This window comes from Hydra viridissima, unplaced genomic scaffold, assembly GCF_058129835.1.
Source record: "Hydra viridissima isolate aposymbiotic clone 2 unplaced genomic scaffold, HvirCarnegie_v1 scaffold_10, whole genome shotgun sequence".
Classification (NCBI taxonomy): domain Eukaryota; kingdom Metazoa; phylum Cnidaria; class Hydrozoa; order Anthoathecata; family Hydridae; genus Hydra; species Hydra viridissima.
This window is the reverse complement of record NW_028324309.1, coordinates 12,873,320-12,942,775: the sequence shown is the minus strand read 5'-3', so window position 1 is coordinate 12,942,775 and position 69,456 is coordinate 12,873,320. Positions and strand designations below refer to the sequence as shown.

The 69,456-nt window shown below is 29.5% G+C and overlaps 9 protein-coding genes across 22 annotated transcripts in view; 6 read left to right on the top strand and 3 right to left on the bottom strand.

Annotated features, from left to right (window-relative positions):
• LOC145181601 (F-box/LRR-repeat protein 18-like) overlaps window positions 1–10,369 on the top strand; it is a 12,124-nt gene extending 1,755 nt beyond the window's left edge. Inside the window, exons 3-9 of one of the 2 annotated variants that reach the window (XM_080056729.2) lie at window positions 843–1,746; window positions 1,907–2,409; window positions 2,529–2,608; window positions 4,548–4,710; window positions 9,340–9,481; window positions 9,933–10,015; window positions 10,103–10,369. In XM_080056729.2, coding sequence (XP_079912855.2) covers window positions 843–1,746; window positions 1,907–2,409; window positions 2,529–2,608; window positions 4,548–4,710; window positions 9,340–9,481; window positions 9,933–10,015; window positions 10,103–10,247 — 2,020 coding nt within the window. In that variant the 3' untranslated portion in view covers window positions 10,248–10,369. The remainder of the gene's footprint in view (window positions 1–842; window positions 1,747–1,906; window positions 2,410–2,528; window positions 2,609–4,547; window positions 4,711–9,339; window positions 9,482–9,932; window positions 10,016–10,102) is intronic. The other variant, XM_080056730.2, reaches the window with a different exon arrangement.
• Window positions 10,370–14,812: 4,443 nt separating this feature from the next.
• Window positions 14,813–19,665, bottom strand: LOC145193190 (uncharacterized). 11 transcript variants are annotated; one of them, XM_090065346.1, is made up of 11 exons: window positions 19,533–19,665; window positions 18,617–18,676; window positions 18,202–18,275; window positions 18,028–18,078; window positions 17,661–17,711; window positions 17,231–17,312; window positions 16,876–17,063; window positions 16,281–16,345; window positions 15,878–16,002; window positions 15,468–15,612; window positions 14,828–15,077 (listed from the first exon to the last, which is right to left on the bottom strand). In XM_090065346.1, exons 3-10 carry the CDS (start codon window positions 18,223–18,225, stop codon window positions 15,500–15,502), a joined length of 699 nt encoding a protein of 232 aa, XP_089921472.1. In that variant the 5' UTR covers window positions 18,226–18,275; window positions 18,617–18,676; window positions 19,533–19,665; the 3' UTR covers window positions 14,828–15,077; window positions 15,468–15,499. The 11 variants fall into 11 exon arrangements, 6 of the variants coding, with proteins under 6 accessions (XP_089921472.1, XP_089921474.1, XP_089921473.1 ...); XR_016444519.1 differs by lacking the exon at window positions 15,878–16,002 and having other exon boundaries at window positions 14,813–15,077; XM_090065348.1 differs by lacking the exon at window positions 19,533–19,665 and having other exon boundaries at window positions 18,617–19,003.
• Window positions 19,666–20,320: 655 nt separating this feature from the next.
• LOC149883186 (zinc finger MYM-type protein 1-like) lies at window positions 20,321–23,759 on the bottom strand. Its single transcript, XM_090065411.1, has 2 exons — window positions 23,731–23,759; window positions 20,321–23,526 (listed from the first exon to the last, which is right to left on the bottom strand). Exons 1-2 carry the CDS (start codon window positions 23,750–23,752, stop codon window positions 20,561–20,563), a joined length of 2,988 nt encoding a protein of 995 aa, XP_089921537.1. The 5' UTR covers window positions 23,753–23,759; the 3' UTR covers window positions 20,321–20,560.
• A 3,514-nt stretch (window positions 23,760–27,273) lies between these two features.
• On the top strand, window positions 27,274–28,265 carry LOC145181836 (synaptonemal complex central element protein 2-like). Its single transcript, XM_080057009.2, has 4 exons — window positions 27,274–27,395; window positions 27,582–27,757; window positions 27,876–28,013; window positions 28,117–28,265. The coding sequence occupies exons 1-4, from the start codon at window positions 27,340–27,342 to the stop codon at window positions 28,188–28,190; spliced, it is 444 nt and encodes a 147-aa protein (XP_079913135.2). The 5' UTR covers window positions 27,274–27,339; the 3' UTR covers window positions 28,191–28,265.
• A 1,924-nt stretch (window positions 28,266–30,189) lies between these two features.
• LOC149883185 (uncharacterized) lies at window positions 30,190–32,472 on the top strand. Its single transcript, XM_090065639.1, has 2 exons — window positions 30,190–31,059; window positions 31,145–32,472. Exons 1-2 carry the CDS (start codon window positions 30,226–30,228, stop codon window positions 31,220–31,222), a joined length of 912 nt encoding a protein of 303 aa, XP_089921765.1. The 5' UTR covers window positions 30,190–30,225; the 3' UTR covers window positions 31,223–32,472.
• A 483-nt stretch (window positions 32,473–32,955) lies between these two features.
• LOC145201124 (uncharacterized) lies at window positions 32,956–35,551 on the top strand. The gene is made up of 6 exons (XM_090065479.1): window positions 32,956–33,072; window positions 33,899–33,937; window positions 34,205–34,374; window positions 34,564–34,628; window positions 35,113–35,225; window positions 35,324–35,551. The coding sequence occupies exons 3-6, from the start codon at window positions 34,303–34,305 to the stop codon at window positions 35,527–35,529; spliced, it is 456 nt and encodes a 151-aa protein (XP_089921605.1). The 5' UTR covers window positions 32,956–33,072; window positions 33,899–33,937; window positions 34,205–34,302; the 3' UTR covers window positions 35,530–35,551.
• Window positions 35,552–37,165: 1,614 nt separating this feature from the next.
• LOC145181971 (uncharacterized) lies at window positions 37,166–63,052 on the top strand. Of its 3 annotated transcripts, none has more exons than XM_090099475.1 (15): window positions 37,166–37,353; window positions 48,850–48,990; window positions 49,267–49,497; window positions 49,622–49,733; window positions 50,176–50,345; window positions 50,621–50,965; window positions 51,058–51,084; window positions 51,279–51,542; window positions 51,646–51,863; window positions 51,988–52,120; window positions 52,566–52,688; window positions 52,883–53,191; window positions 53,459–53,581; window positions 54,403–61,743; window positions 61,854–63,052. In XM_090099475.1, exons 1-15 carry the CDS (start codon window positions 37,263–37,265, stop codon window positions 62,549–62,551), a joined length of 10,326 nt encoding a protein of 3,441 aa, XP_089955601.1. In that variant the 5' UTR covers window positions 37,166–37,262; the 3' UTR covers window positions 62,552–63,052. The 3 variants fall into 3 exon arrangements, with proteins under 3 accessions (XP_089955601.1, XP_089955600.1, XP_089955602.1); XM_090099474.1 differs by having other exon boundaries at window positions 48,847–48,990; XM_090099476.1 differs by lacking the exons at window positions 37,166–37,353; window positions 48,850–48,990; window positions 49,267–49,497; ... (7 more) ...; window positions 52,566–52,688; window positions 52,883–53,191 and adding an exon at window positions 53,935–54,021 and having other exon boundaries at window positions 53,463–53,581.
• Window positions 63,053–64,442: 1,390 nt separating this feature from the next.
• Window positions 64,443–66,072, top strand: LOC149883184 (uncharacterized). The gene is made up of 2 exons (XM_090099478.1): window positions 64,443–64,568; window positions 65,387–66,072. Exon 2 carries the CDS (start codon window positions 65,482–65,484, stop codon window positions 65,869–65,871), a length of 390 nt encoding a protein of 129 aa, XP_089955604.1. The 5' UTR covers window positions 64,443–64,568; window positions 65,387–65,481; the 3' UTR covers window positions 65,872–66,072.
• Window positions 66,073–66,113: 41 nt separating this feature from the next.
• On the bottom strand, window positions 66,114–68,526 carry LOC149883183 (uncharacterized). The gene is made up of 3 exons (XM_090099477.1): window positions 67,523–68,526; window positions 67,100–67,333; window positions 66,114–66,732 (listed from the first exon to the last, which is right to left on the bottom strand). Exons 1-3 carry the CDS (start codon window positions 67,595–67,597, stop codon window positions 66,454–66,456), a joined length of 588 nt encoding a protein of 195 aa, XP_089955603.1. The 5' UTR covers window positions 67,598–68,526; the 3' UTR covers window positions 66,114–66,453.
• Between the last annotated feature and the right edge of the window lie 930 nt (window positions 68,527–69,456).

Sequence of the window (69,456 nt, the reverse complement as noted above, 5' to 3'; positions counted from 1 at the left end):
GCATTTTCCATTGATTTTGAGACTCGTGTTTTTATATGATTCTTAATCAGCATAAAATTCTCTATCAGAGTTAATCATAAAATTAGAGAGAGGGGGGGGGGGGAGAGAGAAAGTCAAATAGCGCCTAGTTCTTATATCTGTTGCTATTAAGAGTCAAAATATGACATTTATTATTTACTTATTATTGGCAATAAGTATTAAATGCCAGGGTTTTAAAATGCTGTAAATGATTGAACTTTATACTGTATGCAATTAAGATGCTGATATATCTATATGATAATGTTGATAATATCAATGATATTATGATATTATGTGCAATTAACATGATGCTGTTATTAAATCTGCTCATTATAAGGAAAACAATCTTTTAATAAATCAACAATGTTCTTATAAATCTATATTTAAACTCAAACAATAAGAATAAGTCTCTGAAATTTTAAAATAATTGTTTTTAATTAATTTCCATACACGTTTGGTTTGATAATTTTTGAAAAATGATAATAAAATGACTTTTGCACTCCAAAAAACATTTAAAAGTTTGAGAAATGGCTCATAAGAACTAAAGTGTCTTGTTAAAAGTTTTTTTATACTTAAGAAGTTTTTTTTGAACTCTTTAAATAGAAAAAAACTTGCAATTTTACCTTGAAGTACCTATTATCAATATTATGTTATGATTATGTTTTTGTGTTAATTTAAAACCTAAAATCAGTTTTAGTGTACTGTTAGTTTACCATAGCTTATATTCACCCTGAGTATCTGTTTTTTTTGTTTGTTTTTTAGTTTTTTTTCTTCTTTTACTAAAATTATCTTTTTAATTTGAAATATGTTTGTTCTTCTCATAGAGTTATTACTTTTCAAAACAAATTGTTATTGTCTACCAAGTATATACACGCACTAACACATAGATACAAAGAACACCTGTTATCGTTATCACTAATGGAATGTTTTTGGATTCCTTCTAACAAGTTAAAATTAGCACTGGAATCTTGTTGTAATCTTAGAGAATTACATTTGACTGGGTCAAATCTGCAGTTTAATGCTTTAGAATCCATCATCAATAACAACCCTAACTTGACAAAACTAGCCTGGACTGTTCCTGAGAAGTATTCATCGGTTCCACTTATACATCCATCAACTGGTCAGCCAACTCAAACATATCATCAAACACAAAAAGTCTTCAAAAGACTGACTAGTATAATACTAAGGTTTAAATCTCTGCCAAGCTTTGAACATTTCCTTCCAATTTTTGATTCTAATGACATATTTGTGAATGAACTAGGTTTGGAATATTTTAGTGATCATTCATCATGCTTCAACACCATTGGCAATTCCTATTCTCTATATATAAAGAGTAAAGAAAAGTTTTTAGTGCGGTTGAGAGATGCAGTAATTGTCAATAGGTATCTACATTTTAACCTCATTGTGATGGACTTTATTATACAAACAGTAAGAGAAGCAGCAGATACTGGCAATCTTACTGCTCTTATAGCACCTGGAACATCTAATTCTTTTTGTTGGAATTATATAAAATCTGTTTTCAGAACATTATCTTTTAAAAAAATTGATTTAAGTTATTCTATACTTGGAAAGGATCAAATGACATGGCTTTCTAATTTAAAACAGTTAAAACATTTAAATTTAAGCAATGTTAGCTTGTTTAAGTTAAACTTAATGAAAGTGGTAGCTCTCAATAACCCAAAATTAGTCTCGCTTAACTTATCATCTTGCCATGACTGGATTGAAAAGGTAAATTCCTCATTAAAATTTAGTTTGATCTTCTTTCTTCCTTAGAGTTAACAATTATTGTTATTTTATCTATTAGTTTTCTTATATCAAAGAGTTTATATTCAATTGTTTTTCTTTTGTAAATTAACTTTGATTAAAATAAAACACTTTCATTTAACAGGATCTTCATGGATTGGAAGCTTTAGCATTACATTGTATACATCTAAAAGAGTTAAATTTATCGTCATTACACATACATTCTATGAATACTGATGTTAATAAACTTTGTCAAACGGTTAGTAAAATAAAAACTTTAAAAGCATTAGCAATTCCTGCATGTGGTTTAGTGAATAATATGTTTCCTAACTCAGTTGAAAAAAATGAAACACTATCCAGAATGCCAACTTCAAAATCTGTGTCCAGTCTTGTGCGAAACTCTGATTTTTCTGCTCAGCTACTTAGTTCTCCAAACAAGGTGTTTAAATTAGACTCACCAGAATCAGGAAGTTATTATACCAGAAATACTCGTTTATCGCTGGAGGATGATGCTGTAGTTTGCCATAGTGGCTCTGGTTTGGATTTTATTGTAGAACTCTGCACACAACTAGAGGAATTGGAAGTGGTTGACACAGGATTTAATTCAGCTTTTGGTGGCATGAACAGTCAAAAAGACCAATACTTTTGGTTTGTTGATTGTTAGGAAAAAATTTACCATTACTATTAATACTTTTGGTGTTATTTTAAGTTATTAATAGTGTTGGAATTTTTCAATTGAAATTTTTTTTTTTTAAATTTTTCTTTAGTCCTCCAACTTTTTACCTTAAAGACAAAGTGTTTCTTTCAATATGCAAACTTCAATGTTTGAGAAAATTGACTCTTGCAGGTAGTTTTATATTCTTTGAATATCCTATACTTGTACTTTATTCTCATTTGCTACTGTTGTGCTACTAATAAAGTTGGGCATTTTAGGATGGTCTGGTTAAATAATTTATAGCCATTATATAAGTCAAGGAGTGTTTTCCCTAGATATTTATGTTCCTCTCATTTCACTAAATGCATAGAAGTTTTTCAATTGATTTTTAATATTCCACCTAATATATTTAGGTAGTCATTTTATTTTGAAATCATTCCTGAGTTAAATGCATTTTTAATTCAACCTACTGCCTGTAAAAATTATACATTCCTGATTCTTCTTAATATCCAAACTTCCAATTATTTTTTTAAAATGGTAGCTTTTTTAAAATGATAACTCTACTAGCCCTTTATCAAAGAAATATCACCATACCTAATCTTTATAAATAGGTTTTCTGTCATATCATAATTTTTTTTTAATTTGCTAACTTGGCATTATCTGTTGTTACAATTGGAAAAGCTGCAATTTTTGTTATTATTTATGCAGTTTGTATTAGATTGTAAAATCGTTATATGATTTTTCTTATTATGCATTTATAAATACATTGTTATAATTTAATGTGATTTTACTGCTGTGTATGTTACTTAAAAATGTTATTTTAACCTGAATCTTTTTTTTACACTTATGTTTATTAACAATTTTTGAACTAAATTTGTGACCAAAAAAGTATACTGGGGGTAAAAGGTAAAATTAACACAGTAAAAATTGGTAGTAAAAGTTTATAATAAATACAATGCAGTTTAAGGCTATTTTTGTATTAAAAAAAAAAAATACTAAAATTTAGTTTCCAGATGGCATCATTTTCTCAAGATAAGGTTAATAACAAACTTTCAAAAGAGCACAAAGCAAGATTAACTTTTGTCCTGAGCTTCATATAAGCCAAGCAATCTTTTGACTATTGATTCAAGTTACAAACTAAAATGTACACCTTTTAGTAATTATATTATCATTCACTGTGATATTTTCTAGATTGGGAACGTTTTTTAAACAGATATATTTTGTGTTCAAACCTTAAAAAGTGTAACAAATTTAAACTGCAGCTTGCTTTTACAGTTTAAGAACCTTTAAACATTTCCTTCAACAAAATAATTCTTTTTAAACTTACATTTTTTACAAAGAGTTTTCAATTGTTATGAATATTTAGACTTTCTTTCTTGATACTAAAAACACTTGATTACTATGCACAATTACAGCTGTCCTAAGATATTAAATTCTCGTGGGTTAAAAGCAGTAGTGCACCCCTTTTCATGACAAAGCACATAGGAAGAGGATAAGGGGGTGGGGGTAACCACTGTTTTATGATCACATGATCTCATAGTTATGAGAAAGTTTCAGAAGTTAAAAAAGTTAATGAAAAGAAAAAGAAAAGAAAAAAGTATAATATTCATAAAAAATAATCTGTAATAACCTGCGTAAATTTTAAAAATGTCTTAAAAATGCCTTCTGTTAGTCTCAAAGAAGAGCGCATTTAATAGTTTTTGTCTCAAAGAAGAATTTTTTATTCTTTGCTGAAAAAAAATCATTTATTGCTGCAATTTGTAATATTTTTAAAAATTTGTCTTGCTGTGGTCATGTTAGGAAACATAAACCATTATGTTAAATCAATTTTTTTTTTCAATCTAAGTTCTACCATAGAGATTTTCCACTAATGTATGCATGTACAATTTATAAAAAATGTTTAAAATATTTTCTTGGGATGCCTCAAAAGGTTGATGCCCTGAGGTTTAGTCAATTTACCCCTGTGGTCATGGTTGACCTTGATGCTATTAAAAAAATTCCATACAGGTTCTAAATTAAGCTATAATAAATAATTCATGTAAATATAAACTTGAAAAAAAATCTTTTTTTCATATCTTTAGTGAGATAAATTGGGAGTTACATCAAAAATGCTAAATATAGTATTTTTTAGGTTTATCAGGTGTTGGAGTGTTTTCTTCACTATCTCAGATCACTGGTGCATGTAGTTTATTAGAAGAACTGTCTATAGCTCATTGTGGACAAAGTGGTCATTCAGGGTCTCTTTCTTCATTAAGACAAGCTATCCTTAATTGTAGAAGACTCAAAAAGTTCAGGTTTGTTGTTTTTTAAACTCCTATTTCATCAGATTTTGTCTGTATTTTACAGTTAAATAGCCATTTCATCAAGTTTCTAGAAATAAGTAGATGCACACAGATGGCATATACATAATATATCTAGTTTTTTTTAATTTGTGAAATATATATATACTGATTTGTTGATAATTTAAACTCAAAACATTTTTGAACCTTCAACTGATATCATTTTCATATACACTTTGTAGCTTAAGTTATGTAATAACTAATATTTTTGTTTTGCAACTTTGCTTAAAAAGAAAAAATAAGAATGATACATATTAATTTTAAAAAACTTTTATAAATATTTAGAAAAATTTTAAAAATTGCCTGTTTGGTTGAAGAATTTTTTAAGTTCATTTTTATCACCTACAATTGGTCTAAATAATGCCAATCACACTACAAACTGCTTGATTTAATTTTTTCTTTTGTGATTTTTTTCTAAAAAAAACTTACACATTTATACCTCCCTATCCTTATGTAAATGAATATTTAAAGTAATCCAATTCTTTAATTAAGTATTTGTAAGATAAGTAAGTTTTTTACTTATTGTTTTGAAAAGCACTAGATAAAGATAAAAGAAAATTATTTTTATTTTTATTATATCTGTTTTGTAGTTATCTAAGAGTAGACTAGTCCAGGGGTCACTACTATAAAACTCATTCCGATCAGAATTCACGACCATTTCATCTGAAACCCACTGAAATAAGCAGATTGTTACTATAAACATATTTTTTCGTAATTTCCGCTAATTTTAGCGTAAAAACTCAATTAAAGTTTACGCAATCTTTGTGTAGCGGAAATCGTAAATCCGATAATTTCAGCTAGCTTTTTTTAACAGTTTCTTGTTTTGAAAACAAAAACAGAAATCAAACTCAATCTCTAAATTTCTCATTGACAAAATTAGAATAATAAGTTCCACATTTCATTTTTCACTGTCTACCTCGACAACAGATAATCAACAGCGGGTAAAAAATTTAAAATATGAATTTGGCACGAATAAATTTCTTACTTTTTTCAGACCAAACTCTATTTTCATATGAATTTCTCCACAAATATCAAACACCAAGTTAATCATTAATATTATTTGCAAAAATAGAGACTATTAAAGTTAGTGTCACTAATAATGAAAAAAACTGCTTTGCCAATTACAAATACTTTTATCTAGATTTCTTTATATTGCAGTAGAACACAGTGAATTTGAATATAAAAACTCAGAATTTAATTCTAGAATAGTTGTACTATATTCTATAGAACTATTTGAGTCTAATGTCAAAAACAATCTCATCCAGTGGTATTAGCTTTTGACTCCCCATACTACTTTTGTTAGAATCTGTCACCTTCTTTGTGGTCACTTGTTTGATGTTGTCCCAGAAGTCCTACATAGTTAAATAATACATTTTAAGTTTGTAACATTTTACAACATTGATTACATCCTATACTATGATATTGCATTATTGCAGTATTTTGCATCGTCTATATTAGGAACCATTTACACCTTGGGCAATAGGTCACTTTTACTATATTAAAATATTGTCAGGTAACTAAAACAGATGCCTGGCAATTTTTATTTTAGTAAAAATGACACAAATTTTCCAACTCACAAAATGTGTAAATGGCATCTAAGGGTCAACATAGACAGGTGATAATAAAGCAATACTTTTTATAAAGTAAAATTATCAAGGATATGATGACCACTGACTTTCTCTTTCCTACAAACTTACACTAAATGAATAAAAAGAGAATTAAACTTTTCAGGAGACAACAAATAAAGTTGTTCGATTGGTCAGAGCAAGCTTGATTATTTCTTTAATTTCTGCTTAAAAAAATTTTTATAAATGGAATTGAAGTGTTCAATTTTAGTTTGCTAGAACAACTTTTAGGATATTTTTTGATGCTTTTTAAAGGTATTTATTGTTATTTATAGAGTAGTAGAAGTGGCAAAGGCTTCCTTTTAAGGGCTTATAATAAGTTGCATTCAGGACCAATACATTTTGTCTGGTCAAAATGGAACCTGCTTCTGACAAACAAAACTAACATTTAATGTGAATAAAATTTGGTAATCTAATTTTTAAACTAGGTTTAGAATACTTTTGGAAATGTAAGAAATTATTACATGTCTTAGGTAGAAGATGTTAAGAATGGGGAATCCATTTGCAACTGCTTCAGAATAGATAGCCTCCCATGCCTGGGTTTTTCTCAGATTCGTAACCTTTGCTGTTTTTGACCCATCTGTATCACCAAATCTTCAAATTAAAACATCTTTGAATTGTTTAATCCAGTCTGCCAAAAGAATTTTTTGTGACAAACTCAATGACACTTGAACTGCTAGGGCATCTTTTCTCTGTTCCCTTGGATAAAAAAAATGTTAAAAGCACATTAATTGTAATATACTAAATGTGGAAATGGTATTATGTATAGAGTCAATACAGACACGCAACAATTGCAATAAAGGATAATTTTGATTTAGTGTTATGAAAATTATTTAACATGACACAGTAACTTCACTTCCTTAAAATTACTGTTTAATTGCTTCTGTGTGCATGTCTTTGTTATACCTTAATTTTTTTTTTTTTTTTTTTATGGAAATTTTATATATAATTATTGCCATTGTAGTATGTCTATACTATAGACATAGCACAAAAGTAAATGCAGTGAAAAAATTACTTATAACTATTTAATAGCAAAACAATTCGTTTAATGAAGCATTAGCTGGCCTTGCAAATTGATAAAGAACGTCTTAAAACTCCTAAAGCATATGAACGTAGGACTGTGCTGGCTAATTGCACAAAAAGATTCATAGTTGGAAATAATTATAATGTATATTTAATATAAAGATATTGGGTTTACTTACATTTCTTTTTTGAAATTTGTTTTTCTTGTGGTATTTAGTTGAAAGTTTGCACAACTAAATAAACAAAACAAAATGTAAAAAAACAATGGATTAACTATATAATATCTTTTTGTTTTTCATGAATCCGCTAATATTTTCGTCGGAAAGTTTTTACGATTCGAAAAAAAAATTTTATAGTAGAGGTAGCGATTCCACGGCTCAACGAAAAACATTTGACGTTTGACAAAAAACACGAGATTTTCATGAACTTTACTCTCTTATATCTTTTTGTATGCTTAAGCAAACACCTTGAGGTTTTTTGAATCAATTAGTGTTACTCAACCTCTTTCCAGCCAAATATAGAAAGTACTATGGATTATATGGCTTCATTTAATTTTTATCCATATCTTAAGACCATTTTAAAGACCGTTTTTTTTAAAAGTGTCCAGGTGGAAATTGCAAGTTTAGTCTTTCCTCTTTTTATAACAAGTATTTATTTATGTTTTTTTGAAGAATAGATTCTAAGGATTTGTATATAGAAATTATGTATATATATATCTATATTCCTTCGCATATTTTATGACGTTTTTTATTTTTATTTTTGCGACGTAAGAATCATTTTGTTCTATCTTTAAGTTTTAATGTTGGGAGAAAGTTTTTGATTTTTTCTAAAAGTAAAAATTGTTTAAAATTTTAGATTTAATTTTTAAAGAAATAATAACTTTTGCTTTAAATAATTTATGTTTAAGCAAATTATTTGAAAAAAAAAATAATAATAATAATGCGTATTTTAAAAGTTATTATTACTAACTAAAATTAATAACTCATTTTCTCCCAACTTTTAAAATGGGAGATAGAACAAAATAATTCTTACCTCGCGTTTTGCGTAAAATAGATGAACTTGGGCAGTCCGCACAGATTAAAAAAAAAATTGTGGTATTTTATTTGCTTATAGTTGTTGGATCACTATAAAAAATTTAAAATCAAATGTAATAATGGTTCAAGAGTTATTCAAGAGTCAATATGACACCAAAACTAAGTAAATAAGTTAAAACCCACAGTCTGTAAAATAGACGATTCTGGACAATCCCGACAGAATTAAATAAAAAGATTTTGGCAATTTATTTGTTTATAGTTAGTAAATCAAATTGGAAAATTTCAAGTCAAATGTAATAACGGTTCAAGAGTTATTCAAGAGTCAATATGACACCAAAACTAAGTAATTAAAAACCCTCAGTCTGTAAAATAGACGATTCTGGGCAATTCCAACAGAATTAAAATTTTTTTTTTTTGTTGGTATTTTGTTGTTTTTAGTTGTTAAATCAATATCGAAAATATCAAGTCAAATGTAATAACGGTTCAAAAGTTATTCAAAAGTCAGTATGATCCAAAAATACTTTCTTTTTCGGTGCCATAACATTGCAAATGTTCCATACTTAAGCCCTATACCTTTCGTCAAAAAATCATCAATTTTTGCACTATAAAAAGTTCAATAACTTTAGATCCGCTTAACTTCAAAGGCCGAATAACCCCTCATTTTTTAAGTCAAGTCAAGCTCTATACAATGATATAAATTATATATGTTTATTTGAATTATAAAAAAATTGTCTGGAATGTCTAGTAGAGGCAATTTGGGATTATCGGGTTTACGCCAATTTTGTCGAATCCGAAGAAATTCATCGAGTTTACGATTTTTTTTAATTCCGATCGGAATGAGTTTTATAGTAGTGGCCCCAGGTCACCACAATAATTATAGCTTGTTATTTTATTTGTCTTAGACTTGACCAACCGTATTTTCATTTGAAAGAAAATATACTAGAAGCTTTCCATTCCTGTAAGAATCTTCAGCTGTTATGTCTTATCAGCAAAAATGGAAAAATACCTAAAAAAGTTGATCATTATATAAATCTGTTCCATCAGGTAAAATAATTTTTGTATCCTTTCGATCCCACCATCCTAATTTGTTCCATAAACCAAAACTAATTTTACTTTGTTTAGAATTTTACTGAAATCATTATTTTAAAGAATAATGCATTCTCAAAATGAATTTCTCCTGCAGGTGTGCAACTAGAGGACCTTTTCTTTTAAGAAATTGTTTTCCTTTTATATTTTATTTGTCCACTTCGAGCAAAACTTCCCAAACCCTAGTTGCGTGCCTGCATTGGCATCATGTTTAGTTACTAAATTAAAGAAACGAAATACTTTTTTGATTTGTAAAAGGAGTTTTCAACTAAATGCCATTTTTCTGTTTACAAATTTTTATTTGTATTAAACTCTGTAAGTTAGATTTTCAAATCTTTTTCTAGTTCAAAATTTTAATAGCCCTTTAAAGATATTCAAGTCTTTTTTTTTTTTTGATGAAATTTTTTAGTGTCAGAACCTGGTAGGTTTCTTCTTATTTTCTGGAGCTTCAGCAGTTGATTCAAAGAAAGTTCACACAGAACTTAATCATCTGTGAGTTAAATAACGTGGTACCTAAATAAAGTATTTTATAGAATTGTTAACTTTTAAATGGTTTCAGTTTGATTTTTCGTCATTTAGATTTGGTAAAGCAAGGCGTTCGTCTTGCATAACCGTGCTTTCTTATCTCAACTCTCTCACGGAAGAAGGGCTGAAGAAAGTTCCCTACATCTACTTGCGTGATGTAATAAAGTTTGAATCTTATGTTGCTTCGTGTAAATTTTAAACAATGCCTTAATCTCGATAAGTTGTTTCTATTTCAGATTATGTTTGTACATAAATTATCATAACTACGATTCAGATGTGTTTGTATATAAATTATCATGATTTAACAATTTTGTTTTGAAATCTTGTTTTTTCTTAAAAGCAAAATGCTCTTGCCTGAATCTTTGCTTGAATCAGTGCTTAATGCAACAATTTGAGTTAAGTTTTCTGTTGATATGTGAATAATATAGCTTTTTGATAATTTTGTTTATCATTTGCTGAAGCTGTGCCCGTTTACCTCTAAACACCCCATACTTTTATTTGATACATCCTCAGGCTCTATTTCTCAGCTTCTTTTCCTGACCAGAACATTCACAAACGAATACTCTGGGCTTTTAGGGCAAGGAACGTTACAGTATTAATGTTATAGTATATTGTAAAACGGATTAATGTTATAGTATATTGTAAATCTCCAGGGCAATCATCATTGCATCTAAAAAGAACGCTTTATCTTAGATTTTTCCCCTTAGTTATTTACGTCGCATAAAGCGAAACTTAAATATGTTGCCAGTATTGAAAAAGATACTGTAAGTTTTTATAGCTATTATAAAGTTATTAATCATTTTGGATTTTAATTATTTTGCCTCATTTTTGAATTTATTTTATGAGTTGGCTGTAGTATTCGTTAAGTCAAAAATTTTGGAGTGCTCACGCTCACCTTTTTTGATACGCTTAACTTTTAATCTTTTATAAAATCGCAAGTTAGTCAACCAATGAACGCTATAGACCTAAAACTTTATATTTAAGCTTAGAGAAAAATTCTCTAAGCATGATCAAAAAAATATTGCGATGTATCTACTAAATTGCTTTAAAAAAACTTCAAATAGGTGAAAGTAGAATAATATGAAATGCTTAACTTATTTTATTTTAAAAAAATAGATTTCACCAGGTTATTAACATAAAAAAGATTAGCTACCCATCAAAGAAAATTTCTACTATCAGATCTAGTGGTGTACTACATTTTTAATTATAAAAAGCTAATGTCAGCTAGTCCCCAGGATTTGTTTAATTTTTCTGAAACATTAGGAATTAGTATTACTGAATACTAATCTAAGATTAATGAATATCGATGGTATGTTTAAGCCTAAATTGGTTCTAACGTTCATTTGTCGTTTCTCCATTATCTGTCTCATTATTTTACTCCATTATCTCTGTCTCATTATCTCTTACCGTTATTTTTGTCGTTGGAGCTGCCTTAAATTGTCAGTCTTCGTATATGTTTCTATTGACAGGCCAAATCCCCATCTTTTCAAATCGATTGATTGCTGTAGCAAGGCTGGTAGCACATAAGCTTTAGTGAATATGCTTGTAATCTGAAATTCAGTTATAATTCGCCCAGAATGTGACCTTAGCCATACTTAATATTTCGGAATCGTAGTATGATGTCAGCAGCTTCATGAACAACACATTAAGAGGTTGCATTCTGTGTGTGCAATGTTGTAGTAGACAAATAATTGTGATATAATTTTGTCTTGCAAGGTTTATTGCCTCTAATTTTTTTGTATGTGAGGCCATATATGATTTCCATCTAAATAAATGCAGCTAAATCCATCCAGTCTTGTGGCAAATTGATCCAGGTGGTGCCCCAGCAATTAGCTACATATTTATCCGTTGCCAAGGAAAGATAAACATTGAAGGAACTTATTCACCGATGCACTTACACAGATCACTGTTACTGTCTTTCCTCTTTCAGCTGATGACAGGATTCCAACTTGTTTTTTCCCTTTCAGTGCTTTAATTTTAGCATTGTTAGACTGCACTATTGTGATGTCTTTCTCAACAACGTTTTAAACTTGATGAGCTTTAAATTTCTTTAAACCAGCTTCTTTTTCCAAAATCTCAGAAAAGTTCCCAACATTGACTTTGTTAAAAGTAGTAGCTCGGGCAGCTAAAGTTGATTCTGGACTTGGTAAATAATGTTGTGGGTGTCTAGTTAAAAATGATGTTACCCAGTCTTTACCTGCCATTTGATTGTCTATGTTGAAATTAGTCTTAATACTGTTTATTTTAACTAAGTGATAAGCCATTTTTCGCACATCAGTGCAAGTTAGACTAAACAGTCTTGCCTCTATTTCAATTATACAACTGACCAATTCCGTTTCAATATGAGGCAATATTGGCTTTCTCCCTAGGGGAACATTCACCACTTCACTGAGTGGTGTGTCAATGTACTTGACCTTGCGTTCTAGAGTTGCCCTAGGAACACCAAAACTTTTGCTGGGTTTTAAATAGTCCTTTTTTTTTTTCTCTAACTGCAGTAGTTGCTGCAGCCATTGAGTCAGTTGTCCACTACTTTCTCTTAATCTTCTGGATATTTTATATTGCACGGACCTATAAAAAGATATCACAGATGTTCATATTACCCATCATCTTATATTACCCCACTTTCCCATATAGTGATTGTCGTATTACTTAAATACTACATGATAAAGTTTGATTATAAAGTTCGTTAGAGTCTTTGATTGGTGTCAATCGCGCGCCACAGTGATACTTCAAAAGAATCAAGTATACCTGAAAAATTATGGACTACAAAATTAACAAAAAATCTTATTAAAGCTATAAGATTCCTCGAAAAAAATCACAAGTATGAATTTGGATAACTGAAAAAAAACGCTCTAGCTCTGAAAATGCAATTTGGATTCAGTTATATACAACATCAGGTAACTAGAATATCTTCTTTTATGCAAAATGAGTACATATACAACAGCCTTAAAAGGTAAACAGGCTGTTGGTACACGCACACGAACACCAACTTATAAATAACTCCAATTATATATTTTAAACTGACGTTATATTTTTCATATATATATATATATATATATATATATATATATATATATATATATATATATATATATATATATATATATATATATATGAAAAATACAATTTCAGTTTAAAATATATAATTGGAGTTATTCATATTTTCAGCGTTTTACTGAGTAATGTTAGTTTTTATTGTGAGTTCCATACTTCTGATGGAATATGGAATATTGTTTTCATAAACCTATAATGGCTACTAGTTAAACAATCATATCTGCAGTGTGCTTCTATTCAAAACCTCTCAAACTACAGGCATAGCCCTTTAACTGATTCCTTAACTTTATCAAAGGTGTTGTTTTTTTTTTTAAATTTCTCTCTCAATTTGATAGAAATCACAAACGTCTTTACTCGCTGAGTGCTGTCATCGCCACTCACATTCATTAACTGTAACAGATGATTTTTGTTAATTCCATTCTCTATTGTAGATTTTTAATTTTCAATTTTTGTTTCTGAACATATTAATAAGGTTCATTAAAATACTAGTTTTTTAAATATTAGAGTTATCTGATATTTTTTATATGGTTAGTGTCTGTCTTGCTCTATAACGGAGAGCACGCGTTTGTGCACCCTAGTATTCCTTTAACTTAAAGTAGATGCATACAGCAACACTTTTAAAAGAAACTTGTAGTGGTCATTACAACATTTCATATAACTGCGATTCTGGAGTTTTGTGATTTTTACGGTCCGATGGGTTTCGAACTTGAAGTTCTTCTTCCGGCAGTTGAGAGAGAAATCGGTCACGGTAGAAAAACGATCAGGTATGACGATGAAGTAGAGTTTTCTAAGCCCTTTGCAACATCTTCGGTTTTCGCAGAAGAGTGTTTTTATAATATGATTATCATTTATTTTCGATTGTTTTATGCAATAACTAATAAATCTAAAAACTGTTTTATCACAAAATTTGATACCCCTTCCATTCCCTCCCCCAAAACATATCATAACAAAAACGCAACGGACGACAACTTACCTTTTTTAGGTACTTCTAAACTGACAATTTTTATCGTGTCAAGAAACTTAAAGTATCCTTTTTATTTAATTCAATATTGTTTACAAATTGATTATACATTAGTTTTAAAACTGTACATTCAAATTTCATACTGAAAATGTTCGAGATCTATGGAAGTATTAATACAGGCTCTTTATATTAATACAGTTGCAGAAAATGAGATCAGATTGTAAATTGCGTAATTACTTTTAATTCCGACAATAAGGCAGTAAGTATTGTCAGAGTACCTCACAGTAGAGATAGTAAATGATTGTAAAAATTCTGTGAAAACCTGGTACTGTTTATATTGCGTGTTCAAAGTAACTGTTTTAAATTGTTGCGAGCTGTATGGCACTGGTATGGAGTTATACTGGTTTGCTGTAAAAACATTTATGTAGTGCACTGAACATTTAAAGCATTCCGCATAAATTTATAATCTAAATCAAAATAATTCTAAAAAATAGAGCAAGAAAAATAAAAGCGAAAAAATAAAAAAGTTCAATCGGTTTATATTAATGATACTTATTAACTAGATGTCTAACTTCACAAAAATTCTGCAAGATAAAGCGAAGCAAGTTTTTTAAGTTTTTAGTGCCGGTAGCCGTTTTATTTAAACTGACAAGAATTCATTTTTGCTTTGCTTTGATTTATCAATACGTCATTTCAGAGTGGCAAAACAAACCTGGACTGGCAAAAAATTTCCTTCACTGCGGAAGCGCAAGTTAGATATCTAGTTAATATATATCGTTGGTTTATACCCAGTGGGCACGGCGATGTTGGTTTAACGTTTAGGCGACGTCGAGTGCGACATCGCGTTAACGTTGGAAATGGAAAGTTGGATCGACGTTAATATGCGATGTAATCGCGATGTCAATTTTCGATGTTAAGACGATGTTTATATCCGATGTAATATTGACGTCGAATCGCGATGTAATAGCGATGTAAACATTCGATGTATCTGCGACGTTGTGTGCGATGTCGCATCTACGTTGAAAATTGAAAATCGGATTAACGTTAGAATATGATATTAAGCCGACGTAAATTAAGTGATGTTCAACAAAATATTTTATTGAACATTGCTTGATTTACGTCGGTTTTAGATAAATTTTACTACCATTTAAAACTCGAAACTTAAAATATAACATATGTTATATTTTAAGTTTCGAGTTTTAAATGGAAGTAAAATTTATCTAAGTCTTAACTTGCATCTCAAACTCCGACTTAGGTTCACACGTGTGAACCTAAGACGATGCACATCGTCGGTTATTAATGTTTAAATATAGACTACATCCTAAATTAAAACAAAGAATAAAAAAGAATTTCAAAATAGAATTACGGTAATAAAATATAAAACATAATTTACAAGTTATTTACTTTATATATTTCTTTTATATGATATATATATTTTATGTTGAAGACCGTCTTCCACCTGTGGCCTTATCTGGAGCGTATCGCAAAATATCTTTGACGCAATTTAAAACGTCTTCTCTGTTAAATCTTCTATCCTTCATTGCTGCACCTGAAATATGAAAAATGACTTAAAAATTAAACGTATCAACTATTCAAATAATAACTTTCATAACAATTTGAATAATTATTTTTTATAACAACAAAAAAAGGCATTAAAAGCTACTATTTTAACCCAACTCATATTTTATATTATCATAATATTTAAAAATGGAAATAAAAGTAAAAAAAAAGTAAGTGGAAAAATAAGCATAGTAATAAGGTACATAGTAATAAAAGTAAAGCTTCTAAAAACTGAAGTAATTTATAAAACGTACAGCACACAACTTTGCATATATTAAGACTTTTAAAAGCTTGTTTTTTTGGTCTTGAGTCTTTATTATTTTCAAAGCGATTTGTTCCTTTAAAATTGAACTTGGCGAACACATCGTACGTAGCAACGCTAAAACAAAATATTTATATTATTATTATTTTATTTAAAGAGAAGGATTCCGAAGCAGTGTTAAACTCCAAGTGAAAAACCTTAATATAAACTTATATGTTGGATGATATGATAAGAACAAGTGTTCAAACTTAGTTATTTTATCTATGAAGATTATTTGCTATAAAGTACACAATATTCACTATACCCAGTGGACATGTATCGTTCTTAGAACTTCTTAAGGACACATGCCCACTGGGTAAGGGCTATAGCTAATATATCATCGATATATTGAGAACCTTTCCATTATGTTTTTGACAACATCTTTAACATCTTTACCCCCAGCAGAAGCGAGAGATAAAACCTGATAAAATTAGAAAATGGAATAAAATTTAATCACAAGATAAAATATTTTTATACCATAACCTTAAATATATACATTAAAATTCAAAAAACACAAATAAAATACAGAAATTTTCTACATATTATTTTGAATTGATAGAATCAGACCACCTCTATATAAAATCTAAGACACCATTTTTTTTTTTTTTGAGTAAAATATATTGAGAAAGTGTTTTAATCAAATCGATCCTATTTTAAAACTATTTTTAATCAAAATTTATACAACATTTATAGATGCCGATCAAAAAAGAGCTTATAATTAACATAAAAAAAAATTGATTCTGTGAATCAAAATTATTCTGAGACCTGATCATTTAATTGAATTATGTTTTGGTCAGCAGAGTATTTCATAGACACAATAATATTTTAAAAATCACTTTAACCGTTTTGAGGAAAAAAACCTACATATATAAATGGCATAAACTTATATATGACATAAATAATATGACATAAATTAAATTGACATTGAAAAAAGACATAAAATTTATTAACCAGTTTGTTAAACTCTTCTTCATTTACTATTTTTTCCTCTAAATTATGCAACTCCTCTAAACTGCTTATTGGGGATATTTCTTTAGCTACTCCAACTGAAGAAGATGTTAAATTTAATAAAATTTTCTCAATATTTTCAAGTCTTTGATCTTGTTTGATCAAGTATTTCATTACTTTAGCTTGAAATTCTGCATAAAAAATCATAATTTTAATATTATTAAACATCGTTCCATTACTATGTAAAAAAAATGTTAAAAAAAAACAAACCAGCTTTAATAAGCAAATAATTCATCACAAAACCACGACGTTATTCAAAATTACAATAAGTAAACAAATTTAAATTGAACAAAAATACCTGACTCAGTTAACGGAAACCCTTTAACTGGCAATGTAGCTGCATCTTTTCTACTATATTTACTTTTAGTAAAATGTTCTTCCTAAATGATTTTTTTAAATCAATTAATTAATGAATTATACTAACACTATTATACCGTGAATTATATTTTATATATATAAAAACATAGAAAAGTAGAATTTCAAACGGAGAAGACTGCATGCAGACTCCGTCAGGTGAGGTTATCCTGCTATTGGTATCCAGCACAACCTGCCTCATGTTAACGTCAGGAAGAGCATCCGGTTGTAAAAAATTGCTTCAACTCTTTCATAATGGCATTGATATGTCACTATGGAGAACCATCCAAACCACACAAGTGTGGAAACATGGATTTAAAACTAACAGAAAGAAAAAAAAATTACTTAGTATAATCAGTGTTTATGTACGGTACCTCAGAATTGTTTTGAACTTGTGAACTACCAGAGGTCTCTTGAAAATCAACCTGAGAAAAAAATCAAAAGTAAAATAATAATAAATAAAGTAGTATGCTTTACCTTAAGATATTCTCTTGTAAAATAAATAATATTTATTGATTATTGTTTGTAGTTTGGATGATAGCTGACAATGAAACATACCTATTCATCATTGATTTTCTTTAACTTACATAATTTCTTGTAAAAATTATTATTATTAAATTTATAAAAATTATTATTATTAAAAGTAATACAAAAAAATAGATCATTACATAATCTAACATAAAATAAAAATTATATAACAGTGTAACTTTACAAAATTAATAAATTTTAAAAGATCATTACTTGTTTTTCAGTTTCATTGCTGGGTAAAAACACTCTTTTTAATTTTTTTAACTAGAAAAATAAGGCAATGATATACTCATCTATATATTCATCATTGTCAATCATAATTATTTCATGATGATTGATCAAAAAATATTTAAATAAAATAGAAAAATAACTTATAGCTAGCTATACTTTTTCATTGAAATTTGATGACATTTCATTCTTTTTCACACTTGATGTCTGATTCTCATATTGCAATAACTTTTCTAAAGTTAATCCAGAAGAAAAAGAATATATAAATTCAATATAAAATTCCACTTATGGGTAAGATGAGCATCGCCATCTTCTGAGTGATTTTGTCGTAAAAGAGGTTTTGGTTTAGAAGTATTCACTTTTAAAAACTTACTTTAAATTTTTAAGTTGTTTAAAAAAAAAAAAAAATTATGGAAAATATCTAGTTAAGCATACAAACTTTCAGAAAAGACTCAATACATTAAATAACTCCCTAATGACTACAAAAAAAATCAGTTAAGCTGCCTTCTAATTTCAAGGGGAAAATAATTTTTAAAAATTATAAAAATTAAACAGATTACAAATTTGCATATACCTTGATGAACATATATTCGCGATGGTGGTGTAGGAAACTCTTCAATATTTTGACTGTTATCTACAAATTATAGCAAAATACTATTTAAATTAATTTGTTATAACCCAATTTTTGTTAATAATTATTTAACACAAAATATCTAACATAGAGTTAATTTTTTGCTAAGCAAAAATTATATTGGATAATTACAAATTAATTTCCTTATTGTTTTGTTTTATTGATTCTCTAAAACATCATAACGTATTTAAATTGTTTTATACCAGATGTATTTTATAGATAAAAATATTACTAATTTTGTAAATGGGGAAACCAAAATCTATTATAAAAGTGAGAAAAAAACCTTTTGTTGTTAGAAAACCAAATTGGCAGAGGCAAAAAAAAACTGTACTAGCAAAAACATTTTGAATCCTTTTAGATTCTTTGGCTGAAGAACTTATTAAATGTGATTTTAACAAACTCAAAAAAACTTGAACCTGGTGTGTGGAAGGGTGATATTATATATATATATATATATATATATATATATATATATATATATATATATATATATATATATATATATATATATATATATATATATATATATATATATATATATTTGAAGCAACAGTATAGTTTAAATGTCTTTAAATGTCTTTAAATGTCTTTAAATGTCTTTAAATTGTTTTTATCGCATTTTTTAAATATGAAAATAGTCGAACTTGTATTTTTTTGGAGAGAGTATTTATATGGAGTCTCAAAACAAATAATATTATGCGCTAAAGCTCACACAGTGCTTGACAAGAACATAAAATATGACTTTGTAGTTTTTAATTAAAAACCATATTTTTTACATATTTAAAAACCTTAAAAAAAGCCTTTAAACACCTTAAAAAGAAAACACCTTAAGATGTTTGTTTTTTTAAGGTGTACCTACCTGTAGTTGAGTTAACTTGATTATCAACGCGTGCTAATTTTAGTGATATATCACTAAATGTTTGATAGAAAAATCGCTGAAGAATTTTAAAATTCGTCTGTGACGACGTCTGTGCGATGTCTTATTCAAATTAAAAATCAACGTTGCATAAAACCACGAGTTTTACGTCGTTTTGACGTTGATTTAAATTCGCAACTCGATGTTAATTTTCGACATCATTCTCACGTTGCACAGTGGAAAATTGTAGAGCAACAGCATATCATAAATGTTTTTTACTAATGTCGCTACTGTCATTATATTTCAATTTTATTTAATAGTTTAATGGTCAATCATTACTCTAATGCAGGAATTTCACATAATTTTATGTAAAAATAAAAGATTTGAAGCCCTATTGTTTATTACTTTTGCGGATGTTCATTTCAAACCTGTTCGCTTCATCACTTTAAAAGTGAATTTTCTAAAAAAACTTTCTAGGAATAAGTATAAAGTATTATACATTTTTGAAAGGCTCATGTTATGGAGATCAGTGGCGTTGCGTGAGAAAATTCCAGGGGGGGGGGAGAGACCTTATTTTTCCCAACTGCTTAACATAGTTTTCACAACTGTTTTTTATAATTTAAGAATTCAAAAAATCAATTTTTGTCCTATTTACAAAATCTACTGATTGTTATACTACATTGCACTCACTTTCATGAATTGTCAATTATCAGTATTTATTGACTTCTTTTAACAAAACATAGCTTCCTTTACATTTATACAAAATATTCAATTCAAAAAACGTCTAAAGGTTTTACCCATTCATAGTGAAACTGTATCAGTCCAAAAAAATGTTACAATTTACAAATCCAATAAACTTTACAAACCATTTTGGCAGCATATATAGCAGTTTAAAATTTTACGGAAATGAATTAGTACAAAGGAATATGGAAAATATTATTTTATTTCAAAACTTATACGCACAATATTTTATCATCACTATCATTTTTTGTCTACTGTTTGATTTTAATATGACGTTTCTTCAATTGAACTCATCGTTTAACAAGATGTTCGGGGTTAACTCCTTTACAAAGTTCTTTTTCGCACTTTAGTAGCATGAGGCTATCCAATCTCTCGTCACTCATTGTTGTTCTCAGATGTGATTTTACAATCTTGAGTTGACTGAATGAACGCTCATTTGATGCTACACCATAACCAGCTGTGATTACAAAAATGCATAATTTAAGGGCTTGTTTCAGTATATCCTTTAACTTCACAACATGGTACAAAATGTCTTGCAGCGTCTTAGCTGGTGTTCTTGATGACTTAAAATCTTCATGACCTTCTTTTAAACAGATATCTATCAAAATTTCCATCTGGCTTTTCAGCACATGAATGTCTGGAATATGATCCTTGTATCCAGGAGGAAAAAGTTTGTTTGCTTTTGTTAAGTTTTCAATACTCAAATTATCCTTATTTAAAGGAAAACTAAAAATTTTGGTGATAGGGGCAAATATTTCCTTTAATGCTGCCGAGTTTTCTGTTAAACCCATGGCTAGAAAGTCTATGACCTCTTTGAATTCTTTCCGGTAAAAAGCTTTCATCTCCATTGCTATTAATCTATGGTGTCGTTCGTAATCATTTTCTGCATCAATGTATAATTTCCTAGAAAATATTACTGCACTTTCAATCAAATTATTCATAGCATCTGTATCGTTACTGATATTTTGTATGTTCTTGGCAGTACTTTCAATTACATTTATACTGTCGATAACATTGAAGTTTGGACTTTCTAAGATTTCTGTTAATATTTTTATCTTCTCAATGATATTCTTCATGAAGAAAAGAGTAATAATGAAATCAAAAGTTGTTACTTTTTTCAGAAGTCCCATTGCCTTAGTTCTTGTGTTAGTATCAAAAATCTTATTATTTGAGATGCTCTGAAGAAGATCAACAACCTTCTCTAAACACTGATTTAAAGCCTTAACAGATTTTGCTCGTGCGGTCCATCTTGTTCTAGACAGGTTTACAAGCTGTAGTGCACTGTCAATGTCTTCCAGTTTTTCTTTTAAATGACTAAATCTTTTTGTGCTTGATGTGAAGAAAACATGCAACTGTTCGAGGACATTAAACAATTCTCGTATTAAAGTATTAACATTGCATGCATGTTCAAGAGCAGTGTTTGTTCTGTGGTCTTGACAAGGTATGTAGGGTACATTATGGCCAACTTCTTCTGTTATATACTTTTGTACTCCTTTAAATTGTCCAGACATTGAATTCGCGTAATCATACGACTGAAAAGCCATCTTTGATGTGTCAATGCCTTCTTTATGTAAAGAAGATAAAATTAGCTCAGCCATCCCTTTTCCAGTCTTATCAGTGCATTCAACGGATTTTAAAAGCCTTTCCCGAATCTCACTGTTTTCACTGGCTGTTCTCACAACTATACTCATTATGTCCTTATGTGACATATCGGGAGTAGTGTCGGCCATCACGGAAAAAAAATTGGAGCTATTAATTTCTTCTATGATCTTTCCCTTTAATTCAGTTGCAATTAAACTAATCATTTCATTTTGAGACGATGGACTTGTGTATGTAACTCTATATGGACGAAGGGCTCTATCTTCAATCCAGGCTTTTAGTGTAGGATTGTGGCGAGAGATAAGATTCACTACTGCAACAAAGTTACCTTGATTAGCACTGTCCGATTCCCTAAACGCTAGCCCTTGGCTTCCTAAAGTCTTGCATGTATCAATAAGAATTTCAACAGCTTTTCTCTTCTGTACCTCTATTTTTTGCTCTTCTATAAGAGCAAGTCTATTGGATTTATCAATAAGGTGATCTATATGACCTTTTTTCGTAAGAAAGCAACAATATTCACTTAATGCAACTTTATGTGCTTGAGAGGTAAAGTGTGCCTGAAGCTTTCCAAGTTTTTCTTTCCCATAGCTTTTCATCTTGGACCAAGATCTTACCCCAACATTTATCCAAGCATCTTCAGTTTTTCCCTTCTTTCCAAATACCTTAGGGAAAAGCCGGCAGACAAAACAAAATGTGGCATCCTTCTGGGTACTGTATTCTAAATGTTCAAACTCTTTGTACCACTGGGGATTAAATCTATTTTTACTGTCACTTGGGAAACTAGCAAGTTTTGGTTGGTGTGGTCCTAACTGGATTAAATACGATTTTTGATTATCTGTAATTGTATGTGGACGTAATCCTGGGTCATGGCTTATCAATGCTGATGAATCTGATTTGTCAATTATAATACTTTGAGCTTTGATATCGAGTTTTCTTAAAAAAGCATTTCCCATTTTCAAAACATTTTTTGACATTTCCACCACAGAACTTGTTGCATTTACAATTTCAATCGCAGCGAATTTTTCATTTACTAATTCTTCTTTACAGTATTTTTTATAAATGTCATTACAATCTTTAAGATTATCTATTAAAACACCCAAATTCCCCATGAACAAAGTCCAACATGTTGTTTCACTGCTTACTTCAGAAGTATCCAAGTTAATAATATTCATGTCATCCTTTTCATCTCGGTCAGGAAACTGGTTTAAATGATCTGATTTAGAATTTAGTTCTGTAAGTTTCTCTGCTTGTTCCTGGACTACAACATAACCCAAGTTTTCCCCTTTTGCATCATTATCTTGAATTTTTGAACTTGCATCCTCTTCAAATTTTTTATCAGAAGATGTTGATTCTTCTTCTATGGATATACTACATGTTGAAGTCGATGTTTCAATTATTATCAAGTCTAACTTTGTATGTTCACTACTTTGTATTTCATCATCCACTTCGACATCATCACCAGCATTCTGAGGTACCATTTTTCGTTTTTTTGAAGCTAAGGAGGCTAGAAAAGGATTCTCTGGGGCTCCCACTGTTTGTATATGAACCTTTCTACCACCATGAACGGATCTTTCATGACTGGTTTTATATTCGTTGTTAAATACTGCTTTGCATACGCAACATTGTAATTTATATCTTTTGCTTTTCATAGTTAGTGCTGGAAAACAAATGCAGATACTATAATTTACCGTAATTTTTAACTGATTTAATGTTTATAAAAGTTATCACTCTTAATAAGTGTGATAACTTTTATAAACATTAAATAAGACAAATGTTGAAATCAATTCATGGAAATAAATATTCACGTTTCAAAGTATAAAGTATGAAAAAAAAAAGAATAACTGCTTTTAGTCAAACATACAGCATAAACTTTCAGCTGCCATTTTTATTGTTGATAACAAAAAAAAAGTAGCGCGAAAAAAAAAACAACGCGGAAATCAAAAGGGCTCTTCTTTATGACTCCACAATTTATTTCGTCTTGTGGAAAACAGCCATAAGTCGTTTAATAAACGTAAAGTTTATTTGTCCAAGTCAAAAAAGAATTAGATCTTTGATGGATTTTTGCAAACATTTTAATTTTATTTAACTAGAAAGTATTTTTTGATTTTATCACCTATTTTCCAACTGTCCCAACTCTCGGCAAGGAAATTCCCAACTTTTCTCTTTTTTAGATTCTGGGAGGGGGAGACTCCCCCCCCTACCCCCTCCAAGGCGACGCCCCTGATGGAGATTTTAAGAAAATTATACATTTTTACTTATATGGTTCAGTTTAGGAGTAATTATTTGAACAATAAAATAAATGAAAAAAAATAATATTCTTCAAGTTCACTGAGACTTTTGGTAGTTACCCACGCTTCCCCACGCTTTACATTTAATGTAGTATTGTAGCCTAGGTGTTTATTAAAAACATGTATAAGAATGAGTTGCAGAAACGTGCGGTTTCCGAAATTATCGAGAAAAGAGTTATAAAAGTAAAAAAACAGAAAACCGCTTTTTATCGTGGTTTCAAATTTTGTTCATTTATAACAATAGCTTGGTATATGTTTTTTAATTTATTATCAATTTTTAATTGATACCATGGCATTCTTTTATTTTTGCACTCATTTTGTGGTGAATGTACACTGCCAATATATAAAGAGTTGAAACATTTATATCAGTATAAGAAACTCACAGTGGAAATTAAACCGACTCGTTTGACTATTGAATATTACTTAAGTCACTTTTGTGACTTGTTAAAATGACAACTTTTAAGTGTTTGAAATGTAAATTATTGCTTTCCTATATTGATGGAGGAATGACAGTTGAGGCAACAATTTTAAAAGAAAATTATCAACTTTCTGAGGACAACTTGTGTTTCATCATTAGTGGTATTTAAAGGCACATTATTCCGTCTTTTAATAAACGATGGAGCATATCTTTAATACATATCTTCAGGCGTTGCATTCAATAGGAGAAGAAGCAGAAGCAAAACTTGTGGAATCATTAAGGATTGCTGATAAAGACAAAAAAAAATTAACATCGAGTTTTATGGAAAACGCAAGCCAGAAAAATATGCTAACTGATGAAGAAGCACTCAGCGTGTTTATTGATTTAGATTTAACAAAAGCACAATATTTGTATATGAGGAAGGTGACAAATGAACGAAACTGTTCCATATTCCCACCATATTGTAAAATTCAAGAAATTAAACAGACCTGCTATCCACCATCTTCTGCAATAGAAATTACGAACACACATGCGAAAATTCTGGAACTGCAAGATTTATTGGATCACACTGTAGCTAGAATTTTGACCATAGATTCTCTGTACAGTATTGAATTCAAGCATTTACTTTCATATAGTAAATGGGGCTGTGATGGTTCCTCTGGCCAAAGCCAATACAAGCAGAAACTTCCAGAGGAATCTGAACTTATTTCTTATGCAAATTTGTTTACTAGTTCTTTGGTGCCTATCAAACTAATTGATAAAGTAACTGGCGCAGTTGTTTGGCAAAATCCGGCACCTTCATATGTTCGTTTTTGTCGACCTATATGCATTGAATTTTGCAAAGAGACTTCCAAGAAAACTAAAGCCATTGTAGATGAAGTAAAGAGCCAAATAAACTCTTTGCGTGAAATGTGCAAGAACTTGATGAAGATATTCGCAGCTTTTGAAAGTCAACGAACTGATTTCAGGAACTGAAAGTCCCTATGTAGTTATGATATAGTACCTTTAAGGTGGTACCAGGGTAAAAAACGGCTATTTTTGATAAAATTTTGAAAAATACCAAAATTAATGTTTTGAATTCTTAAATCTACCTATTTCAATATGCGTTTTGCAAAAAGTCAAAAATCTTCTTAATTTTAATCAAATTTGGCCTTTTTTTAAAGAGCAGTTTGGTTCTTGCTTCATAACAACGACCTTAGAAACGCTTTTTATCTCGCTAAATCTCAATTTTTCAGAAAAAATAACTTTTGATAGAAAATAGATAATGGGCTGAAATTTTGCAGATTTAAAGATGAACATATTACGAATGTTGTCTATGAAGCAAATTTTTGTTATTTTTTATTTAAAACTCATTTTTATCATGCTTTTGTCCCAAACTTCCCTTAATTTTATATCTTAAAGTTCGAATGTCAACCTGGTAAAATTAAAAATGTTTTAAAAAATTCTGTTTCATAGACAACATTCTAAATACATTAAAGAATTCATGTTCAAATTTTCAAGCAGTTTTGACTCTTTTTGAGTTAGTTATATTAGATGAAAGAATAAGAAGGTTTGGGGGGAAAATAACACTAATTATGCGCATAATTAATGACGTTATCACTAAAACTTTTTTATTTGGCTACTGTTTTATATATATTTTTTGTTCATTAATAGAAAAGAGCTAAAGTCTATTAATAGTTTTCAATTTCTTGTTAAAAAGTTACCTTTACCCTGGTACCACCTTAATATACCTATACATTATTTCATAAAAACAACTATTTAAAAATTGTTATTAAGAAACTGTCTTAAATATTTCTATAATTAGTAGGTAAGCACTTTATGTATTTTTCGTAGTTTTTAATAATTTTAAGGTATTTTCATATATTTGTAAAGCATTGTGTTAAAGTGTAAATTAACTAACTGCCAATTTTGAAGTTTTTGATTTTTATTTATTTATTTTTAATATTGTATTACAAAAAATTCTTATAAAGAGTATTTCACAAGAAGCGTCATATACTACTTTACATTTGTGCAAAATTTCAAATCTCTATTTTTAGTAACAAAAAAGTTATCGATTTTTGGTCCGAAACACACCTTTATTTTCCACTGTGCGTTGGTGCGATGTTGACTTTATGTTGGCGACGTCGCTAACCTAAAACTAACATCGAACCGACGTGAGAATGACGTCGATGCCCACTGGGATATTGTTAAATAAAAATAGTTTGTTTTTATTTCTAACTAGCGAAAGCTCGTGATTGGTTGAAAAAAAATTATTCGATTGAAAATAACAATTATTTTATTCGAAAAATGTATTCGGAAAAGGTTTCTGTTTCGATCTTTTTGAATGAAAAACATCCCGTATTTTTCTGCTTGATCGGCACGTGCAAATATTTTTAATATAACGTTTAGTGAATGTGTAACTGTGACTTGGTAGTAATTACATTTTAAGTAGTACTAGAAAGACGATTTTAAAACTATAAGCATATTTTTTTTGGATAAATTTAATGATTATATTTAGTTTGCTTTTTTATTTAAGTCTGGTATTTTCTGAAGGTCTTTTTTCTATAAATTCAAAGCGAGTTGCTGAATTGTTGTCTGGCATTTTGCTTCTGATTTGTTATCTTTTCTTTTAAATATTAGCTTTTTTTTTGTTTATTAGTTTTATTTTTATTATTTTTGATTTTTGTTTTATCTGTTGTTGTTGCTTTGATATAATTCTAAAAGATTACTGTTAAAACACCAAACTCTATTCTTTGATAATTTTATTTTAATTAACTTTTAAGTAATGACTAACAAACGAAAAATCACGAGGGAAGAAAAAGCTGAAACATCGAGTCAAGAGTAACTCAAAATGTTTGCTTTTGCTTAAAAATAAAGCTATTATTTTTACTTTTTAAAATTTTTGCGTGTCAAATAGAATATATATTTTTAAAATTTTAGTTTGTAGAGATTCAAACAGGTTTAAATTACCATTAATGTTGTTATATTTTACTGATTTTCATGCTATTTTTGTTAACTGCTATGAAGTGAGGAGGATGAGGCGCCCAATCAGCTTGTTGAAGAAACGGATAAGTATCGACACATATCTGTAGAGTCGGCTAAACCTTTAACCACCTTGACATCCGAATCAATAGTTACCCATGTACAAGAAATTATTGACGATATGGAGGCCAAAAGAAAAAACGATGAAACCCTAATTGGAGGTTAGTAAATTGTCTTTTAAAGTTTATCACAATATTTAACATTTGCTTTAGAGTTTCTAAAATCTGATTTGGTTAGAGTTTTCTGAAGCGTTATTCGAATCCAAGTATTCTTTTTTAGAGTTTCGAAAATCTATGGAAATACAGACGGATGTTTGGTGTGATCTTTTGGAGAGGTCGCTAGCAAAAGTTTATCTGAAGAATAATAACGCTTGTCAAGAAAAGTTTCAACAACTTCACACCGTTTTAGGACGAATAAGTAAATTGCAAGTTAGATTTAAAAAAAAAACAACAACAACAAAAGATTACAGTTAAAAGAAAACATTTGCAATGAATTTTTTTTTTTATTTTTATTTTTGTAGGTCAGCTCGAACAAGAAATGTCGTCTTTTAAACAATCATTAAAGTTATTGTATGCTGAAGTCCAAGCTACTTAAAAATTTATATTGTTAATGTTAAAGAGTTAAAACACGCACCCCAGTGGGAAAAAAGATATCTTTAGACGAATAAAAGACGTCTTTTTTATGACTTATTATGTCTTTTTATAAATAGCTTAAATAAAGACGTGGAAAAGACGTCTTTTAAAAAGACGATTTTAAAAAAGAGGTCGAAAACTACGTAAATCGGTTGTACGTCTTTCTCAAGATGTAGAAAAGACGTCTTTTTTGGTTCAATGGCTTTTAAAAAAAATTTTTTTTAAGAATTTCATTTCTTCTATAAAGAAATGCGCGCGCATTGCTTTAAAGAAAAGCAGTTCTTTAACCAGAATTACACGACAATTACTATTTTTGATATGAGGTTTTTTTTTATAATTTATGTAATAACATATACATAATATAATGTTTATATACAATACATTATATATATATATATATATATATATATATATATATATATATATATATATATATATATATATATATATATGGCGCTATTTTACTTTTGCATCCCCCTATTTTTTTTTTTTGCAAATTATGAAAGATCGTCGTTTAAAACGAAGAAAACGTATAAGAAACAATACTTTTAGACCAGCTTAACGTACTCTAATTTCAATCTGAAAAAATTAAAAACTTCAACGAGAACGTTAATATTCGCCATTTTTTAAACGCGATGACGAATTTAATAAAATAACTAAAATGTTACAGTTATTGACCTGGTTTTTATTGCTTGGTAGTTATATCATAGTTTCCGCAATGATTAGCATTCGGATATACCGTTTAAAATTATAAAAATTAAAACAGCAGTGAAAACCATGTTTAATTTCTAAAAAATTATTTTAACTTTTTAAAATCCTCATCGCGTTGAAAAAATGTTACGTTTTTAAATTTTGAAAACCATCCCAGTCCTTTTTTAATGCATATTTTGGGGTGGGATGCCATCCCGGTACATAATAAATTAATGGAAATTTTATTTTATTTTCCTCCAATAAATAAACTTGTAAAAACAATTTTAAAGTTTGCGGCAATATGCAAATTTAAATGAACTAAAGTCTCAGCTGTTATTTAAAAATTTGCGGTAGAAAACTAAATCGATAATTATAAAACATTGCGTCTTTTCCTTTGTATTTTAAATAAAAAGTTACCAAGCAACAAAAAGCGACATTGGCTTTTTTTTTCGTTAAAGTATCATTAGAGTTTTTTTTGGTGAAATAAAATATAGTACAAAGTAGATTTACTCAACATTAAATGTTATGATTTAAATAAATTTACTTATTATAAATATGGATAAATGGCTAGCAAGCGGAAGGAAAAGAAAGTTAACCAGTAATAGTTCTAAAAGTAATTTGAAAAATGACACTGAAATAAATAAAGAAGTGACAGATTTTTCGAGTATTGAAACTTGCCAATTCTTTCCTCAATGTGACGGTATTTTTTTTCAATTATTTAAAAATTGGTAAATGCAAAAAAATAAGACTTGTTTAAAAATAAAATGTTTAAATATACCATTGTTTTTTGATTGCTTAATGACGTTTGATGTGAAACTCAACTCAATATTTTACGGTGACAGTCTCTTAAGAATATAACGGACCTCAAGTTGTTTTTTTAATATGGGTTTTTTACTATAGGGATACTCTAGGGATTTATAATTCTAAAAAAAATATTAAAAACCATCCCGCTACCTTTTTTTTCCCACTTCGAGCACTGTATATATATATATATATATATATATATATATATATATATATATATATATATGTATATATATATGTATATATATATGTATATATATACTATGTATATATATATATACTATGTATATAGTATGTATATATATATATACTATGTATATAGTATGTATATATATATGTATATATATGTATATGTATATATATATGTATATATATGTATATATATATATGTATATATATATGTATATATATGTATATATATATAAATATATATGTATATACATATGTATATATAATATATATGGCAGGGATATTTCTGCTTTTAGTTATTTTATCAAATTAGCATGGAAAGTCAGTATTTCAAGCATTATAGGCAAAAAAACAAAGCTGTGTCGTCTATTCTCAAAAAAGCTTCTTTCGATTATGAAGACATGGGATCATTGTTGCCTAGAAATAACACTACTTATGTAGATTCCTTTCTAAATGATTCTATTTTAAATGATACCCAATTTTGTTCTGTGGTTCATGAAACAGATTTTGATTTTGATGAGACTTCTTTTTCTGCATATCCGTTGGATAGTAGTAGTAGTGAAGAAAGCTGTGCAGACAAGGAAGACAAATCTTTCCAAAATGATTTTTCTAACCTTGTTCAAAAACACAATGTTTCCAGACAATTTGTAGAAGATCTTCTTAAGCTATTAAGGGAAAATAGTCATCCAGAACTCCCTAAATCTTATCGTGGTTTGTGTAACAACAATGTATCTGACTTTAAAATTCAAAAAAGATGTGGTGGCGAGTATATTTATCTTGGTCTTAAAAATTCTTTATTAAAGTTTGTAGAGTGTGAATTAGAAAAACAAACCTTGGAAATCAGTTTTAACATTGATGCACTACCTGTGTTTAATTCTAGAAAAACATCATTTTGGACTATCTTATGCCTTATTAGGAAAACAGTGTTTGTTGTTGCTTTGTTTTATGGAACAAAAAAACCAACGCCGGTGCAGGAATTTCTCCGAGAATTTTTGGAAGAACTTGAAACTCTTTCTGAATATGGTATAGTATCAAGCATAGCTACTCACCAAATTGTGGTCAAGGCATTTGTCTGTGATGCGCCAGCACGATCGTTTTTGAAATGTATTGTTGGTCACACTGGTTATGAATCCTGTGAGCGATGTTTGGTAAGAGGAAATTGGTTAGGTAGGGTTGTTTTTAACAGTGATGATCTCTTTTCTTTGAGAGTTTCAGTGGATTTTGACAATTTAGAGTATCTTGAAAGTGGTCACCAAATTGGAAAATCTCCATTTATTGGAATGGTTTGCTGCATTAGTCAATTTGTTTTAGACTACATGCACTTGGTGTGTCTTGGAGTCATGAAACGAGTATTAACTTTTTTGATTAATGGACCGAGGATTTGCAGACTCTCTGCAGCTACAAAAGACTCAATATCTTCAGGCTTGTCTTTGTTGAGTCAAAAGCTTCCCTCTGATTTTGCAAGACAACCTCGATCCCTTGATGAGCTCAGCTACTGGAAAGCCACAGAATTTAGACAATTCCTTTTGTATACTGGTCCCCTAGTGTTAAAAAAAACTGTGCCTTAAAAGGTTTATGACATTTTTCTAGTTTTACATGTTGCAATGTCAATACTTTTAACTGATGATGATGGCAAGCGAAACCATTTTTTAGATTATGCTAGAAATCTTACTCAGTATTTTGTAGCAAATCCAAAGCATGTCTTCGGAGAGACCTTCTCAGTTTATAATGTTCACTCTCTCATTCATCTTGCTGATGATGTTGAAAATTTTAATTGCTCCTTGAATCAATTGTCCGCATTTCCTTTTGAGAATTTTTTACAGCAAATCAAAAAATGCATTAAAAGTGCTCACAATCCGATTGCTCAAGTTTGTTGTAGATTGGTTTCACCAAGAATTTTAATTGAGAGTGGAAAAAAGTACAAAATCTGTAAAAGGTTTAGAGATTCATGGTTTATTCTTGGAAGCGGGAAATTGTGTTTTGTGAAGGAAAAAATTGACAAATCCACTTATAAATGTGGTGTCTTCAGGAGAAGGGACTTAGAGTGTTTATACAACACACCTCTTGATTCAAGAAATCTAGGAATTGGTTTTGTTCGAGATATTTTGAACAGAAAGGCAGAAGATGTGCTTTTAAAAGCTGATGAATTGATTAAAAAAGCTGCTGTATTACCATTTGAAAATGGTCATGCAATTTTTCCATTGTTGCATAATAAAGAACGCTAAATGCAATATTTGACTCTATAATAAACATGATTTTAGATTATTTATATAAATAACAAAGTATACATATCATATTATTCCTGATAAATGTCCCCTAAATCCAAACTCATATTATATTATGGATATAAGCCCTTTGATATATGCACTATATATTAAAATACATCAATCACAAAACCATTAACTGGATATATTAGGGAAACTGACAACAAAGGGGATAAGACTGTAAACTCAACAAAGAAAGACTATAAATGTCTATATAATTGTTTCTTAAAAATAAAATAGAAAAAATTTTTGTCACATCTTTCATGTACACTTGAAAAATATAAAAACTTGTAAATTTATTTTGACACAAATTGTTATACACCCGGATATGTGCTCACCAATTATCAGTCTAAAAAAGGCTTACCAATGAATTGTAAGCCCAGTACCCTTATCTGGGATGATGCGGTATGTATAATATATATATATATATATATATATATATATATATATATATATATATATATATATATATATATATATATATATATATATATATATATATATGTATCTTTGACAACTTGTTTATCTTTAAACTTTTCACTTAAAAATCTATTCTTATTACATTGTTGTTGTTTTTTTCTATGTTTTTTTTTTATTGAAAATTCATTGACTTCATTGAAGATTTAATTTATCATTGATTTTAAATATAGTGCTTTTGTATACTTAAAACATTTTGCTTAAATGGAGTTTAAAAATGGATGGGCCGCAGCTGTTTGGCTAGAAAATGTTAATGGGAAGAAGCAAAAAGTGGATGGTGTGGTGCCAGTAAATTGGTTAGACAAGGGAGAGAAAAAATTGTATTGGCCACAAGGCATAAATGTACTGAAGTACAAAAATTCTCCACCAAACAAAGAGCTATGGTATAGTATGATCTAGTCTCAATTAAGTTAGTTGCAGGTAAGTGTTTTAAAAAGTTTTACAGTTTCATTTTGGATTTTAACACATAAGCAAGGCTGAAATACGCATGTAGTTAGACTTTACAAACATTCAATATGTCACCTAATTTTTGTAAGATAGAACACAGGCCTGACTTTGATATGGTTGATGAAAGCCACTGAGATCACTGAAAGTATATTGTAAAAAATACTAAAACTCTTTTTTTCAGAAACATTTCAAAAAAATCATGTCTTTTAAAAAATTTGATTCTTATTAAATACTATATTCTGATCATATCCATATCTTCTTTTAAATAATTACCTTTTAATTAGTCATAATTGTGTTTAAATGTTTTCTGAAATAAATAAATCACAGAAAAAAAACCAAGCAAAGAGAATCCTTTAAATAAAATATTATTTTAAAAAAACCCAAAAAAACCCGGGTTTTTTTGGGTTTTTTTAACTGGGTTTTTTTAGGTGGGTTTTTTAATGCCAACCCTGCCAAAAACCCAGAGGAACACTGCTAAATGACTTAAGTTTTAGTGTAGCACATCTAACCATGTTGCAGCTGTAGGATACGAGGATAGTGCTTTTATATAATATGTGTTTAAGTTAAACAATGTGAACAATTTAGATTAATCAAATAAACACTATGTTAAAGGATGCATGCTTTGGATATAATGATTGTTAGCAGCAAACCGAATGATATATCTTAGGATTTCTTTATTTAAAGTATATTACCATGCTGCATAGAAAGCTTGAAATAACTAGAAATCGTTTGATAATATTTCTGTAAATAACTTGATCCTTTTCAATGATATTCTATTTCTGCATATAATTATTTTTAGATCCCTTTGAGAAGCTACGGTTTCCACTAAGCGATGCTGGTAAGGTTGTTTTAAGTTCTAATTTTTTAGATTTAATATTTATTTTTTGACTCTTTTTTTCTATTCACAGGAATTCAATGGAGTTTTTATTTAGTTGAACTTTGCAAATTAAAATCATTTTAAAAATTATTCCTGTGTAAAATGTGTTGAATTGGTCTCTTATTTTAAATGCTAGATAGGAGGACTTTGGGATTTTTTTAAAAAAAAAATCAAGGCTTCTACAAGAATTATTATTTGCACAAGATTTTTTATCTTAATCGGTTTCAGAGTACCAGAAACTTTCACTTGGTCTCTTGTGGGAGATAAAAGAAAATGTTGTTAATTGTCGTTGGCCAACAGAAGAAAAGGATAGCCGAGCAATAAAAATGATGGCAACGATGGAGGATTTTAATGCCTTAGAAAGAGAGTTGTTAGACGAACAGAAACGTTCAATCATGGTATTTGTTTTTTGTTTTTTTTTATGTGTCTAGTTTTTTCATATTCAAACAAGATTGAAAAGTTATGGAATTTCCAATGTCTTGTCATTTTAGTATTAAAATTTTATAAGTAAGGTTAGAGAACCTCGCTATAACCAGAAAGCTGTTTTTAAACAACGTTACCATGGTATTTATTGTGTTGCCTTACAGAGAAAATCTTTACGTCAAGTCCGTGGTTTAGATACAAAAGACCAAGTAAAAATGATACTGGAAAGGTACACTTTCTTATAGCTAAACATCATTGCAGTTTTCTTGTCTTCATTTTTGTTTATGTGTGTTTCATCTGTGATGCTAATAATATTGCCTGTTTTTATAATTTTATGTTTTTAAGTAAAGCATCATAATGTTTCAGGCTAAAATAGAGATTTGAATAATACTTTTATCCAGTTTAAATAAATAACAACTCTTAATGTGTATTAGCTGAATTATCTTTTCGTTTTTGAAAGTCTTTAGTCAATAAAGGATTTTTAAATTGTTATGGGTCTACAACACTTAATTTCAGCGAAATTAAATTAAAGAGTCACGTCATAGAAGACAGGAAAAGTATCAATATCTGTTTTCGATAACTTGTCTTTTATAGCAAATCTGAGAGCTGCAAATGCTTAGTTTGGTTTAAGTACTACATAATATAAAAGATCGTTGTACAGTCATTTTGATAATAATAAATTTCTTTAGCATACTCATTTTTTATATTTTAAGACTGTTTACCGTTGGACTCCTGTCCCAATTTAACTTAGCGGGGACAAAAAGAAAGGACCGCACTGGAAACAAGAGGGGGTTGAAAGGATCAGCTCTTTTTGAATTAATAGTCGGTAAGTCTAATGTGTTTCACTCAGCTGATAAAATTTCATTTGCTATTTCATATTACATAAAAACAATTGACTGTTTTTCATGTTCACTTATTTTTTAGAAGTCGTAGCCAGCTCGTTTAAAAAAAGTTCTCGACGAGAAATAGTTAATTTTATCCAGAGAAAGCTGAAGAACGCCCCTGATCAAATCGGGGGGTCGCGTAAGAACCAACGCCCAGAAACAGAGGAGAAAGCTCAAGTAACAGAGGAAAAAGAGGAACGTGAAGATAATGATGAATCTGGAGATGAATCTGCTGATGACTCTTAAATTAATATATTCTGTTGAACAATCCTGCTGTTTTATTTATAAATAATTCTCCTATGTTTAAACCTATAAAAGATGAAGAAAATGCTTCCTCTTTTACATTGACTTTTAAATGAGGTTTTTTTCTTAGCATTAGTTTTTAGATGTGCATAATCAAGTCTTTCCGACGTCGATTATGCACATCTAAAAACTTTTTTAGATGTGCATAATCGACTAGCAAAGATGTCTTAAAGACGCATTTTTTATGCCTTTTCATGACAAGATAAAGACAAAAAAAGATGTCTTTTCGATGTCGAAAAAAGATGTCTTTTAGATTTGCATAATCGACTAAAAAAAGACGTCTTAAAGACGCATTTTTCATGTCTTTTCATGACAAGATAAAGACAAAAAAAGACGTCTTTTCGATGTCGAAAAAAGATGTCTTTTAGATTTGCATAATCGACTAAAAAAAGACGCCTTAAAGACATCGTAAATAAGATTTGAAAAGACGTCTTTTCGACGTCTTTTTTCCCACTGGGACATTATGAAAAATATAAGCATACGTTTTAAAGGATTACCTTTTTCGTGTTAAAGTAACACTGATTATTTAAGCAAAGAAGAGGCTATTTAATTTTTTCGTTCGATTGTTGGTTCTGCATTCGAAGCTCACGCCAATAATAACTCATCTTTGAAAGACGTTGCGTGACTATCGGTAATTATCTAATTTTTTGACTCTTTAAGTTTGTGGCAACTTTTTTCTACGAAAATTTAAATTATCTGTTCGTTGAAAAGGAAAAACATGTTTTTCGTATGCAATGAACGCAAAACTGTGATTAAAGTAGTAAAATAACTATATCGATTATATGTATAAAATTAATCCTTTATGTATTTTAAGTCGATTGAGATTTTTCATTGGTGCTAAACTTCTAGTTACCCCACTGATTTCTACAGATGGAAATCTATTTACGTGCTAATATTGTATCATAAGAAACAGTAATTATTTGTTAATTAAGTTGAATTTAACCTCATTTCTGCAGCAATAAAGCGCATAGTGAGTACGTTAGTTATTTAACGGAGACAACTGTTAAGTTATCATGGTTCTGCATTTAAATTATTTAAAATAGTTTGGGAATTGTAACTCGCTAAATATCGTTTCATTTGTGTCTTAATTGATTCTACTTTACCAAATAGTTCGATCGATTCCAAAAACAGCTCTTTTCAAACCTGATCGACATGAAAAGAACACTTGTAGAAACTGACTGGTAGAGTTTTTGAAATGTTTTGAAAACCTTGTACGCTTTTGCATATTGTCGTTTGCAAATGGAAGAAAACCGTTCTTCTTTCGATTTCTAATTTTTGTTAGTTTAGTTTCTTCTCTGCGATTGGTTATCAGGTTTAATTCCAAAACCTTTGAAATCTTTATCGTAATTTATTAAAGGTATTTTTTACTGACCAAGATGATTGAAATTTTTAATGAAAAAAAAATTTCAACCAACTTGGTCAGTAAAAAATATTTAATAAATAATTTTGCTAAAATGTTGAAATTTTTTGGAAAAAAAAAAATTTTCAACATTTTAGCAAAAAAATTCGAAAGCAGATTACTTCAGGGCGGGCTAATGTAAACAACAGTGAGAACCGCAATCTGCTCAAGACGCATGTTTTGCACATTAGCTGCATTTCCCAATTCATTTCTGAAATCGTAAAATAAGTAAACGATAAAGCAAAACTTTTTATTAAAAGATAATGGTCTAACCGCGATGAAATATATAGTACTTCGTGTTGCTTTAACGTTTAGTATTTTATCGCTTTGCAATGGGTATAAAAACTCTTCAACAAATGAAACTTCCGGTGAGTTTATTTAAAACATATTTTTTTTCCTTTTTAAATTATTTTTTTGTCAAAATGAAACTAATCAGTGATTTGACTTTATCTAAACTTATACATCTCATCCTATCATATTCTTTGAAATTTTGCAATTGTTTTTCATTCTCTCCGCTTTTTGGTGGTCAAATGTATAAATCAACGTACTTGATTGATGACTCTTCAAAATTTGGTAATTCATGTTGAGTCGTTTTATCAGCATGTTATTATTATTCATACCTGTTTATGACACAGAGTTTTGAAACCAAAAACGATTTTATCTTTACGGGCAAGAACATAGTTTGTTAACTCAAACATCTCATTTTGTTAGTAAAAAAAGCATTGAAATAAATACAGGTATAAAGATAAATATTCCGTTGCTAAAATCGAAAAAAAGTTTTAAAAGTAAGATTGAACTATTATAAACCAACCTTGTTTCAGGTCAAGGATTAGACCGAACAGATCTTTGGATCAAACGAAGCAAGCAGTTCTTTACACAATAAAAAGCCCGTTTCTAATATGGTTTTATGCTCAATTTCCATCACAAATAACGATTCCGCTATAACTGAATAGATTTTTTAAAACTAAAGTAAACAAAAAACAAACAAAAAAAGCTAGTAGTTAAAAGTAGGTAGTTAATAGTAAGGGTCTGCGTCTCGTTATTTTTTTAAATCGAGACGAGACAAGACGATCCTAAAAGCTTTGTCCCGATTAGCGACAAATATCGAGACAATTTTCAATTTTCAGTCGAAATCCGGGACGATACCGAGACGAGACGAGATGTCCCGGACAAAAAAGGAGCTTTACAATTTCCCGGAATTTACATCTTTTTAACGAGACATAACGAGACATAACGAGATATACTAGTTAATCTTTAATGTGAAATTTAAATAATGAATTTCTGACACAATTACCATTATTTATTTCAGCTGCTATTATTGATATTGTTATACCATCTACATAAACACAGCTTTATAAAAGTTAATGGTAGCAACTAAAATCAGGGGGAAAAAAATATTTTTGGGATAGTATTTAACTTTTTCCACTAAAATATCGTGTAAGAAGTGGATAAATATATGTCCAAGGGCTAAGTTTCTGATCATTTAATATTGTTTACCGCCGAGGTCAGTATTTGCTTCTAATGCAAGAGTTTGTTTTACACTCATATTTAAGGGAAAGATTTTATCCAAAGTGTCTTCAACTTTTTTGATTTATAAAACGTTTGACTTTTTTTAAAAAGTGTACTTTTTGCAGAGACTAACAAGAGAGCATGATGTTCAATACCTAGTTCTTTTATTTTTTCTCTTTTCCTTTGCTCTCTAAGGACCACCCATTGTTTATGGGGTTTTCCAGAACCAAAATGGCTACTTTTATTGGTCATAAGATTTTCTTGAAGCCATTGGTCTTCTTTTTCTATAAAAGAATCATAATTTCTACCACATTGTTTTAGTTTTTTTCTTCACTTTTGAAATAAATCTATCTAAAGTAGCATTAATTTATGTTCTATTTGCTAATTTCTTCAGTTTTATTTGATTTCGTTAAGTAAATCCTTCCAAAATGGTAATTTATCCACTCCTAATTCACGTATATTCGGGATAAGATCTAACCTTTTTGTTGTTGTTGTTTTTAAAATCATTAGTATATATCAGAAACATTTTTAAGTACTCTATATCATTTTTCACTTTACACTGTTTAAGATTTTATGTTATAACTTCTTTGACAAATATAACATGACGTTCCCTGTAATGTTTAAGTAAGTAATGTTACTTGTATATTACAGGAAATATTGAAGTTGTTAAGTAATGCTATTTCAAATATCTAGCACCTCTTGAATAGTAAATCATTATTCAAATTAAAACATTTAAACAAATTTCTAAGTAGCATATGATGATAAAAATGTTTCTTGAAACTATATTTGATATGTTGAAACAAGTCATACAATTAAAAAACTCAAATTCAAGATACAAGTAAAAAACTCAAGTTCAAAAAATATATAAAGTTACAAGATTATCTTCAAAGTAAATATAGACTTTAACTTAAATTAAAAGTTCTCCATTTTTACTAAATAAAAATCTCTAATTTTTTAGATTTCTTTGAAAATAATATTAAAATTTTTAACTTCTTTTAACCATAAAATGTAAAATATAAGTTTTATTAAAAAACTGTTTTTACTTTTTAAATAAATGATCATTCTAATTTAATATTATTTAAAAAAGAGCACTATATTTACCAAAAAACTGTGAGGGCTTTAGTGCCATTTTTTTGCTGTTTTGAGTCACTGTGCGTCATTTCTGGCTGGCAAAACAAACTTGGTTGGCAAAAAATTTTCTTCACTGCGAAAGCGCGAGTAAGATATCTAGTTAATATTAAGGGTCTGCGTCTCGTTATTTTTTTCCAGGAAACTTCTCGTCTCGTTACGCTTTTCCCGGTTCATTTCAAGAAAACGATTCCGAGACGCAGACCCTTAGTTAATATAATTGATCTGTCTCGTAACGTTTCGTTATTATCCGGGACACAGTTTTTAAATTCCGAGAAAAAAATTATGTCCCGATTTATAACTTTATTCCGGGATAATTGTTTCCTTTGTCTCGTTATTTTTTTCCGGGAAATTTCTCGTCTAGTTACGCGTTTCCCAGTTCATTTCGAGAAAACGATTCCGAGACGCAGACCCTTAGTTAATAGTGTTATTTAGTGAACGGAAACTTTCGGTTTTGGTTTTATTTACGGCTTTACTGAACCGAAATTTTGGTACTTTCGGTTTCGGCTCAAATTTCGGTTTTGGTCAATTACTAGTCTTATTACATTGTTATTGCATTGATATTTCTAAAAATAAAATGTATTGGTAGCAATACTGAATTAGAATATTTATGGAACTTAAAGTTCTACTAAAATGTATGTTTAACTGTAGATATTAAAATATTGTCAGAGTTAGGTGTGAAATATTGCATTCAAAATGATATTTAATTATATTAAAAACTAAAGATAAAAAATGTCATAGAATGTCTCAAGATCTCAAGCGGATACTTTAGAAGTCGAAGTAGTGTGGCCAACCTCACTATAGTGAAGTGAATGAAAACCTCCCCCGTCAACTAAAGTTGTTTACATCGGAATTCAAAGTGTTTTTTGAAACAATCTTTAGCTAGCACTTTCTATACCTTTGGAACTGCATATATTATCGAAAAATTTCGATAATATAACCATAAACTCTACTGCATTATCTTCTTCCAACAGTTTGGAGATACTTATACAAGCGCGTTTGTAAAAAAACTTCGCAGCTGCGAACTGACATAAGTGCACCAGTTTATATAAAAAATGTACTGCACGCAGTTCACATTAATTTTAGATTATGATAGTAAACATAAAACCATAAAGGAGCAAATCGAGTTATAGAAAGAGTAAAGCATGCATTTTTTCCTCACCCGTACTTCTATATAGAGGGTGGACAATCTAGAGGTTTTTTTTATATTAAAAAAAAAACAACAACAACGAAAATTCAATCTCAATGTGTAACCTTTGTTATGATTACGTAGAACCATTCTTAGTATAAAGTTTTTAAAGATAATCCTTTTCAAATGTTGGCTGCAACTGCGTTTCAAATCGTCCATTTTGAGGGTCCAATTTTCGATGAATCTTTCGAGATTTGCGTTGGTATCTCACGAATTACACAAGTAATATTGGCTTCAAATGCTTCAATCGTAGTTGAGTTATCAGCAAAGACTTTAGATTTTAGGCCCAAAGAAAAAAGTTTAAAGTTGTGATATCACACGATCTTGGTGACCAACTTACCTGTCCGAGATGAAAAATGAATTGACCATCAAAACGATAACGCGATAAATCTATTGTTTCACAAGCTGTTTGGTTGCTGTTTACTCCAAATACAGCAGTTTAGCTTATTGACAGTCATTCAGCCAGAAATGAACAAAATTTTGGTTCAAAACAGTGGATCTTCAGCGATCTTATCCAGAGCCTAAATACTGAGATTATGTCGCTTGGTCTGTTGTCGCCCTGGCTTCAACTCTTGCATGAATTTTTAATACCTTCAAACCAAGATCTCTACTTGAAAACCTGATTCATGCGATAAGCCAAGTTTTTGAGAACGGTAACAAATCGATTCTTCAAGGACATCGTGAAAGTTCTACAGCCGCCATATTTTTTGCACTACGTACCGGACGTGGTTTATTCGGTAGAGTATCATCTTATAATCTAAAGTGGTTCTAAATTTTTGTTAAGGAATGTCGAATAGTGGGTTCTGTAGGTCGATTAAGTTAACCATAAATTAGTCTAAGTGCACGAAAAACACTCTTCACAGAACGCTAATTTTCGTAATGCAATTGTGTGATTTTTAAAGGTTGTTGCGGCGTTAGTGTATCCATGATGAAATAACAATGAATACTGAATAAAAATATGTATACAGTTTGACAGTTCTCATGCGTATCTGTAAAAATGTCCCTATTGTAGAAAAAGCCTGTTGATTGTTATACTAATAAAAAGCTTGCAGATGATGCTCAGCAAAAATAACAACCTAAATCTTAATGTCCGACAACGAAGGTTTATATGTCTCCAACTGCTAACAAGAATCTTTCACAAATTGTATACTTTAGTTGGCTACTGTTTGGCTGCTTATGTTTTAATTACTGTTATGGAATCTCACATGTTTGCTCTGACAATGAACAAGCTTTTAAATACTAGTTCTTAATAGAACTTCATACACAATGTAAGAAGCATTAAAGAATTCTTATCTAAAATACGTTCAGCAACATTTTATGCAAAATTGTTAAAATTTGACACTTTTTTGAGACAAAACTATGGAGCCCAAAAATGCAAAGTTTATGAAAGATAAAGAAAAAGACTTTTATTTCATCAAAAAAAACATATCAATAAGGTTTAGTTTACACGGAGCTTCATCTTGCATGAAAACATAATTTCAGGTTCAAAATAATTGGTTTGAACTATTTTCTGGGATATCCGAGACTTTCAAAGATGAGATAAATTAATCATTAAGGGATTTTGAGACCGGATTCACTGTAAAATACTTTATCTGAGAACAGGATAATTGGTGTCTTCTTCTTAAGGATAGATCTGATCTTATTACATTTTTCAAGTCTGAAGGCCTTTAGTTTTTCAGTAAGCATAAATCTTTTTGTCCTAAAAAACAGGAATAGGTCTGCCGTTTCCAGGTTTCTTTTCTGTGTTCTCACAAACCTCTAACCTCTTCTTAATTTTGTAAGCAGCTTTTCTGGGGACCTTGAGATCTTCAACAATTTATGAAACTGACATCCCCGCATGAAGAGCTTTTACAACACAGTTTTTTTTTATTCTCCATTCTTTCAGCAAAATTACATCAAACTGTATAAATCTAAACAGATTTTTTATATCTTTAAAAATAGTCGAAATTTTTTTTAGCGAAAATATTTTTTTGGGAAATTGTTCGGTACGATCACAAAACCTCATCAAGGTTGAGCGCCAACTTTTAACACGCGTACGGTACATGTACGCGTACGATAAAAAAGTTAAAATTCGGTACGTATGGTAAGTGCAGAATTCAACACTTAGTAGATCATTCTTTCACACCCAACGAATAAATTTACGAATGAAGTTGATGTATTTATGATAAATTCAAAGTTACAATTATTTGAATTACTTTAGTTTTAAATTGTATAGTGAAGTAGTTAATTTATTTACTTTAATGTCAGGTGAGAGGATGTAGTGATGTGTGTGAAGAAAAATAAAATCTTTTCTAATCAATAGCTTAATATTTTAAATTATTCAATCTCGTTATTTGTGTATAGTCAGTGAGAAAATGTCTTCTATTATGTTAATGTTGGTACGAATAACAAGGGCTATTGAGGTATAAGTATAAGGGTTAAAGGAAGGACTTCTTCAATTAAGTAATTTCTTTCTTCGTAAAACATGACAGAGCTTCCGCTAGCTCTTCTTAAGTAAATAAGCTTTTCCTTTAAGTTTTCGGAATTTTAATAATTATTGTTTTATTTCTCTTTCTCAGATGTGTACTTGTTCAATAGGTCTTTTTGTATTTAAGTACACATGTGATGCTTTTACATGCGTCATTACGTTTTACGTCATTACGTTTCCGATACGTTTCTTTTAATTCTTTTTAACAATACCCTCTAACTTCGAATTCGTATTTTGAAGTTTTCATCGGCGTAAAAATTTGTTGGAGGTTAAAGTAGAAGAATAAAATGAAACCTAAAAGAATAGAATTGGAATAAAAGTGAAGCTCTTTCACAACAATCCGCCATACCTCTCTCCTCCACCCCACACACCCTCCTTTTCTATAATAAGAACACGTTTGGAATCCATTCGCATATGCAATACCGTCGGAAAGTTTACAAGTAGCTTAATTTTTCATAATTTTAAATGAAATATCCTCAAAACAGTTTTTTTTATCTAATTTCTGAGACAAAGGTGTAAAATATATATGTGAATAAATAACAAATAGCAATAAAACAAAAAAACAAAACAAAACTAAAATACATTTAGTTTATTATCTCCGCGTGCCTTGATTACAACCTTGCGCGGTTCGATCTTTTTTTTTTTTTTTTTTTTTTTTATTATTGGGATTTACATACCACCGTTCTTCAGGTATTCCTATAGCCACTAGCTACTTTGTGATTGCAAATATTTGGCTTTCTGGTCCAAATAATCCCACAAACGCTATATAGGAAACAAATCAGGAGATTGATGTCTTTGCTTATTATCATATCACTATTTTGAGTTCAAACCTTTTTTCAGGACGCAGAAGTTCACAGCTTGGATGTATGTTTAGATTAATTACACCTTAGATAACTTGACAATTAGCTCAATAGCCAAACTCTAACCGACAAATTTTACCAGTTGATGTAGCATTTTCTTGGAGAACTTTGAAATGCTCTTTTTAAGCCTTATTCCATTGATTTTTATTATTACCAGCTGTGTCCCCAGCACAACATTCTTAAACCATCAAATTTATTTTGTACGATTTGTTCCAAAATGCTTACACTTGAACTCGTTTCTAGTTTTCTTCGGGCCGCATTTAGTGTATATGTCCCTGTATGAGTAGCCTTCGTTTATAGATTGTCTTCTGCGAAAGGTTTTATACAGCAACTCAACTTCTTTTTCTGACAGAGAGAACCGGGTTTTCTTTGTTGTCACTGACACTTTTTTCCCAAGTCTCCTAGTGACTTCTAGTGTGGTAAGCCGTCGATGCAAGCGTGATCACCAGCTTACCGAAGCAGAAATCACTACCCGACTGGTTGTAATAACATTTCGATCCTCAGTGTATGTAGTCGACTTTCGGTTGACCACTATTCGTTAGTTCACCGGTTTTCTTTCATCTAGCTATCGCAACGCTTTTGTCATCAACAACTAAATGTATCGAAAGCAATTATTAGGTCGAGGAAAACGTTCGTGCGCCACTTTAAAATGACTTTTTTTATACAAGAATTTATTCCAAAATAGCAACAACTTTTCTTTTCTTGCTTCTTCAACTTAATTGACTGAATCAAATTGGTGACCTTTCGTAAGATTGTAAGATTGAACAGCAAAGAATGTAGTTAGGAAACAACTTTCCAACGGACACTATGCGTCGCGCTGATAGAAAAAAAGGAAATAGCCTTATAACTAGAGAACTATTTAACATTTTGAAGTAATTTTTTTAACAAAGCATCAATTATGAGATATTGTTTGTTTATACATATATTTATAAAAAAAAGTCCGGTCTTTTTTAAAACCGGTTTCATTCCGGTTTTTTAGTTGGTTTATCCGGACTAATTCGATTTTTGATTAAAAAGATATAAAACCGATAGTTTTTGATATTTTAAACTCTAAATCTGATATATCAATTTATCTTTTTTAGGGGTTACAGGCATTTTTAGTCTCCAACTTATATTTTCATGTTAAATAAAAAAGGAAATAGCAGAAATATTTTATTATAAATAAAAGTGAAATAAATACTCCAGAAGTTCCATTCCCCTCAAATGCAGAATCAAGGTTCTGATGCTAAAATAGGTTTTTAACAATATGTGGCTATGAGAATAGCCTTTTTTTAAAAGTTGCTTATCAATTACAGCTGCATGGTTTAATGATGCTTCCTTGATTTCTTTTCTTAATATGAACCATTACTCTTTGACTTCCTAAAATTATTTAACAACAAACACTAAAATTTTAAAAAGTTTTGTTATTGTAAAAAATAGTATAGTTTAAGATATAAACTATTTATTATAGAAATTATCTATCAAATTCTAATTTTAACAATTTTACATTCAAGAAAAAACTGTATTCACTGTAATAAATGTATATAATTGAAATATAATTAAAATTTTCATTCTAAACATGTCTCAGCAATCTTTATGTGGAGCAAATTTAATATCTACAACAAGCCTTCAAGAATTGCACTATGCATCACTAAGTAGAAATAGGACTTTAGACACATCTTTGAGGAAAACAAAAACATGGCAAAATTGAGTCAATTTGAGGCCAATTGATGCAACTTTTCCTCAAACATAAAAGTTTGGGATTCTTATGCTTCAACTTTTCTAACAATTAGTTGTTTTTTTTTTTTTCAAGCATAAAAAAACATGCTGTGTTGATTATGTGAAAAGATCTCAAAAATATCAGATTGGCTACCACCAGCACCTAAAATGTATCATTAATAAAATTAAACGATAACATTAAATATTTAAATTTAAGATATACATAGCTTTCTCCAATATTTACCTTAAGAACAGTTATCAGCTTAATCTTCTTGCAGTATAGCCTTAATACCTCTTGCATTTTGTTTTTCTTACAGTATAGGTACATATCAGATGTCATAAATAAATAATTAGCTGTATCCCTAGTATTTTCAGCAAAAGAAGTTAAACGTGCATGACGTACTCATGCAGTTTTATTGGCTTTGTTCCTGGCTTCAATGGCACTCTCAGACAAAGAACCTATTGGATACTTAAAATATTTAATAAAAGAAACACCATGAACTACCATTCTATGCAAAGACTGTGACATTGGAATGGTTTTTAAAAACTGATCATTAGAAATGAGACCAAACAGACATTCAGATTTCTGCTTGAAAATTTTCACATCCGGTCTTGCTGTTGTACTATTCATATCAATGAGCAGGTCCCTAAATAGTTTCATCATAGTGGTATTCTTCCAGTCACAGATGGATTATTAAAGAATTTTCGTGCAACATTGCCAGTGTTGGATGTACAACTTCCCTTCCTGACAAAAGATACCCTTATTTTTAATTGTATTTTGAATAAGTGCTGGAGTTTTTTTTTTGTTTTCAATAAATTCTTGGCCATTTTTTGCTGCTATTTTTCTTCCTTGTTTCACTGCTGGAAGTTTGCAAGCAGTATTAAAAAAAAAACTAACTCCATGCTGAATATCCACAATTGAAGATTTCAATATATTCCAAGTTTCAATATATTTTTGTCTGCATTTTTATCTTTATTCCAAATGGTTTCCAAATTAAACTCCTTAGGACTTGCTTGACATACATGACAGCACTGAGATGCAATATTTTTTAAAGCATTTTTGATACCACAGCATTAAGTGTTTTACCATCATTCATTGTGGTATAAATAGTTGACAAACTTGAATTTATAACAAAAGTATTGTCATGAAGTATAAGTTTACTTTTAATATTCTCTAAAGACAAAATTTCATTTTGTAAATGTTCAAACTTCTCTTGAATAAAACTAGCAGTCTCTTTGGAAAAACAAAACATAAGATGACGGGTTGCATCTGGACTATTTGGATTACAATTTTTCCATAGTATCTTTTTTCCACTTCTAATCTCCAACAGTACAAACACTTTACTATACACAGTGTAATCATCCACACCTTTCTTCATAGTTACTGCATTCTGAAACTCAGATTGGTCACTCTGACCATCACCACCCACTTTGCAAATAACATGTTATCACGTTCCTCCTGTGCTAAAACTTTAATAGAATTATCTTCATACTCCAAAAGATACTCAAACTCTCTAGAAACTGAATGTTTGATCATATTGAAGAGACTATATTTTACTTCAGTTTCTGAATATTTCACCTGCTCTGGAAATGTATGTGTTAAAAGTTGACGATGAGTGAATCAAGCCATTTTGATAATTTATAAAAACCATCGCAAGGTAAAACTGAATCAAATAAAAACTTACCGTATGTTATTGAACTTCGGAATTTTCATTTACTTCACAGAATTTAGTCGGTTTTTAATAAAACTCACAGTAGTAAAAATGATTTTAAAGCATGAGGTCACAGAGGTCGCCTCAATTTTTTTGCATGGCAGTAAAGTCGATTTGCAGTAGCTATATTTTATTTAAAAAAAACGAGGCGACCTCTGTGACCACATGCTTAAATTAATCAATGTTTAAGAAATCAAAAAATCAGCAAAAAAATGCTATTCAAAAACCTTTTTTTTCTATTTCTTGTTTTACATTCAATTAAATACATTATTATTTTAATTTCGCATAAAAATAATATAGAAATTCTACACTTATCATATATTTTGAAAGGATTTTAACAAAAAAGCGAGTTTTTTAAAACCTTAAAAAAACCCTTAAGATGTCAAAAGTTTAAAAAAACTAAAAATGATTTTTTTTTTATAGAGAATTAAAAATTGAATGCAAAAAGAAAAAACTTAAAAAGTTTAAATATGAAAAATCACTAAAAAATATGTACAAAATCCTATTTCCGCTTAGCGATGCATAGTGCGGCAGTTTAATTTTAATTCCTAAACGGCTAACGTATTTTTAGTAATAACAGTTTACACAAATTCTAGTAACCATAGCACTGATATTTGTGCGGTGCCTTCTTCAATATCTTTTGAAATTCAGAGGAAAGTATTAAAGTAATAAAAATCAGCACTACGTATCAATTCAGCACTATATATTTACATGTTTTTTTCTTTTCTTACTAATAAGAATATCTTGCCAATAAAACATGTAAACACTCACCAGAATTTAATATAAAATTCTAAGAAACTTTTGATTCATTTTCTGCAAACTAAAAAGTAGAAATTCAGATTAGATTAAGGATAAATTACTCACATATTTGTGACATAATCTTTCTTATAGATCTCTTAAATTTAGTAAAAAAAATTTTTAAACAAAAAGTAACACACAAAATGTCAAAAGATAATATAAAGAGTTATTATAACAGCAAAATGAAACCTAATGATGAACTAAAAACATCTAAAAAAAATAGTAAAAAAAATATTCTTGTGGTAAAATTAGAATAAAGAGATAATCTTATCTTATCTGACAAATTGAGAGTATAAGTATATATATATATATATATATATATATATATATATATATATATATATATATATATATATATATATATATGCATATGCATATGCATAATGGATGTTTCCAAGCATGCAAATTATTTAAGTGTAACAAGTATACTTAATATGTAACAATATTAATCAAACTTATCAGCTATATGATAAATTAAATGCTATGGTTTTACTTTTCAGCAGTTTTAAACAATGGTTTATTAAAGACTTCTGAGGAAAGAGAAACTTCTTCAGTTGTTAATCAAAAGAATAACAAAACTATTAGCAGCACTGAAAAATTTTCTCCTAATAAGCGGAGTGATGCAAAACTGAGTGATGCATCTAGTAAGTATTTTGCTGAACATAATCAAAAATAATAATCTCAAAATTTATTTTATCATTATTTTTTTTTATTATCTGAAAAGTTGAATTGTTTTTTCTTGTAAATAAAAATCAAATTTTATAATTGATAGTTGGTTATTAGACATTAACGCTTACATGTTCTTTGAACTTTCATTAAACAGTACAACATGGAGTGATGACATAAATTTTTAGATCAAAGTTTTGCCATCTTATGTAAAATAAAATTTTTTTTTAATATTATTTTTTGTTTACAAATAGATGAGGATAATTACATCAATGGATTAACTCAGCAAATTTTCAAAAATATTGATGGTTACCAAGTGAAAGATATACTCACTGCTCCAAACTATCCTGATAGCCCTGATGATCAAAATGCTATCGCCAATATTGATGTTACACCTAGTAGTTACAAAGGTCTTACAAATTTTGGTGAAAGAATATTTGGTTATTTTAAAGCGCCTCAAGATGGGGAATACCAATTCAACATATGTAAGCACATTATTTTTCGATTTAAATGTGTTAAATTAAATACTTTTATCTTAGTATGTATGTTGTTTTAATTTTGGATTACTAAACATCTTTCGTAACATTTTTTCAATAATTTAATATTTAGCAAGTAATAATAATGGACAACTTATGATAAGCACAAACACAGACAAAGCAAACTTGAGAACCTATGCTGAAGTTAAAGGTCAAGTAGTTGTAAAGTATGGGGAGTTTGACAGGTAAGTGTTTTTCTACTGGGCTAGTTTTACAATTTCTTATTTTAAAGGTTTTGATTCTCAGTTTATTCAATATTTAAGTAATGATTATTTAATTTTTTACTTAAAAATTATCTTTTTATGAAACTGAATTTAATTTATAACTAGTAATATATAACATAAAAGTATTTTAGTATTTAATTCTTTGTTTTTTATTTCTTTGTTTTAAAATGATTTAATTTCTTTAATGTTAAGATAATTTAACATCTTCTCATGAAAGAACAAAAGTTGTTTTATTTATTGTGCAAAATATGTAAAGTGTTTTGTTTCTTTTTCGTTTTATTGACTGTTACAGTAGTTGTTCCCCAGAGAACTGCATTTTTAGTGCATTTTGTAAAAAATGATTTGTCTTGTTTTTTCATATAAGAATTGTAAAGGTTTAAAATTTAAGTTTAAAATACTTTAGCTTTGATAAACAAGGTTCAATGCCAGTACCTATGAAGGCAGGGGAAATGTATTACTTGCAAGTATTGCACAAATCATTGTTTGGGTCAAATCATGTTCAACTTGGAGCTACATTTCCAGATAAAACAAAGCATTTTCCATTGGAGCCACAATATTTTTTCACTTTAAAAGGTAAGAACAGATTTTAACTTCAGAGAAAAATATACTCTAATATTAATAATGTACTTTTTTTAAAAAAAAAATTAAGTTTGTTACTTTTTCTATGTATGTATTTTAAACTTTCTTTTAGAATGTTTTTTTAATCTAATTTTTTTACTTTTCACTAACTGAGATTTGCATCGAATTTAACTTAACATACTTAAAATCGGTTTAAATTTTACTAGTTTAACCAGTAAAAGTGTTTACAAAGTAATCAAAATTATATTTTAACTTCAATACATTTTTAGATATGAAAAAGGAAGGAGAACCTTCTGATGGTAATGGAGATTCAAGCAGTAGTTCAAGTAGTGGCGGTGATGGAGGAGGAGGAGCAGGAGGAGGAGCAGGAGGAGGAGCAGGAGGAGGAGGTAGTGGTAACAATTCTTCTAATGCAGGTGATCCATTGCAGGCTGCTTTAGATGCAGGTTTAAAAGCTGGTATTGAAAATGGAGCAGCAGCTGGATCAAAAGCTGGAGAAAATGCAGGGAAGCGTGCAGGGGAAGATGCAGGTGCAAAAGCTGGTGCTGAAGCTGGATTGCAAGCTGCTGCTAATGCTTTAGGAGTTTCAGTTGAACAATTAAAAGAGCAAAAAGGTTTCTTTAATTTTCTTTCTTTTATTGTATTTTTAATATCCTTATTTTAAAACTATTTAATAATAGTAATACTGTTCACTGATTATTTTCAGCTGAAAGAGAAGCCAATAAAAAGCTAGGTATGTTGATTTCATACAATAATTTAAATTAAAGAGAAAAAATGATCAAGGCATCTTTACTATTAAGAGCAAATAAACAAGTTTTATAATAACTTGTGTCTCAGTAATGTAGGATGGTTATTTACACCTCACCTCCATAAAGGTTCATTTAAAGTGCAATTTAATGTGTTATTCATTTCTTACCTATCATACAGGTTTTAAGTTTCGGTTTTACTCTGCTAATTTCAAATGCTCACAACCTGGTGGTTATGTATGTAAATATGCTATAAGTGCTGAGGAAGACAATACTGTTCATTTAAATCCACGGGAATCTGCATCTACATTTGTTTTGAGGAAACCTGGGCTTAATGGAAAGATAGGAAGTGCTTCATTTGAACTTGATTACCGTAGAGGAGTGTTCCTTAAGAAGGATGGTACTGTGCTTACTGTTGGTGCAAATGATGGAAGCAAACAGTTTGGTATTTATTGTTTTTGTTTATGCTATTTATTTTTACTGAATACTTCTTACCTTTGAACTTAAAAGAATAAAAGATAACAATTATTCAACTTGTTAAATTTCAGCAAAATCTGCATCATTCTCCATAGACAGCCAAAACAATATTTTTCCTGCAACCTATGGGATTCGATTGCATGATAATCCTGATGTGTATGTATGTCATACAGTTGGCACCTCTGAGGTGGTTGTTGACAAGCTTTCAAATAACTGTGCTTTTTTTATGGTTCCAATAGAACTTGATATGAATACTTTTCAGCCTTCATGTAAAGATTTTTGTCAACAGGTAGGAGATTTAAAGATAGTTTTCATGTTTAATTTTCTTTGTTATATTTCTATTAGTTTGATAACTTTTTATTTATTTAATTTTTTTTTACATCATTTTTTTATATATATTTTTATAACTTTAGGAAGAAAATCCAGCAGTTCAAAGTTCAAAACCTGCAGAACCATCAGCAGTTCCAATTAATAAGAAAGAAGCAGCCATGGAAACGTTACACCTTTTGGATGCTTTAGCACGACATGCAGCAAGTGTTGCCACAGGTTAGTGATAAATGCTCAAAGAATAAAAAATGTTTTAACAATAGTTTGGCCTGTAAAATTGCTATCATTACATTTGTAAAATGGTTATTAACTGTGGTTTTTAACAACAGTTTTTTTTAAAGCATTGGCAAGGGAAAGAAAATTTGTTTGATGAAATTTCTTGTTCATGACCTAAATCATTATCAATTTTATCACCTTAAATTTTGTTTTTAACTTTAAAAAGAGCAAAAAAATAAGCATTAAAAAAAGTAAGAATAAAGTATATAAAAAATATTTTATGTTTTTTTATATTTTATATATATGTTTGTTATATTTTTTAAAAGTAGATATTAAGATATTTTATGTATTTACATCTTTTATAAAAAAATTTTTTTTTTTTATTTTAAATTTATTTGACTTTCTTTAAAAAAATTTTTTTGTATGATTTTATTGTTTATTCAAACAGAGAAGACTGTGCAGGATAGAATAGCCAATGAAAGAATTGCAGCTATAGCAAGATTGCAAGCAGAACACAAGATGAAAGCAGATAGTCACTTTTTTGAAAATTTACACCATGAGCTTGATGAAGGTTTGTTGGTTTTTCCATTATAAATTTTTATTTTTATATATTATTATACTTCATTATAAATTCAATCATAAATTTTGCTAATGATGAAGATACTTTTATGTTTGAATTTTCATATTACTTTTGTTTTTTATTCCACTTTTATGAAATAATTAAATGCTTTATGTTTATTATAACTATTCATCTTACACTTTTAGGACAGCATCTGCATGGACAGCAATATATCACAGTTCATTTTCGAAATAGGGCTGGCCCACCAGGAAAAATTCGAATTAAATCAAGCATTAAACCTGAAGGCTATTTATTGGGTGAAGACACATTTAAATTAAGAATAGTGTTCAAGCATCAGTTTTTGTCAGAAGTCACATTCAGTGGTGTAGATGAAAGGGAAAAGCCACAAAATATTTTGTTAGATGGACAAAAAGAATTGAAAATAACACCAAGCTTCAATCCTACTGATATGAAAGATGTCGTTGTAACAGCTGCTCCAGATTCACCTACAAATGGTATCTTTTATGATATTGCTTTTAGTCTGGTAATCAAAATAACTAATAAAATCCTTTTTTTTTTATATATATAATTTTAAAGCACATTTTAAAATTGATTGATTTTTTTTTATTAAAAGTTGTTTCTTCGTTAATTTTTGATTATTTCTTGTTATTTTTATACGGAATTGTGTGCATTTCTTATTAAAGTATTCTTTTTGTGTCTGAGTTTTTATTATATCATGGTTTTTTAAGTTATTTTTGGCGAATACATATTTTAAAATCTAGGTCACTCTGTGGCGAATCTACGTTCAATTTCAGGTGCTCTAAACCTAGCAGCTACAATCCCATATAAACAAATTGATGATAATCAAACAAAAAAAAATCTCTCATCTGAATTGAATCTTAAAGGTAATTTAAATCTTTTTTTTAATTATTTTTGTTTGACTAAATATAGCAAATACTTTGTTCAAGTTGACAAAAATACTTTAAAAAAAAAACATATACTACAAATTTCTCTTTGAACTGAAAAAATGATCATTTTAAAAAAATGATATTTTTACTGCTAAATATACACAGTTAAGTATAATGTAGAAGAAAGTGCATAGTGTGACTTTTAGTTGGAAAGTTTTTTTTTTTCTGTGGACTCTTTCTAGCATACCTTTTTTGCCTAAAAACATATACTTCTATGCAGAATATTTTGCATGCGTTTTTGATGCACTTTGTATATAGCAACAATGCAAATACATTTGACTGATTAATAGAAAATGAGTTTTACAACTAAATCATTCACTGGACAGAAAAACTGGTCAAGTGTGACAAGACTGTAATGCAATTTACTACAAAGAAAGGTTAGCTCTCATGTAACTGTTTGTTAATATGTTGCAAATTTAGTGATGGTAGAAGAATTTATATTGCTCTTTTTCAACTATTGCTAGAAAAATTCAAATACATATTTACCAAATCTTTTACATACAACAAATTTAAATTTACAAATAAATCAGTATTGTTAGGATTATCTCCAGAAATTAATTTAAAAAAATAAACAGTAACAAATATAGTTGATAATATTTAAAATGATAAATAAAATTAAATTTAAAAAAGCAAGCAAAAAAGGGCAACAAAAGTTATAAACTTAATTTTAAACAAAATGTATTTTTCTACTATCATTAAGATGAAGTGGCTAAACGATTTCAAGCCTTTTTTCTAATACTATTATTGTTTTTTTTAAGATATAAACCCCTGGCCAGATGTCTATGAGATTGCATATGATCAGGATATTGGACAAAAGAAAGGAATCATTGCATCATTGACTCCCAGTATAAAAACAAAAAAGAATATAATTAGGTTTAACATGATACCAGTATCAAATACAGGGAGATTTTACTTCCGTAAACCAGAAATAAAATCAAACCAGACATCTGCAATTCGAAATGAAAAAGCATCAGATGAAACCTTTTTAACTGCAGCTGGATTGTCTCTTCCCATGATAAGTTTAAGTAACAGTTATGAATCTTTGAAAGAGCCTCACTTCAATGATTCTGATTCTGATATTCTAACAGATGAACCTGATGAAGAAATTACTGAAAAGAAAGACGATGAAAATGAAGCAAGTGTAATCAAAAAGGAGTTTGTTGATGAGACTGTTTTTTCTGATAATTTGCTAAATGAAAGGGTAGAACCAAAAGATAATGAAATTGAAGAAACTGAGAATTTGTCGGATGAGATTTTTCCATTAGAAGACAACTCTGATGAGCGACTCCTGAGAGACTATAGCCTTTCAAGAGACTACCATTCTGTAAAGAACATTACAGAAGCACTCAACGATCATGTTGTAAAGGATCCTGATCTAACGGAGAATGTTTTTAAAAAAAAAGAAAACTCTAAAGACCATATCAGTTTGGATGTTGATAAAGATAAACTAGATTTCCTTAACACAAGAATTGATTTGCCAAGTGCTGGCAGTGGGTTAGGTGAGCATTCTGTTGTGTTTAATGATTTACCTGATTTAAAAGAAAGTCAGTTTAATAAGCGAGGGCACTATCCAAACTATGCTGATGTTCTACTGAGCACAAGTAAGCATGATGAAGAGGTGGATAACAGAGAGTTACAAGGAAAGTTAAAATCTGACATGCCATTGCATCACAATCTTGTACCATTAAAAAATGTTTCATTAAATAATATAAATTTTATTCATTCAATTAATAATGAAGCAGACGAAAAGGACTTAAAAGTGAAAAATTTGCCAACTTCGTTTGTTGATAAAAAAGAAGAAATGCTGAGACTTCATAAGAGCGAATCAGAATCTTTCCTAGGCAAAGAGCAGAGTTTTAGTGTGCAAAATATAACAAATAGTTTCCAAAAAGAAATATCTGAACAAAAAATTTTTAATCAAACCCTAGCTTTCCAATCACAGGAAAAAAATGTGGAAAAACAAACAAACCCAGTCAAATATATCAAATCTATAAATGAGAGGGTAAACTCTGAAGATAATCAAAGCTCTATGGAAAACAAAGACCAAATCGATGAAAGAAAGATTAAAGATACTTTGCTTAAAAGTCATAAAGCTCAAAATTTAACTCATGAGATGCAAAATTTATCTAAAGTACAAACTATTAGTGATGCTCAAGGTATAATAAAAGATTTAAAACAATTTTTAAATACTTTTAAGAACAGTTCACCACAGATAAACAATAATTCACCTTATACTTTTTCTGTAAAAAGTGTACTGAATTCAACTGAAATAAATAAACAGATGGGGAACAAATTGGGTTCCAAATCTATCCCAAAAGCAAAGTTTAATGAAATTTTAAATAAGTTAGAGGAGAACAATTACAGAGCAAAATTAAAATTGTTAAGTGAATTTTTACGCAGGTATACAGTCAATGATGAAAGTCAGCGAAAGCGTTATGAAGCATGGCAGAGTAAACATAACCTACCAATGTCACAGTACTATGCTTCTCCTATTACAGGATTTAGGCGGTCATTTAGCAGTTACAAACAACAGATCCCATTCAAAAATCAAAGTTTAAACAAGAACATGATTTATCACCATGTAAATACATATAAAGATCAAATGGCTCATGCTTCTAACTTATCAAGGCGCAGCCAAATACGAATATATCCTCGCATGAATTTAATGCAAATAAAAAATTTACTTCCTTTTAAAACTCCATCTATTAGTATGGCTTGGCCAAGGATAAATATATATAGACCTAAACTAAAAACTCAGAATTTCAACTATAAATCTCAAAATTTGTTTTACAGCAATAAAACAAAGCTATTTATGAAGAGACCTATGGTGAAACCTATGGCAAAACCTATGGTGAAACCTTTTTTTAACATAAATAATTTCCAGCCAGTCCCTTTTAAAAGCCGCATGATGTTTTTCAACCCTTATTTGATGCCTGTTAAGAATTACTGGGATGAAATAAACAATTACTATAGAAATAATTTAAAGAATAATTTTTTCTTTGGTAACAAGAAGATTGAGAATTCTCAATCAAATAAAAACCTTAAAATGTATTATAATTTGAAGCCAGCAACTACTTTACCCTCAATTTTTCCCTTGAAAAGGAATGGTTTTGCTCCAAAACTTCACTATCGTGGTAGGCGAGAAACTGATAAGAAATTAGGTGAGCTTGTAAATGAAGACCAGGATTTTACAGTACATTTCTCAAATATAAAGGAGAGCATTGCACCAACTGAAGTTCGTTTAGTCCATGAACCAGATGATATTGTTGAATTACACCATAAGAAGTTAGCAGGTGATCCAATAATAGTTTCAGATAATGCAAATCTATGGAGTCCTTCTGAAATGAACAAGATATCAGTTAACTTGCATAATCAAGTTTTAAAATTTGTAGAAAAAAAAAAAGGAACTGGTTTAAAATTAGAAGAACCTGCACACCTTTTCAGCAGAAAATTATTCCAAAGAAGTGTTATACCTTCACCATTATTTTTTGGAAAAGTTAAGCCTTTAAACTTGCATACTAAAAGTTACTACCCCCCCAAAAAAAGTGACAATATCAAACAAAAAAACTCAAAATCACAAAAGTTCAACCTTAAAAATGAAGCTTCTTTATTTAAAAGAGTTGTTTTCCCAAATGTAACCCATCACAAAGTTGTTCAAATGTTAAATCCTTATGCAAAAAGTATATCTTCTAAGACTAATCAGTTAAATAAAGCTTTAAACAAAAATGTGTATTATATAGAAAATTCAAAACCAAAAAACCAAGATGTAAATCCTGAGAATCAGAAAACGAGAAACTACATTAACAAAGGAAATGACAAAAGTCTATTGAGCAAGAAAATGATAAAACATCACCATGTCATTGGATTAGAAGAATTAAAAGAACTAGTTAGATTATCTCTTGGTAAATCACATAATCTAAAACAACCTATTTCAAAACGATCTAACCTGATAAGCCATGTTGAAAAACACACCAATGTTATTCCACAGTACCAATCTACAAATAAAAACCGACTATCTATTATAAAAAGTTTTGTAAGTAAAAAGCTCAGCTCAGTTTTGCCGAAGCAAAATCATCACCTTACTGACCAGCAAAAATATAAGGAAATTAATGATTTTTTAGGACAAAAGCTATATAGTCAAAACTTGACACCACAAAATTATCAAATGAGTGGTATAAATCAATTACATGTTGAAAGATCTGGTCCAAAACAAGCAAGAAAAAAAAACCTTTTAAAAGATCCCAATAAGTTTGTAAGAGCCTTTAGTAATTCTAGTTTTATCCAACAGGTCCCTGTTAAAAAGTTTAGAAACGTTCCAAGCAATAGGTTTTCTTCGTTCATCCAACCTTTATTGAGAACCAGTTTCCAATACAGTGCCAAGACAAATCCTATTTTTAAAAGTCAAGTGGCAAGTATGAATAACTTTCATGGAAATCATATGATGTATAATGAAAACACACTTAAGGGAGATGTAGCTTTTCAAACATTTATGAAACAAAACCAATATTTGGCTGCATATCTTGCTGCTTTTTACAAAAAAAATCCTCTTTATTTCAGATGGCTTAACAACAAGTACTATTATAACAGCATGAGTCCTGAGCAGTATGAACTTTATGTGAACAAGTTTGTTGAACCTTTATACCCAAATTTAAGATGGCGGATAGCTAATTACATGCTTGCAGATTATTTCATTAGAAATGGTTACCCAATAGGCCATTTAGGAAGTATATATGGCTCTTCTTTGAATAATGTTATACATGATTACAGAACTTACAAGCAAATCACTCCTGCACCAAATATTTATTCCCCCCAGCATGCTAAAGATTTTTACAATTACTATAACAAAGCTTACTTTCCAAAATATTCTGCTCCAAAATATTCTGCTCCAAAATATACTAACACGTATGCTCCAAAATATACCAGTGCCTACAGTCAAGGATATTCTAATACATATGCTCCAAAATACATGAATTCTAACAATTACCATCAAATTAATGTCAACCCAGAAATCAATTGGCAAACAAGTTATTCACTGTCAACTAATCAAATCCAAAAAAGTTATCTTCCTATAAAATCATTAAAGTTTCATAAAAGAATTTTCCATCAACCACGAATGTATATACCAAGAAGATATTTATTTCCAGCTAAATTAATTGCAGATGATTCCTCACAGAATAAGCTTGAATTTTCAGAATTTAAGAAAACTGTCAACGGGAATAAAAGATCGTTTGTGAAAGGGAGAAGCAATTCATCATTTAAAAAAAACAATAACAGGAGTGTTATTAGAAATATTACTAAAGATGGTAAACTGGTTCACACTTATGATGAGAGAAATTCTAGCATTATTTACAAAAATGAGATTAAGCCAGATATTAATGACCTTACCAAGAGATCACACAATAATAAAACAGCAGTAATGAAATTATCCAATCATGATAATAAACCAATAAGCACTAAAGCTCATAATAAAACTGAGGGCAGCAAGATAGTCAAGGTTTTAAGTATGAAAGAAAACTCAAGAAAAACTACATTTAAAGTTAAAACTTTCCAAACTGCAGCTCTAAAAAGGTCTAATATGTTAAACAACCCAAAAACACTATCAATTGCTGACAATAAATTGGAGCTAAACTCAAGTTCATTAAATAATATTTCAGCTAATGGTGCAGAACTAAAAGATCCATCTAAAAACCAAAGTTTCACAGATGACATTTCCGTACAAGATTTGCTAATAATAGAAAAGATGTTTGATACTGCACAAGCATTTTTTATGTCCGAAAATAGAAATGCAAAGAAAAACAAATCCTCTAAAATAGTTGACCCCGACTTCTTGAATAACCAAAAATTATTCCCTTCCTTTGTTAATCAAAGTTCAGGTAAAACTCCTAAAGAGATTTTAGTAAGTTTACCAAGCCATCTTAAGACATCTGTTTTACCAAGCAATCTTACGACATCTGTTTCAGTAATAGTTCCAAAATCTGTAAATAGTTCGAAAATAACTCAATATCAATTCAAGCCAAATCATAATGTGGAACCAGTAAAAATTACTCTGCTAAATGACACTAGACTATCAGCTGGAAAAGATCACTCTATCTTTCTTTTTGGTTTTAAAAATGGTTCTCAGAAAGTTTCTACTTTAAAAGGAAAGGTTTTACAGGGCGAGTTCAACAAATCTAATAAATTTCTTTCTTCCCAACTTGAAGTTAAAAAAGAAACTCATATTGATAAATCGATCAATAAATCTACAAATTCTTCTCAGGCAGATATTACCCAATCCAATCAACACAAAATTGACCATGTAAACCATGATAAAACAAAGGTTGACAAAAATCAAAGCACATTTGGGATATTTCTTAAAATAAATAAAACTATTAACCAAAATCACACTGAGAATGAGTTGAGTCATAGCACACAACAGCAACAAAACAATACAAAATCACAACAACAAAATTACAACACCGATGACTTAAAACTACAACACCATCAAAATGATTATGATGAAGCAACAAGTGAATTGGAGGATGCAAAAGAAGCGTTGCAGAATAAAAATGAGAGTGATGATCAAGATATCAAAGCAAATACACATCCTCAGTACCATAATATTAGTGAGTCTGGAAACATAGTCTACACAGATAGTGAACATGGTGAGGCTCAGCGATTGAATCAAAACAAAGAGAAGCCGTTTAAACCAATAGTAAAACTGAATCTAGATGTTCCGAAAAATAACTCTGCTATTTTAACACCAATCACTAAAGATGAAGGTAAACTAGATGACCTTCATCAAACACTTGATTTAGATCGTTTACTGAAATCTTATGACTCAGATCCTAGTCATGATATCAGCAACGAAGATTGGTTTGAGTCATCTTTTCGACCAGATGCTACAACAAAACTCGATTTAAAAATAACCACTTCAAAGTTTCTCAATGATATAAAAAGAAAACATAAATATGTGGCATCACCAACAAGCAAGCAACAAGTCAATAACATTGTTAAAATGGCTGAATCGAGCGAGCAAAATGAGCTTCAAAATCTTATCAAAGAGTCTATTGGAAACGGTATTAACAACGAAATGAACCCAGCTCTAGGTTTGGGAAGTTCTGACAAAGCTACCCTCGAAAAAACTCGAAAGATTTTAAATAATGAAGCTATACCAGATGTAGACTCTTCAAATATAGAAGGATTGAAGGCTGCAGAAATAACAAACAATGAAATAGGAAAACTTGTTGGAGACTTAACCAACGATTTTGAGCTGGGGGAAAAAGATTCGAATGGTATTTTTGACGATTCAGTTGAAAAAGGTGATGTTATTAATCAAATTAAGTTTGAGGACCAAAAAGAAGTTCATGACTTAAAACTAGATCTGGCAGGGGACTCTAACCTAAAGCCTTTCCCGTATATTGATTCAAAACGTAATAAAAAAACTTCTAGGGTGCTCAGTGTTGAAAATATTAATCAGGCTTTCGATAACGCAGCACTAAGTAAAGATTCCCTGGGAGTTGATAAAGGTATAGGAATACGCCACGAGGAAAACCCTGTGCAGGCGTTTCTCTCTGTCGGTGACAAGTTTGCAGAGAATACAAGGACATCTGAACAAACCCCTGTAAAAAGCAGAGAAGGGAAGTTCCGCAAAAACAGCCTTGAAAATACGAATCAGCTAATGGATCTGGAAGATTTGAGAGAAAAGTGGCGGGAGGTCAATGAAAAACGTAAAAAAACAGTTAATGATGAAATGGAGGATTTATCTCTAAAGGCTACTGACGAAATTATGCATAATGCGAAGCGTTATCCAATAGCGGAAACAGATAAAAATGATTTGCTTGATAATTACTTTAAAGAAGTTGAAAAGAGCCAGCATGATTTGACAGGGAATTTTGAGAAAGAGCTTAACCAAAGGCAGTCAAAACGCAAGCAAAAAATACAAGTCACCCTTGCAATGATTAATGATATTGAAAAACAAATCGATACAATTATGAACTCCACGGAAACGAATAGGAAGAAAAAAAAGAAAGGAAAAGAAGCCATTTTTAACGAACTTGTGTATGGTACTCAGAAAAAAGCTTTGGAAGATATAAATTCTGCAACTAGCAATAACAAGCTAGGTATAACTTTTTTTTAATGTAATATTTTTTTAATGCTACGTTTTTGTGCATCACTGACACGTGGTTTATATTTTATATTTAATGTTTCTTTTCTTTTTTTTTGGTAATAGACAACTTAGAGGAAATAAACAGTCGAAGTAAAAAGAGTAACAAATTAACTGTTCCCAGTAAATCAAAAGACGAAAGTTTGTTCATTGATAAAGTGAATATCAATGACCTATCAGATGTAAATAAGCATTCGCTAGATATTGCAAGTATGGTTGCATCGAACGATCGAAAAGAACGCTTTCAGCAGGCTCAAGCCCTCTTCAAGATCCAAAAAGATGAGGCAAACGAAGACTTGTTGAAATTAAAAGAAATTACTCAAGATGGTTTACAATCCATGTTTGCAAAAGCTGTTGCCAAGCAGCAAAAGTTTATGGATGACGTTCAAGGTCCTCCTACGAGCCTTTTAGGGACACAAGGAAGCATGCATCAAGATTTTGAAAACAATAAACTTATTTCTGTTGAGTCAGTCGCATTAGATTCTCCTTCCGCAACTAACTCCTTATCGTTTAACTCTCCTCCACGATTATGGAGACCTTTAGATGACGATGATTATATAACTGAAGAAGATGAGCCTCCTGCGCGAAAAAATCTTGTTCTAGATGAGGACCAATACAATAAGCAAGACGTTATAAATCCGAGCGATAAATATCAAGATAAGGTCATCAATGATGATGATGTTGACGATGATGACGATGAGCCTGCCGATAACGACAATGAAAATGATGGTTATTTAATAGAGAAAGGAGATCAAGAAACGTAGAGTTCTATAAAATAATTAATAAGAAATAGCTAGTTTTATAAATGGCTGGGCTAAAAAGCGCTGCAATGGCCAAATCGGCGCTGGTAACGTGATTTCATAAATTACGACACGCTCATCTTCAACGATTGCTCCAAACTAAAAGTAGTTCGGTTGTATGTGTTCGGCTGTGGTGAACGCATGAAAGTGTTTAAAATGACTAGTTCACCACCCGAAAAAAGTCGCGCGTTAAATATCCTACGCAAAGGATCATGAACCTATTTTGTATTTTAAACAATTTTTTTTACGACAAATGGAATTAACTATCACGTAGCTTATACCTATGTATAGTCATAATGTGACTTTTTTTTACCTTTATAGACAAAATTTATTCGTCAATATAGTCACACGTAAATAATGCACGTAAATGTTGCGTAAATATATTTAAAAAGCTTTTTACTTTTTGAATCTTTAAAAGCTCATTTTATGTTCAATATTTTTGTTTAATGGAAAATTTTAATGAAAGGATCTGTTTTTTTTTTGTTTTTTTTTTTTGTTTTTTTTTTTTGTTTTTTTTTTTTTGTTTTTTTGTTTTTTTTAAAGCGGTGTCTAAGAAATTCTTAAATTAAGAGTACGGTGTTCGTACTCATCATATCGCACTATTTTTTTTTTGCGTTAAAATTTTCCACTAACAGTTAACTGTTGGCCTAAAAGCGGACTTTGTTAGATAATTAGAAGCAAACAAAAACGATTTTTGTTCCCAAACGTTCTATTTTTCAAGAATTCAACAGTGTTAAAACTAGCGTCATATTGGTCCTGGGTGCCATATTTAGTGAATTGCAAAAGAAAATCAGGAGTATTCAAAAGTTTTATTTTAGTTTCAAAGCAAGATTTGAAAAAATGAATGGAAATAAAAATATTTTCTGATAACATTTAACTTTTTAAGCAAGAGTTTCAAAATATCAAAGTATGTTAAGGGTATAAGAATTCACTAAATAATGCACTAAAGGATAGTTGGATTGAAAAGCTAGAGAAACTTTTGAATCTAAAATTAGCAAATTGAAATGCGACATTGCTAGAAATGCTAGTTAAGGGCAATTTTCAGCTGATGAATTGGTGAAAAGTTATCAAAATTAATCATATATTTTACTGTTGATATATGCTTAAGTTCCTCTTCTGACATTTTTATCCTCGTGAAAAATTTTGACCATCTTTTCATGAGTATAGTTAAAGCAATTAAAATTAAATATTAGGCGCACTTTTTTTTCGTATTTTGACCAAACTCGAAAGGAATTTTTCCTCTTGAACATCTTTCAAGCATCTATTAGAAATATGCATCCTTGTCCAAATTTTTAGTTTGCGTTTTAAAAACTAGTTGTTAAACCTTTTTACTTTCTGATTTTATTGTATAATTTAACAACCCTAAGGTCATTATGCTTACTCTTATTGTTATGATTTTTTGATGCTACACTTAATATTTTTACATTTTTTGTTACTATTACTATCCCCATACTCATAGACACAATATGCAAACACAAAACATTTGGCGGCAACTCAAACAATGACTGTTGCATTTTTCCGTTCATATTCAACGATCGCGTATATCACAATTGCATTCAACACTCTGATTTACAAAAAGAATGGTGTTCGACAACAGCAAACTTTGACGAAGATAAGAAATGGGGGTATTGTCATGGTGGGTTGTTTTACTATTTAAATGAGGGTAGCTGCATCCGTAAATAAATGCTTTTTAACGTTTTATTGTCGACATCGGCTTATTTTTATCTATATCAGTTCGTAAAAACATCTGCTGATAAAGTTAAAAGTCAGCTATTACTAAAACCATGCTAAGAATGTTTTTATCAAGAAGCCTATATTTACGGAAGTGCGCCTTCTTATTTTTTATTTTTTATTTAGCTTAGAAGTTTACTTCACTTTGATTTGGCTTGAAACTGAATGGTCCTTAAGCTTTGATCGCTAATTTAAGTAACAATTTAAAAATGAGGAAACTATCAGATAAACTAAAAATGGATAGCTCGAGGTAAGGAGACTTTAAACGTTTAAAAAGAAAAAGAAAAAGTAGTTTCTATTATGTTGATCACTAAAACAATTATTTCGGTTGGACAATCAAGACTCTCTTTGCTCGGACATTAATTATTTTGGTTGGATAATCAAGACTTTCTTTGCTCGGACATTAAGTTATCACAAGAACTTGAATTTTACGTTCCGTTTGATAAAAACATTGTTAAATGAGAAAAACCGACATTGATGCTTTTATTTACTTTATCGATTCGTGCGTTGATTTTTGTTTAATAGCCTTTTTTTGAAGCTAAAATAATTTTTTGTATTTAAAATTTTCTTATTTTTTAAACATTCAATTTTAAAAAATCAATAAGAGCAAGTTTCACACCTTTGAGATTTAAAACATTGAATACGTCAGCATTGATGCTTTTTTTTTTGTGAAACCGAAGTATCTGTTTAATGGTCATAGTATTTTTGAAGTGTTTTTTTTTTCGTTGTTGTTGTTGCTTTCTTTGCTTTTCAGTTAATAGTTTTGGTGTATAATATTTACATTAGTGGTAACTCTTGATATAAAATTTTAAAGCTGAAAAAGTTGTTGATGATGTTTTTGCCTCTATTATTACAGTTATTCATTATGACTTAATGAAAGAGGTTTTATTAAAAGAGTAATGATAATAATAGAGACAAAATTATATAAATACAATTTGACTAAGATTCAAGTTGCACGGTCAGAAGTTTTAATCTGTTATTAAAAAATGTAAAAATCTGTTAATAAAAAAATTGTAAAAATAGTGGAAGCGTTTTGATTATTACTCGTAACATTTTTATTTCTTTTAGACGATATACAAAACCAAGAGAAATGTCCTGATCATTGCGCTATTTCTTGCTTGTACTCCTGTAGACCTACCTGCTGCAAAGCGGATATACCCATTATGACTGTGCCTAGAGTTCTCCCTACTCAAGTTAGCAATTTGGTATCTTATACACCGCAAAGCGTTAATCCATCGTTACAAAATTCACACTATCAATCTTTTCCGCCTGCAACTGAAAGTTTACTTTCTAAATGTCATCCTTCTTGTCTTTCACAATGTACTGCATGGTGCAATCCTATGTGCTGCTCTTATCAAATACCGCATTACTACAATAATTACCTTGCGCGACGGAACTATTTCCCAGTTAATAAGCGCAACATTATACCAACTCATAAAAGAAAAACGCAAAAGTTAGAAAGGGATATAATAGAAAGAACAGTTGGCCGATCTTTACGGAAACATTCGTGGAGAAGGAAAAAAGAAGCATTTGAGATATTGGATAATTTTTAATCTTCAATCCATCATGAAAAGAGACCGAAACAACGAAGTATTTTAGATTTCAGAAGACAATCGTTAATGTTTTTATGAGTTCCTCGTAGCCTGAACCTCTTTGGTTGAAATTTTTTTTCGAGCATCTTTCTGATGGTGTTTTTTATCTCGAGTGTTGTATATTTTTTTTTTAATAAATGTGTTAAAGAATTTTTAGTAAAATTGTTGTTGTAGTTGTGCGACTGTTGATTTATTAGAAAAAATGCATGAAAAATCTATTCAACTCAAAGCTTTGTACTTCAACAAGGCATAAAATATAAATACACAATTACATGCCACGTTTGCGAGATCTATTACTACTAAATTACTTTTAAAGAAATCAATTAAATATCCTTCTCTTACAGGAAGTTTTGAAGATTTTGAATTTTTTCGTATGGTTTTTAAAGGCGTTTCATTGTTTTTAACGTTTTATTACACAATAATCTAATTGTTAATATTTCTTTTGATCTTAAACCACGAAGCTATACTAGCCAATCAAACCCAACGTTTTCTATGTCCGCTAACCACTCTGTTTGCAAAAAGATCTTCTGAAAAATGCAAGATTTAAATTGAATTATTTATTGTGTCGCTCAAAATCTTGCGTAAATCAATATCGATTGCTTTCAGCAATCGGTACCCTTTTGTCTTCTTTATTGGATTTTTCGATCCCTTATTTTTTTCCAAGTAGCTTGTCACTGGTTCGACAGCTCTTTCAATAAACTGCTTAAAGGTATTTCGTACGTTATTTAACTTATTCTCCATGCTGTCTTTATATTGTTGGAATTCGTCCTTTATATTGTTCAAATCAGACTTTGTTGCAGCAAGCGATGCCTCTAACGTTCTCTAAAGAGTGGTGTAAATGTAAATAGTAAACAATAATAGAGTGATGTAAATGTAAATATTAAAAAATAGTTCTGAAGTTGTTTCTTTTCAGTTTAATGAAAACATTTTTAAAATTTTATACGATTCTATCTAATTACATCGTTTTTTATTGTATAAAAGATGAGCTTTAATGAATCTTAGATTGTATTTAATCGGTTGAATTAAACTTGCAACTTTGTTTGCATTTTCGTAACAAGCTCTAAAGGACATACAGATCATTGATAACTTTCCAGTAACTAACCTAATATTAATGAGCGAATCATAATTAATGCGACACGTAAAACAAACCATAAAAAGAAAATGAAACAACAAAGGAACTTTCGCATACATTTTTTAATTTCAGTTCGTGTAACTCCTTTTCTATGCTTTCCTTCGTTTCTTCTTTTTCCTCTTTCAGCTGTAAGTTCATTTTTTCAGATCTTTCGAATCTTGCATCAAGCTCTGCAAGGTTCTCGTGAAGTTCTTCCATTTGATCGACCATTTTAGCGATGGCTTCTTCCCTCTCATCCAACGTTTTTATTTTTCTCACCAGCTCTTCTTTTAGTGCTGCAATTTCTAAATTCTAAAAAAAAAATGAAAAAATTATTTTAATTTTAATGTCACAAAAAACGTGCAAAAAAAAAAAAAATTGCGAGCTTTTAATAAGATTTCGGCAAGACTTTCTGATAAAGCATTAAATTTCTTAAACATAATTTTAAAATGCTACTATTAATTATCTACATAAACATGGTTTTAATATTTAACCATTCACCTTCTCTTTGATCTCTTCGTCCATCATCAAGAACTCTTTCTTCATTTCCTCAAATGTAAACTCGTTTTTCTGCATTCTTTATAGTCTTTCTAATTCTTCTAGCATTTAAAAAAAGTATATTGTGGATTAAAAACAGTGCAACCTTCGTTTGTCTTTTATAAACGTGCTCCCACACAAAAAAAATCACCCTGTAAAACATGTGCTTAAAACTCTATCAATCACTTTATTATGAAATTTAATCTGTAAAATACTTTACAATAAGGACATAAACATAATCAAGTGTCCCGCGGTAGATAAACACATGCGAAGTGTTTTTTCTGAGGTGATAATCATTAGTGCAAATTGTTTGCTTGATATCCCTTACCGTATTTTTGTTTATCTGTCTCCGCTATATTCCTTCTAAAGCCTGTTTTTACTTTAAATGCAATGTCATGTTTTTTTTCATGTGACAGCATAATCATAAATATATATTTTATTATTATCAGTATTTTAACAGATACAAACACGTTTTCATATATACACAGATAATGACCTAAATAACCATGATTTCGATCGAGATTCCGTAAATTATAGTTAACAAGCGATAGCAGTGTTCGTACAAAAACCAAGATTATCAAATAACAAGAGCAACTATTAAAGTTATAGAGAATGAGAAACCTCTTTTACTGACACAATTTAACCAGAGCTATAAAGTTGCTACTTTAGGACTGGTTGATCATTTAAGTCCCTCTACAAAATTGCAACTGCTTAAGTTAAAACAAAACAACAAAACGAAAAACAAAAAAATAAGCCTTATGAGCTTTATGAGTTGAAAAAAAGGAATACATGAGCTTATTTCATTAAATGAACACATGAAACTTATGCGTTGCAAATTTTTTCTCACGCAAATATTTCACACTACTTAGTAAAATAAACTGATTATAGAAAAATTCTTTGTACTTATCGACATTGACTCTTTATTAGACAGTCCACAAAATCCAAATAAAATATTTTGTTTTGATTGTGTTTGACGTATGTAAATTGTTTACATTACCGAACCACTTTTACGGCCCAGCTGTAATATGGATTTTACAAATGCACCAATACAGCTCCTAATTGGTGATTTTTAAAAATGTTTGATATCTTTACTGATGTGTACACATATCAAATATCATTAAACTGTTCAAAAAATCAAAGTTACTAGAGAACTGTTCGAGAGCGAGATATTGTTTGAGTTTTGGTCCGAGTGAAGGTTTTTAGTTTAAAATTCCGAATTATATAAAACATGAGCTGTAAGATCCGTTAATATCATGATTTCAAAAATTATTTTGAACTATATCGAGTGATTTTAAAGTGATCTTCGAGAATATAATAGAAAATCTCACTGCTGTTGTGTTTGTTTTTAAAGTATCTGTCGGGTTGTTCGTTTGTGGTTGATATTGTTTTTGTTGCGTTATCAACAAAAAAAAATTTGAAAAACAAGAGCCATGAGTCAAAATTATTTTAGTAACAAAATTTGAAAAACAAGAGCCATTGAGTCAAAATTATTTTAGTAACAAAATTTGAAAAACAAGAGCCATTGAGTCAAAATTATTTTAGTAACAAAATTTGAAAAACAAGAGCCATGAGTCAAAATTATTTTAGTAACAAAAAAAATTTTTTTAATCAATAAAAAGTGGAAGTACTTGAAACCTTCTACTTTAATTGTTTTTTTATATGCTTTTTATTTTTATTTTTTTTCTTACAATAACTTATACCTCAATGTAAAGTATTTTTTGTATTTTTTCATTTTTTACATTAGATAAACCAATTTAAAACCTTTCCGCCGGTTGAAACGGTAATTGTAGTTGTATTAACAATTTTATTATTTATTAAAACATTAATTTATTATGATATATAATTAAGTTAGGAAAAACTTCCTACGAAGTTCTAACTAGGGATTGCAATCCCGCATT

What these genes read in the sequence shown, in the direction of transcription:
- LOC149883183 (XM_090099477.1), bottom strand. Translation starts at nt 67,597, where the DNA reads ATGCAGAAAAACGAGTTTACATTTGAGGAAATGAAGAAAGAGTTCTTG. An exon ending in ACGAAGAGATCAAAGAGAAG is followed by an intron (nt 67,334 to 67,522) that starts GTGAATGGTTAA and finishes TTTTTTTTTTAG; the next exon opens with AATTTAGAAATTGCAGCACT. An exon ending in ACGAACTGAAATTAAAAAAT is followed by an intron (nt 66,733 to 67,099) that starts GTATGCGAAAGT and finishes ACCACTCTTTAG; the next exon opens with AGAACGTTAGAGGCATCGCT.
- LOC149883185 (XM_090065639.1), top strand. Translation starts at nt 30,226, where the DNA reads ATGGAAAGTCAGTATTTCAAGCATTATAGGCAAAAAAACAAAGCTGTG. An exon ending in AATCCTGTGAGCGATGTTTG is followed by an intron (nt 31,060 to 31,144) that starts GTAAGAGGAAAT and finishes TTGACAATTTAG; the next exon opens with AGTATCTTGAAAGTGGTCAC.
- LOC145181971 (XM_090099474.1), top strand. Translation starts at nt 37,263, where the DNA reads ATGAAATATATAGTACTTCGTGTTGCTTTAACGTTTAGTATTTTATCG. An exon ending in AGAAGCCAATAAAAAGCTAG is followed by an intron (nt 51,085 to 51,278) that starts GTATGTTGATTT and finishes CCTATCATACAG; the next exon opens with GTTTTAAGTTTCGGTTTTAC. An exon ending in TGCAGCAAGTGTTGCCACAG is followed by an intron (nt 52,121 to 52,565) that starts GTTAGTGATAAA and finishes TTATTCAAACAG; the next exon opens with AGAAGACTGTGCAGGATAGA.
- LOC145201124 (XM_090065479.1), top strand. Translation starts at nt 34,303, where the DNA reads ATGATGGCAACGATGGAGGATTTTAATGCCTTAGAAAGAGAGTTGTTA. An exon ending in AACAGAAACGTTCAATCATG is followed by an intron (nt 34,375 to 34,563) that starts GTATTTGTTTTT and finishes GTTGCCTTACAG; the next exon opens with AGAAAATCTTTACGTCAAGT. An exon ending in TCTTTTTGAATTAATAGTCG is followed by an intron (nt 35,226 to 35,323) that starts GTAAGTCTAATG and finishes CTTATTTTTTAG; the next exon opens with AAGTCGTAGCCAGCTCGTTT.
- LOC149883186 (XM_090065411.1), bottom strand. Translation starts at nt 23,752, where the DNA reads ATGGCAGCTGAAAGTTTATGCT. An exon ending in GGCAGCTGAAAGTTTATGCT is followed by an intron (nt 23,527 to 23,730) that starts GTATGTTTGACT and finishes TTTGTTTTCCAG; the next exon opens with CACTAACTATGAAAAGCAAA.
- LOC145193190 (XM_090065346.1), bottom strand. Translation starts at nt 18,225, where the DNA reads ATGTCATCAAATTTCAATGAAAAA. An exon ending in AAGTTCAAAACAATTCTGAG is followed by an intron (nt 17,313 to 17,660) that starts GTACCGTACATA and finishes AAAATCATTTAG; the next exon opens with GAAGAACATTTTACTAAAAG. An exon ending in GTTTCCGTTAACTGAGTCAG is followed by an intron (nt 17,064 to 17,230) that starts GTATTTTTGTTC and finishes TTTTTTATGCAG; the next exon opens with AATTTCAAGCTAAAGTAATG.
- LOC149883184 (XM_090099478.1), top strand. Translation starts at nt 65,482, where the DNA reads ATGACTGTGCCTAGAGTTCTCCCTACTCAAGTTAGCAATTTGGTATCT.
- LOC145181836 (XM_080057009.2), top strand. Translation starts at nt 27,340, where the DNA reads ATGACTAACAAACGAAAAATCACGAGGGAAGAAAAAGCTGAAACATCG. An exon ending in CGATGAAACCCTAATTGGAG is followed by an intron (nt 27,758 to 27,875) that starts GTTAGTAAATTG and finishes ATTCTTTTTTAG; the next exon opens with AGTTTCGAAAATCTATGGAA. An exon ending in CACCGTTTTAGGACGAATAA is followed by an intron (nt 28,014 to 28,116) that starts GTAAATTGCAAG and finishes TTATTTTTGTAG; the next exon opens with GTCAGCTCGAACAAGAAATG.